At 35.3% G+C, this 72,089-nt stretch overlaps 5 protein-coding genes across 5 annotated transcripts; all 5 read right to left on the bottom strand.

Annotated features, from left to right (window-relative positions):
* Positions 1-9,947: 9,947 nt before the first annotated feature.
* Positions 9,948-16,126, bottom strand: LOC123538144 (alpha-ketoglutarate-dependent taurine dioxygenase-like). Its single transcript, XM_045322114.2, has 4 exons — positions 15,647-16,126; positions 15,224-15,363; positions 12,190-12,345; positions 9,948-11,727 (listed from the first exon to the last, which is right to left on the bottom strand). The coding sequence occupies exons 1-4, from the start codon at positions 16,038-16,040 to the stop codon at positions 11,581-11,583; spliced, it is 837 nt and encodes a 278-aa protein (XP_045178049.2). The 5' UTR covers positions 16,041-16,126; the 3' UTR covers positions 9,948-11,580.
* An 18,784-nt stretch (positions 16,127-34,910) lies between these two features.
* LOC128546146 (DNA ligase 1-like) lies at positions 34,911-36,414 on the bottom strand. Its single transcript, XM_053536881.1, has 2 exons — positions 35,907-36,414; positions 34,911-35,608 (listed from the first exon to the last, which is right to left on the bottom strand). The coding sequence occupies exons 1-2, from the start codon at positions 36,144-36,146 to the stop codon at positions 35,384-35,386; spliced, it is 465 nt and encodes a 154-aa protein (XP_053392856.1). The 5' UTR covers positions 36,147-36,414; the 3' UTR covers positions 34,911-35,383.
* A 187-nt stretch (positions 36,415-36,601) lies between these two features.
* LOC128546037 (uncharacterized) lies at positions 36,602-38,767 on the bottom strand. Its single transcript, XM_053536867.1, has 3 exons — positions 38,476-38,767; positions 37,976-38,184; positions 36,602-37,637 (listed from the first exon to the last, which is right to left on the bottom strand). Exons 1-3 carry the CDS (start codon positions 38,546-38,548, stop codon positions 37,473-37,475), a joined length of 447 nt encoding a protein of 148 aa, XP_053392842.1. The 5' UTR covers positions 38,549-38,767; the 3' UTR covers positions 36,602-37,472.
* An 11,465-nt stretch (positions 38,768-50,232) lies between these two features.
* LOC128558411 (alpha-ketoglutarate-dependent taurine dioxygenase-like) lies at positions 50,233-56,060 on the bottom strand. Its single transcript, XM_053547447.1, has 4 exons — positions 55,579-56,060; positions 55,175-55,314; positions 51,350-51,505; positions 50,233-50,909 (listed from the first exon to the last, which is right to left on the bottom strand). Exons 1-4 carry the CDS (start codon positions 55,970-55,972, stop codon positions 50,763-50,765), a joined length of 837 nt encoding a protein of 278 aa, XP_053403422.1. The 5' UTR covers positions 55,973-56,060; the 3' UTR covers positions 50,233-50,762.
* A 5,949-nt stretch (positions 56,061-62,009) lies between these two features.
* LOC123538154 (protein shisa-4-like) lies at positions 62,010-69,820 on the bottom strand. Its single transcript, XM_045322125.2, has 5 exons — positions 69,725-69,820; positions 69,588-69,677; positions 67,998-68,115; positions 63,128-63,276; positions 62,010-62,337 (listed from the first exon to the last, which is right to left on the bottom strand). The coding sequence occupies exons 2-5, from the start codon at positions 69,634-69,636 to the stop codon at positions 62,171-62,173; spliced, it is 483 nt and encodes a 160-aa protein (XP_045178060.2). The 5' UTR covers positions 69,637-69,677; positions 69,725-69,820; the 3' UTR covers positions 62,010-62,170.
* Positions 69,821-72,089: the final 2,269 nt, after the last annotated feature.

Genomic DNA, 72,089 nt, shown 5'->3' with positions numbered 1-72,089 from the left:
CATTATCGTAGCATATAGGAGCTTGTCTATATACAACATGTGTAACATTCTTATTTATTTGTGTTCTATTTCATTGTGTCTTGAGACGTCAAATCGACTCTTCAATTTCATATTTTGCAAGTTTTAGCTGACGAATGTATTACTATTTACATCGATTGTTAGTACTTTGCTTTCCATTAACAGTTTTAGCCACGGACATCTCTATGCATACAGTAAATATATTTCGCCATTCTAATGCCTACACCCCCCCCCCCCCCCGCCCCTCCCCCCAAAAAATGTGCTGATTCAAATGAATACCACCTCGATAGCCTAGGGGTACAGCGTCCGCTTCGAATGAGGGAGGTCGTGGGTTCGATCCCCGGCCGCCTTATACCAAAGGCGTACAAAATGGTACTAGTAGCTTCTTCGCTTGGCGCTCAGCATTAAGAGGATAGTGCTAGGACTGTTCAGCCCGGTGTCAGTATGTGATGCCTTGTGTCTACGGCGTGATTTTCCAGTGAGGCAGCACTATAAAGTTAGGCATTGTGCTCACTGCTACAAGTAGACACCGTCGTTTATATGACTGAAATGTTGTTGAAAAAGACATTAAACCTGACCACACACACACTCAAATGAATAGTACTTACAAATATTACGATCGTAAATATCTAATAAGATGTATGTGTCTTTGAAATACATCTCGGATAAATCGGATTGACCAAAACTACCAAAGCTGGTGCTCACCAATTTAGTAGTTGTGGATTGATTCTTCAAAATCAGCAATATAATGTGCATTAAATACAGATTGTCTTCCATTTCATTGCATGATAAACTGATAAATTTTCATTTCCACGTATCTGAAGCGTGTGAATTGATCTGTTGCGCAACAGATATATTTATTTACGTTCTTATGCAGTATCCGAGTATTTTGTTTGTGTATGAAGCTTTCAGGCTCTTTAGAATATATTTTGACTCTCAATTGCTTGATTTAAAGAAACAGTTTACGAATATACCTAAAGAGAAGGTTCCAAAGTTAAAGAACGAGTAGCATAGACATCAAATTGAATTCAACGGCGAGATTATTGATGATATTAAGGATATAATATCTATTTCTGATCTTGAAGAAGTTAGATCATTGACCGGTAAATTGCTGGAAACAGGTTAGTTGGAGATTGATTTTTGAAAAATCAGCAGTATATTTGTTTGTTTGTTTTGGGTTTAACGCCGTTTTTCAACAGTATTTCAGTCATGTAACGGCGGGCAGTTAACCTAACCAGTGTTCCTGGATCTGTACCAGTGCAAACCTGTTCTCCGCAAGTAACTGCCAACTTCCCCACATGAATTATGTTTTATCAAATCGTCACGGAGAACATACGCCCCACCCGGGGATCGAACTCGCGACCCCGTGATCTGTAGACCAATGCTCTCCCTACTGAGCTAAGCGGGAGGGCTAATCAGCAGTATAATATGCGTCACTAAATGCAGATTGTCTTGCATTTCATTGCATGGTAAACTGTTCCATTTTCATGTATCTGAAGCGTTTGGAATGATCTGTATGGCAATATTCGTCAATTAATGAGTGAAACTCAGGAAAGGAAACTAAGGAAACATGTGATACTAAATTGCCTGGATGATAAATAAAACGCGGCATATTAGAAGTGTTATAATATTACCCAATCAAGCAATTCATAGAATCATAAATTGCTTTAGTTCATTACACTTCGACTTTTACTAACATAATGGTCAAATAGAGAATCAAATATCAATGTAGGTTGGATAACTCGATAAAACCTGCTACCTGGGCTCATCGAAAGTGTCATGACCACTAGCCACTACGATTTATACAAACAAATCAGCTTTATGATCAGGATGCCATTGTAAAGCAATAGTTACGACTTTGACGTAAGTGTTAATATTTTCCATTTAATTATAGATAAGCGACTTTGAACACCAACAAACTGAAAAAATAATGTCCGTTAGACAGATATACATGAGCTTTTTGTAAAGCTGAAATATTAAGTCAGAAATTGTGCTGGGTATTTTACTTCAATATCTAAGCAAGTAACTTGCAAAACACATATGGAAGCTTTACACTGCGACTTATCAGATGCTACACAATCTCAATATACGAAATGTGTAAGGTTATAGACACATTGTAGCGTATAGGAGCATGTCTATATACAGCATGTGTAACATTCTTATTTGCTTATGTTCTATTTCATTGTATCTTGAGATCACAAGTCGACTTTTCAGTTTTGTATTTTGCAAGTTTTAGTTGACTAATGAATTACTATTTACATCGAGTGCTAGGACTCGGTCTGAAATATATTTTACAATTTTAATGCTGGAAAATATAATGTCCTTTTTCGAATACTTACAGATATTACCATTATCAATATCTAATCAAATGTATGTGTCTTTGAAATACATCCCTAATATATCTGATTGACCAAAACTACGAAAACTAGTTTTTAGTTTGAGATGTATTCTTCAAAATCAGCAACATAATATGCGTCATTAGATAAAGATTGTCTTGCATTTCATTGCATAGTAAGCGGATTATTTTTTACTTTCATATATCTGAAGCAGGTGAAATAGATCTGTTGAGCAATATTTGTCCATGAAAGATTGTAATTCTGGAAAGTAAACAAACCAGTGGTTCTAAAATGCCTCGATAATACACAAAAAAGCAGTATATAAAATCCACAGTCGCATCATGACGCCCGCTGGACGTCGTATATATGTTGTGTTTTTTTTTCGGTGTATGATGATTTCTAAAGTTGTTTTTTTTCACGAAAAATGTGTAAAAAATATATAATTCGGACCATTTTGTTTTGTGTGCGTTAATTTTTGATATTTTTCTCGAAGGTCCGGATACTGATAAAAAGGTAAGCTGTCAACTATCCACGAATTGATGGGACGTAATATATGCACAAAAAGAAAAAAATAGAAATTAATAATTTGCCTCAATTTTTACACTGAATTTGGCATTCTTTAAAATATCAACTTAAAATGTGTGTAGAAATACACTGTCACGTCATGACGTGGCGTTTCGCGGTCACGTCAGACGTTGTATTTTTATTTGCGTATGAATATTTTCAAAGTTTTTTTTTGCGAAAAATCCTCCGTGAACACATAACATTTTAGTTCAATTATTTGATTAACATACTTAAAATATGTAATGCCAAAAAAATATAGAAAGAAAAATCTTCACCGTGCCAAATAATGATATAAGACGAAATATACGAATTGAGGTGCAGTGTTTACATGTAGTATTTATTTTGCCGCTTCGAACGTGCGATTCAATAAATATATTACTCTCAACTTGAAAAAAAAACCGTGAGCAGGCAGGAAAGAAATAAATTCGGATCATTATCCACTTAATAATGGCGGAAAAAAAATCTAACTGTTCGGCGATAAAACAGGTGCCGCTAGGTGTCGCTACCCATAACACAATAGACAGGAACTGTGCAAAATATATATGCATTTTCGAAAAATATAGTCTTCAATCTACATTCATAATTTCTTTAATGTACGTGATATTTTTACTTTTTTTTGGTCTAACGTATGGAGCCGCCTTGATTAAATGCTTCAGTTGAACACGAAACCTATCATACAAACATTACACAATTCTAAGAAATAAAAAATATGAAAGGCTTGAGGATGGTTTTCATATGAAATTAACTTATTGTGAGGCTTTCCATGTCCTTTAAGTATAATTTCTCCTTTCAGTTTCATGTTTTTATATCATTTATTTATTTGCTATATATTCAACAAAAGTATGTTGTGTACTAATACCATTACCTAATCAGAAGAAACATAAATCTTGCAAGTATAATTTAATCATTTTGTTCAAGCGTTTTCTCCCTTTAATCACTAATAGTATGAAGTGTCCGTAGTAAACAATTGATCTGTATTCCCTTAAAACGTGTTCGCAAGGCAAGATGAACGGGAAGGGAATGGTCCAGGTCAAATTATATACTAGACTTAGTAATGGTTTTGTTGTTTGTTTTGGGTTTAACGCCGTTTTTCAACAGTATTACAGTCATGTAACGGCGGGCATTTAACCTAACCTGTGTTCCTGGATTCTGTACCAGTACAAACCTGTTTTCCGCAAGTAACTGCCAACTTCCCCACGTGAATCACAGGTGGAGGACTAATGATTTCAGACACAATGTCGTTTATCAAATCGGAGAACGTTCGCCCCGCCCGAGGATCGAACTCACGACCCCGCGATCCGTAGACCAACGCTCTACCTATTGAGCTAAGCGGACGGGTCACTTAGTAATGGTAATAGTCTTTACACCGAGATGATCTTCAGTTACAGTGACGGTTCCTGTAGCCGAGTGGTTAATGCCGCTAACTTTGAATCACTTGTTCCCTTACCACTGTGTGTTTGAAACCTCTGTTGGGGAGGGGGGGGGGGGGGGGGGGGGGGGGGGGGGGGTGAATTCTTTCTTGTGAGGAAGCCATCTAGCTGGTCAGTGCCAAGGTAATAATATACAGGCGGGTACCCAGACTCTTCTTGTACAACATTGCGCTAGAAAGTCGCGATATGACCTGAGCGGTTAAACAAAAACAGTCATTACAGTATAAGGATAAATGTCATGTCACATGTACAATTTGGTCGAAACATGTCAGATAGATCCTTGTATACCATCTATGCCACGATTTTAAATGTTTCTTTGCCGTTTGAGAAATCAGTTTGTAAATATTTGGAGCGGTATTGTTCGTGGCATGCTTATTTTAAGAATGAATCTGAAAAAACTGAAATAGAATTTGGAATGAATATTTGAGAAAACTCTTCTTGTTACCGTCGTATGTTATCGCACCTGAATCTGGAATATATGGAATAATTGATAGAAAAAGAGAATAGGAAGGAATTTAAGTTTCTATTGACTAGTCAAAAGCATTGCCATATCTGCACCCTATATCTCATGATTTAAGCATAAAAATATTGAAGAGAATAGCGTCTGTATGAACTTCAAATAAAAATAAAATAAATATAGTATTTCTCAACATTCAATTTAGCATAAAAATTGTTTTAGTCCTTTTCAGGAGATGTTTTAGCAGGTATGTTAACTCGATAAAAGCTGAAACCTGGGGTCATCACCAGTGTCATGACCACAAGCCACTTATACAAACAAATCAGCTTAGATCAGGTTGTCATTGTAAAGCTCAAGTATTAAGTCAGAATTTTGTATGGGTATTTCACTTCAATTTCTAAGCAACTAAGCAAGTAAGCAAAACCCATATCGAAGCTTCACACTGCAACTAAACAGATGTTGCACAAAATGCCAATATACGAAATGCGTTACATTTTAGAAACATTATCCTTGTCTATATACAACATGTGTAACATTCTTATTTGTTCTTATTATGCGTTCAATTTCATTGTTGTTATTTTTTTCAGATCACACATCGACTTTTCAGATTTATTTTTATATAAGTTTTAGCTGACGAATGTTTTACATGTAAAAGCGGCGAGTGCTAGTACTCGGTCTTCCGGTAACAGGTTTAGCACGACCATCTCTGTGCATACAGTAAATATATTTCATATTATTTTAATGCTCAAAAATAAAAGGTGGTTATTCAAATATTACGATCATAAATATCTAATAAGTCGTATGTGTCTAGAAATACATATCGGATGAATTGGATTGATCAAACCTACAAAAACTGGTGCCAGTTTTCGTTGGGGATTGATTTTTCAAAATCAGCAATATAATATGCGTCACTAAATACAGTTTGTCTTGCATTAAACTGCATGTTAAATTGATTCATTTTCATTTTTAAGTATCCGAAGCGGGTGAATTGATCTTTTGTGCAATAAACGTCAATTGAGTGTAATTCTGGAAAGTAAACAAACCGGTGGTTCAGTAATGCCTGGGTTATACATAAAAGCGGCATATAAGAAGACTATTTCTATATTATCAATACAAAATTCACAGAATCATAAATTGCAAGATACAAGAAATTTCATAGAATCATAAATGGCAAGACATTGTAATTACTTCATTATCCTTCCACGTTTACTAACATTATGGTCAAATAGAGAACAAAATTAATATCAATGTAGGTAGGATAACTCGATAAAATCTGCTACCTAGGCTCATCAACAGTGTCATGACCACAAACCACTACGACTTATACAAACAAATCAGTTTTATGATTTGTGCCATTGTAAAGCTAACGTTACGACCTTAACTGTATTAATACTTTCTATTTAATTTTGAGATAAGCACTGTAAAACAACAAACTGAAGAAAAAAGTTCATTTCGGTAAAAATACTGTCACACATACGGATATGTCCGTGCGTTGAGTATGGTGCGGATGGGATTGGTCTGTAGGGGATGGGGAGGGGCACGGATAAATACGCAGCAGTACACAACTTAGTACGGGGCAAATGGTGAGAAACGTGGATCTTAAATAAACTATAGGACGCGAATAAGTACTGCGTTGAACTACGTTTTACTGCGCCTCGCAACTTGCCTAACGCTTGGACGTGTCTGCGGTGAATTACGTTAAAGCTACAGTCACACATACGGATATGTCCGTGCGTTGATACTGTGCGGGTAGGATTAGTCTGTGGGTGTATAACTACGGAGCAGTACGTCTTAGTACGGGAAAAATGGTGAGAAACAGGAAACAAACAAAACAATACAGGACGCGAATAAGTACGGATAGGTACGAGGTACTACGTTGAAGTACGTTTTACTGCGCCTTGCAACTTGCCCAGCGCACGGACGGGTCTGCGGTAAACTACGTTGAACTATGCTTAAGTACGAGCAGCCTCGGATAACTACGTTCGGCTACGGCGAGGTACGTAACAGCACGGATAACTACGTTTAAGTACGTTTAACTACGGATGAATAAGTTTCAGCCAAGTTGGACTAAAGTCACGCTCAAATGGCTACGGTTCGCACAAACTTTTGTGCATGTTCAAAAGTTGGAGAAACTTGCAAGTTTGGAATAAGTTTTGAATACGTTTTAACCACGTTTCGGTACGGATTAATACGAATGACTACTCTGAGGTACGGCTCAGGTACGGATCGATACGGATTACTACGTTTCTGTCCGTAGCTAGACGTAGCTATCCGCGCCGTATGTGTGTCCGGGGTATCAACTACGCTTAAGTATGGGCAGCCTCGAATAACTACGTTCAGCTACGGATCAATACGGCAAGGTACGTTTCAGTACGGATAACTACGTTTTAGCGTTTAACTACGGATAAATAAGTTTCAACGAAGTTGGACTAAAGTCACGCTCAAATGACTACGGATCGCTCAAACTTAGTTTGAATCCGTGACTAGACGAAGCTATCGGTGCCGTATGTGTCACTGGGGGTTGAACTGTTGATTTACTAAATAATTAAATGCAATTGAGAACGTAAGTCTTATCTTTGTTTTTACGTACTCAGACGGACACGGGTAAAATAGAAAAAAAGATCTACTAAACATGTTCCGACATTTTAATTACATGTCTTCCACCGTGCACATCGAAAAAGCTACCTGTCTCTGAAGACCATTAGTTTCATTTCCCATTTAAATACTTTAAGTATATTCAAATCTCTAAACAAGGACCTCTTGCAAAAATACTTTTTTTTCTCTAACTGGAGTGAATCAAAGACATTTTTTATTATGTTTTGTAAAAAAGGTCAGAGATAAGTATAGGGGTAAAGCTGGAAGAACAAATAGCCAATCCAGTGTGTAAAATATCTTACTTTTAAGTCTTTCATCAACCCTTTGAGAATGACTAAATAATTTCAGATTAAGTTTAAATACACTTAATTATATAATGCTAGGCAACAGAAAATAGTATTAAACCATATCAGTTACGAAACATTACACTGTTCCAATGTCGTGGAGCTCGAAACAGATATCCATATTGTTGAAGAGGTAGATGACATTAAAGCATTATCGTGCTGGGACACTCCGATGCGATAACTAATAAGATAATTAACATAGACTGTGATCAACGTATATTTACGTTGTTATAAATAGTGCAAATACTACTGATTGAAAAAACTTCAGCAATCTGGTTTTTTTTTTTTTTTTTTTTTTTTTTTTTTTTTTTTTTTTTTTTGAGGTTCATCACATATTTCATAACCTACTAACTTTTTTCGTAAAGAAGGGGCCTTCTCATATCATGGTGACTCTAAAAAACATTAGCCTGAAGAAAAGATATGTTGTTGGTGTGGTATAAGAGGGGCTTTCAGCCATTATCTTGGTTGGACATCCCGATGTAATAACAAATAAAATACTAAACATAGAATGTACGCGACCTTTATTTACGTGGAAATATATTATAAGTCAGTGTTTATACATGTTTATCGAATTTTTTCTGTTGTTTTATGTTCATTATACAATTCATACGCTGCTGATATTTTTATATAACCATAATTATAGAAAGAGCGTCAGAATTTACACACCGCATAAGACAGTTGTTTACATTCCAACTAACTACCGTCTCTTGGAAACGTCGTTTTCCCCGACCACTTCACATGTACATATAGCGGCGGCATTACTAAATCATAACGTCGTCATGTCCATCCTTCAGTCATTTTTTTCAGCCAAATTATCGCAAAAGCAGTACTAGTGTTCATGAATTCTGTACTTCTACCAACGATTTCTCCGCAAGTAACAAACAACTTCTCCATACAAATCCTATTATAGTGGAGATCATTCGCCAATCCCGGGTTTCAAACACAGCCTCATAAAAGAAAATTACTGAACCTACATTCAATGAACCTCATAGCAGTAGATGTTGCACGGGAGAAAACTTGTCAGGCAATTTACATTTTTACCAAATTTTCTACTAAATTCTTTCCCTTTGTTTCTGTAGCAAGGCCGTGTGACTGCCGTAAAAAGTCAATTCAGTGCTATATAAATGTATCGATATTACTCTTATTCTTACATAATTTTAAGAAACACCATATTTCTCGTGTACTGATGTTTCTTGAATTGTCCAACAGTGTCTGATCCTAAAGATTTCGACATTTTGTAGAACGGTTTACTGACATGAACGTAGAAGTATGTTTAATATCAGAGTAATTTTTCAATACACGAACGATAAATCATGATTAGTGTGACCATGATTAGTGTGACCATTTTCCCGTCTGTTAAGTTAACAATGATATGGTCAGACAGAGGACTCGAACCTACAACCTAGAAATGGGTGGCTGAACGTTTAATCCGCACAGCTTTATCTGCACAGTCATGCGACATGTTGATGTGTATATATCGCATATTACCGTAGAGGGATCAATCGCGACAAAAATCGGTAGAATCGATTCACTATTTATTATATTGTATATAGGTTCGCACAGTCACCGAAAATTAATTTAGGGAAACATAGTAACACATGAGTAGTGAGTGGCAGATCAATACTTACGATCAAAAGCAAAAATTACAACCAAATAAACAAACAAAAACAAAAACTATATAATACAGCCGGCGTTAGTCAAAGGATGTATCTTCATTTGTAATGAGAAAACAATTAACAACGGAAAATTATTGAAACAAGCTCTTGTTACACGGAGACATGTATTCATGTGTTCATTTGTTTGTCTGTTATTTATTTCAGTATGTTTTATGACACTTACAAATCAATAAATAAACATCCGTAATTTACGGAAATGGAGTTGATCTTTCACAGACTCTTGAAACTTGGTAGGAGTTTTGTTTTGGGAAATATATATGAGGTTAGTCTCTGTTTAGACCATAAGTTTTGTTCAAAGGAGATAACTCCTGAGGCTATTCAAATGTTGTATAATTATGTCCCTTGTCTTCTCAAAACATTCAGAGCCGAGATTGATGAAGTCATATTTTTTTTTACAGAATTATTTTTAAAAAAAAGAAAAGATTATCTAGTCGGTAGCCAGACTAATATTAGGTATGAAAATGACTGAATTATTCTATTTCATAAACAACAACAAAAGGAATAAAGGAAAAAGAACAGACACTGCACTGAATACGATATTTTATTCATTTAAATGTAAAAATATAAATAATGATATAGACACATATGGTATAAATGTAAAAAGTAAAATTGTATTGCCATTCAAAATACCATACACATGAACATGAAAACGCTATTTTATAGTCAAACCTAATTTCGCAACCACTTTATTCTCAGGTTAAAATACATTGTAGAAATAAAACTAGTGGTCTACAGGGCAAGATTTGGTCTAGTATGCAGAGGAAATCTTTACTAAACACACATTTAACTCTTATTTTCATTCTTAAATGAATACAGTGTAAAAGTTACAGGCGATCTATATATGCTAGAGACACAGTCTAAATTAATTGCACCAATCAATGCCCCTCGGCGATTCAGTTTGACGAAAAGGGCCGAGGAGATGTATACATCAATAAAGCACCCAATCAAGTTACATGCTTAGCAGCAAGAGGTAGAATTAGTAACAACAGAAATGTACACACATTTAAAGCAACTGATTTACAGTTTTCAAAGAAAATATTCCTTTAAACCTGGTTTTTTATATGAAATTCTTAATAATGCCATCACTAAAGATCTATAGACATTCATTGTCCGGAATGACACGAAGCATATTGCAACCGTGAACCAAACTTGGATCACTGTGTGCCTCCTCGTGTGGCAGTAGGGCAAGGACAGTGAATCAAGAGTGATTTGAATAAGCTTCAGTTTTCCTTCGAGATTAAGGTAGTTCTGCACGTTTGGATCGATTTTTTTTCTACAATGTAGAATTTGACTAAACTCTGATTTTTCAAAACTTCAGAATATACATAGAAAATTCAGCAAATAAAAATGATAGGGTCGTGTACTTGATTTTTTGCTAGCCTGATTTGAAAAATATGGACTTCATGCAATATTTCATAATGGGAGTCAATGGTAAAATCATAACTTTCATAATATTTTCGCAAATAGAAACTTTTCTACAATGTAGATTTTGATGAAGCTTCTCACAGATGTGAATAAAGACATGGCCTATAATTTGATGAAATGAAATGTATAGGTCCGTGTGCTTATTTTAAAAATATTTGACCATGATTAAAATTAACCGGACATTTCACGCTAATTTTAAGACATTATTTTGAATGTTTTAATACCATATTTTGACTTTGTAATAAATTTACTCACAGGTGGCGATTAATTCAGAGGATGATTTTCATTTCCGTACGCCGAATCCAGGCTTTATTCTACGTTTTCCGGATAAATGACGTTACGCCATCACTTCCGGTTTATCAAACGTGCAGAACTACCTTAATACAAAAGTTATTACAAACTGAAGTGTTTGTAACGCCACCACAATCCCCATTGACAATATCTTAAACTACTAGACAATACACTTAAGGTTTAGCCTTTTAACAATTTCCATTGAACGTCTATAATTATTGTACCAGAACGCATGGTACTAATTTAACAATGAATGACTCGGTATTTAAAGGCACCCGTTTATCGTGTCACCTGTAAAAGAGTTGCTTCAAATTTATTTTTAGTTAATCTAATAACTACTGGAAAGTCATTTTCTCAAGCACTCCTAATATTAAATACATTTGGGACTGATAATATAAATATGTGAAATGATCCGGTGAAAGTGTTTTTGCTTTGTTGCATCTTTCATCCCTTGCTTGGTCTGCTAATTCCTTTGATTGTAGTACGGTGCAGAATTCGGAGTCCAACTTCAGACCTGGGTCTTATGGCGTTTGCGCTTGCAAAGTGCCCAACAGCGAGATTATCAGTGATTACAAAGTCGCCATCCCTCCACTGAAATATTTAATGGGAATAGATACGAATTCTATCATATTACTGTTGTTTTTTGTCGTTTCCAAGGGGTGTTTTAACTGGAAAACAAACGTGCGTTACTTGCCAGATTACGTGCTGTTATCGCCTTAATTTGTATATAGCTATGTGCGATGGTAAAAATCATTTAAACCGATCGAAAAAGAAACGAACGGTTAGCAACATGTTATACTTCGATGTTTTATGTAGTACTGCTTTTTTCCCTGTAGTAGCAGCAAACAGATGTAATAACACGGAAAACATGGTCCAAAAATCAATAACAGTATAAGACATGACTAGCCAATTGTGGTGATAAACAAGGTCCTGTTTCATAATGCTGCATTTTGAAACCAGTCTCATCCAAACAAGTAGAAATATTGTTTTCTGAGTCTTATCTCGGAAAGCATTATGGTTTTTAGACGCAAAACTAATTACAAACCTACGTACCTCATGTGGATAAACCAATCGCCGTCCGTCTTTCTCTATTTCATTTTTGATTTCTTCTAACAGCTCCTTAGTCTCTACTGCATCAGTCCTCCTTTCCTCCGTCGTACCTTTGTCCCAGATGAACGCTTCCGTCATGCCAAGATGTATGCACATAGCCTGTATATAGTAACAGTCATTCATATGTCACACCGGGTGTAAAGAAAGTTCGCTCGTGTTATGAATATACTGGGATGTAGAGGTAAACTCGCGTGTTGAAAACTCAATGACTTCAAAGAACAATTTTCAGTTCAACTCACGAAATATTAACATGATTAAGGCCCGTTCTTCGTTACTTATCACGTAAAAAACTTAAATGATCAAGATAGTGCTTATAAATGAACCAATGCTTTTTCAAGTACTGACATATTCGGAAATAATTACGTATAATACTATAAGAATAAACTGCATTTTCTCAAGATCTGAAATTAACAAAAGTTCTGTATCAGCATTATGAAGATATAGAATTGAACACGACAGAAATCATTATCAATTGTGTTTACTATTTTGCTTTACCTTTTCAATGAAAATAACATTTCTTTGCACCTTATCAGAATTGTTTTACTTCAGGACTGGGAGTTGCCTAAAACTTTACCAAGTCAATGAACTTTATATTGATCATAATCATAACAACCAGCAGAAACGTAACTGGATCTTATCGCACTTGGTTATCTCAAGAGCAAAGATTTTGCTCTTGGATTTTGTGTTTGTTTGAGGTTCAACGCCGGTTTTCAACAATATTTCAGTAATGTAACGGCGGGCAGTTCACCTAACTAGTATTAGATTCTGTACCAGTACAAACATATTCTTCGCAAGGCACTGCCAACTTCCCCACATGAATCAGAAGTGGAGGACGAATGATTTCAGACACAATGTCTTTTATAAAATCGCCAAAGAACATACGCTTCACTCAAGGATCGAACTCACGACCCTGCGATCCGTAAATCTGTGCTAAACGGGCGGGCTTATATTTGATATTGTATGTTTTCAATTTTGCGCAATAACGTGCAAAACCGTGTTTAAATCACACCTTTTCTGTGCAAGATTAGAATGCATTCTGAAACGACATAAAATTGTTTCCATATTACGTGGTTTTGAAATCCGAAACCAAAAGTATGGTATAATTTACGGACAAAAGCCAATATGCGTCGTTTCTTAAAAGCATCATTGTGGGAACTATATCTTCCTCTTTTATAAAAGGTAGGTCAGTGGTGTTCCACAAATATGTAGATCAGAATTAAAGTGTTAGACGGATTTTTAACTGGTGACCTTTATCTCCCATGTTTATGTGAGAGTCAAATTTGATAAAAATTAAAAATATGAAATACTTGTCCGTGTTATTTTTAACCTTTTATGCTTGCAAATCACAAGTCAAATTAAAATTTTACCATATAACAGTTCTACGGGAAATATAAATAATGTGTTAAAATATATTATGATAATAGTGAACATAGTTTTGAATGTATTATATGATAACATCTGTAGACTAACTAACCTTTCATTCCGTATATTTTTACTTCCTTTCTTTGAAAGAATTTACGTAAGGCAACTTACTGAACTTTACAACATAACCAGTAAAGAAACTAAGATTTTTATCCAAGATAGTAGATTATTACAAAGATCACACAAATGACTTAAACAATACAAATAAAAGATATATTATGTTTGTTGTGATGAAATGATTACAATAAGCAAAGAGCTATAAAAATAAATAGATTGGCAACTTGAAAGGCATATAGAGCAAATCTCGCCAACCTCCCGTGACAAAAAAAACGAGATCTCGTTTACCGGAAGTGGCGCTTTCTCCACGCGCCATTTTGTATGCGAAAACAATTATTCGTCGGTAAAATAATTATCACCGTATGACCACGTTTCTTTCGATGGCAAAAAAACGTGTACTTCGTGTCTTAAGACCATTTCACATTAAACTAATTTTGTTTTAGAAGCTAACATGTATTTTAAATGTAGTTTTAAAGGTACAAATTGTAACTCCATGCCAGCCGATGTTTGTTTTTAGCAAGATAACGCCGAATCACGCTCTGACACGAGCTCACGCGAGATTACAGCCAGTTGCCATTCTGTGTATTTTATACTTCTTTGCAATAAGTAAGTGGCGTGTTCCTAATTTGTCAAAATAAATCGAGCAATATGATTTGCAAATTTAAAATGAAGGCACAGCTAATTTTATGGTATATTCTATTTTATCGTATTACTAAGTAAAAAATATGATCTATTTAGCGTTATGTGTACAGCGGAAAACGACGTTTTCAATATATTATTCGTGATGTCATCTAAAATAATTATGTTTTTGATTTCAAACTGTTTATTAACTAAAACTGATAATGCAAAGTTGTCATGTGCACACTCTTATGTGATCTCAAATAATTATAAATTTTTGCCCTTCCCAAATGACCAAGTAACTAACATGTCAATGACATTTACTGACCGGGTCAGGGAATTCCAACATTAGCATTATTTCCTCTGATATAGATGAGAAATTTTCACTTTCGATTTTTAATTTCTTATTCGCTGTTGTGTTTTACTTTCTACTTACATTTAATTCTTTTTCCGTATACCGCGCATAAAATGAAAAAAAAAATCATTATAATATAATAATGTATAACTGCTTCACTTATAACTATTATTGACTGGAAGGATTCATGTCATAGATTTTTGTCTAGTGTCTCCTTCTGAATATCACTGTACTCCAAAGGAAGCATTATTTTATTTGATTATTACTGGACAGAGCTCAATTTTTGCTCGCTCAAACCGGAGATAAAGGGTTCAAATAGGTTTGCATCTCGATCATGCTTGCTCAGTTTTATTTTCTTCGTTTTTGATTATAATCAGACAGCGATTTTTTGACAAGGCGAATATTAACCGTTAAAATTCATTCTCGATCTCGGTTTAAAATTTTAAAAAAATCTTAGTTTATGAAAACTTGAATCTCCTAGCATTACTGTGATACTTTAAGATAACTAAATTGGTATCAATTTACCGGGTTTCCTGTCACAGGATGGGGGTAAACTAAAGGATGTATCAATTTATCGCCCTTGTCAGACACCATCCACAGTCGTTCCCATCTCTTTCGCATCTCGTCTGGGATGCTCTCTAGCAGCTCTTTGAAGCCAATAAATTCTGAAAAAAAAAAAAACATTTCATTATATTTGGTATGTTTAGTTTGTATCAATGATTAAAAAATCGATTGTTGTCACAATACTAGTTCGAGTTGACCTTAATTTGCATATTCATTATATGTTATTTTTATGTAATTCCCTAAAATTGTGATAAAATTTCAATATAGCATTATGTTGTGTTTTTTTTTTTTTTATCAGTAAACTGATTAATTTCGGTAAGAAGTGTTTTGCGTAAATAGATATGATTGTTCTGTTTAGCAGACACAAATGTAAAACTAAAGTACCTGTTGCGCCGGTTTTTGGTACGGCTGGCATGTGATATAAAGCGTATCCAAACGGCTCTTGTACGAAACTACCGTCAATATGCCATCCGGAGCGTCCGGCATTTGTACATCCCTCTTCCGGGTCATTTGATATTCTATGGACGTTTGGATGTGGACATTTCGGATGGGCAAACAGAGGATCTCCTTCAAACACTGTGCCGTCAATGTCTCCAAACCATTGGCTTATTTCGACATGTTTTTCTCCGCTCACATCACCTTGATCTCTGAACACCACAATACGGTGTTTGTGAACTAATTTCTTTATTTTCTCCACTAACTCTTCCGAGTATGTCGACTGCTTGGTAAGTCGGAATCCTCGGACTTCAACGCCTAATTTAAAGTTAGTAATTTCCATCTTAAATCAAACGACCCGTCGACTCTTTACTTAAATCAGTAATGTCTCCAAAATTGAGTGATACCGTCTGTGCACACGCTATATATACTATTTCGAAGTACAGTTTCATGGAAATCTAAATTACGTGTCATTTTCTGAAAAATATTACGAAATAGCTTTTAGTTTCGAAATGGCATAACTGTAAAACCGCACGTATTCATTTGTCGACGTAAATTCTATAAATAGTAAAAAATCAAAATATGTACTATTATTCTATGTCCTTAGCTAATTGCAATCGATATTTACCACAGGGGCTTGTAAGTATCAATAAAAAATAACGATGGATATATAAGTAATTATTGATTAAATGGAAAAAAAATAACAAAGAAAAAAGAGAAAAATATTAATACAAATAAAATAAAACAGCGATAAAATTAAAGTAAAACGCAGTCTGTTTGAGTGTAAGTTTAATAAATGAAATTGCTAAAAAATATATACATTTAAATTTGGAAATATACAAAGAATCACCACTCCGAAGTTTGCGGTGATATTCTCCGCATTAAAAAGGTGTGAAGCAGAAAGTCAGTCATGGTTTAGTTTGTTTGTTATTCAAAAATATTTTTGTTATCCTACCACGGTTTGTGGAATCCATTTAAGCAGAACCAGGCCAAGAATATCTAGCTCTAATTGGGCCAATATCATTGTCTGTGCATGGGGCCGAAGTCCTAGAGGCATAATGTGTTTGAAATTGCAATATGTCTGTCCGTTACAGCGTTGTGTACTCAACATCTCGATACAGTCTCCATCTAACTCAAATGAAACTTGTTATTACACATCGTCAATATGGAGCTGTACACATTGTTTAGACTTTCATGACAGATTAGCATATTTTGAGTTATGCCCCCTTTTGAGCGTAACACTATTACAACTACGTCATTCTTTATATTGTTAGAAAGAATATCATAGACTTCATCCAGTTAAAAAGAAACTTAACATGCATCATCATTATGAAGCGGACATGCGTATATATTGTCAGCAAATTCATATCCAACCAAAAGTTTTTGACAATATGAAGTGTACAAATTATCGGGGTTTTAATTTTTGAGATGTGCATCTTTTTTTTAGACATCTGGCGGTGCATTTATTTTGTACCTCGTGTACTCATCCGGTGCGTGGCAAGGAGGATGTTACATCTCGTAAACGGAGCAAATAAAACCGAGCCTGCTATTGTTTTCATCAGTTGTATTCTACCCTAAATAAACCTTCTAAAAGTTTTATTGCTTGCGGGGAATAATAAAGCGCTAAATAAAACATCCAAGAAAATTAGAAGATTTCACTATTTATTCCATTTCTGTATAAAGTTTATATGTGAATCGAAAATGTTTGTGATGGAAAACAAGAGCAAATGGTAAAAAAATATAAACAAAAATGTGTGTGTACAAGATGAAAACTTCTACCGTAGGGTATATGTCATGATTTCAGGGGCCTACTTGGCCGAGTTGTTAAGGTCGCTGACTTCAAATCACTTGCCCCTCCTCGATGTGGGTTCGATCCTCATTATAAGCGTTGAATTCTTAATGTGAGGAAGCCATCCAGCTTGCTAACGGAAGTTCGGTGGTATTACCCAGGTTCCACCTCGTGGTGAAATAATGCACGGAGGGAACCTGTGGTCTTCTTCCACCGTCAAAACTGGAAAGTCGCCATATGATCTATAATTGTGTCGGTGCGACGTTAAACCCAACAAAATAAAACAAAATAAATATAATGATTACGTACTAATGCGTTTAGGGTATATCTATACGTCTTTACTTGAAAAAGACAATCCCAAGATTCTACAAAGGTTAGTGGGGTGTATAAGACAACTAGGAAGTGTACTTAAAATTTTTCTTTTGTTTAGGGTATGTTATATTTTTGTGCATGTTTAAATAAAATTTCAATCGATTTGTATTGAATTACTTAATATTCTTCAATTTTAAACTTTCGCAGATTAATGAAATTTTAAACATTTATCGTCTTTATATTATATAGCTTTAAATTCAATAGTTTATTTCATTGCAGGGAAAGTTTGGCGTAAAAACGTTCACTATAATGGTTACAGAATTTTCTTTTATTAGCCCACCTGAGCACTGAGCTTGGTTGCTTATAGGGGCCGCCAGAGCTAAAAATAGAAAAATCTTCAAACAACATCTCCTCCTAAACCGACTGATTTTGAAATAAGTTCACACAAATGGTCCTTATGTAACCCTCTACCAAGATTGTTCAAATTAAACTGATTCGTCAAAAAACATGGCCGCCAGGGGGCGTGGTCACTTTTCCCTATATGTATATAATGGAAACTTTAAAAAAATCTTCTTGTGTGAAACTGCTAGTCTGAGTTTAAAATACTTCTACGCAAATGGTCCTTGCATGACCCTCTACCAAGATTGTTCAAATTATTTTGTTTCGTCAAAAAGCATGGCCGACAGAGGGCGTGGTCACTTTTCCCTGTACGTATATAGTGGAAACTTTAAAAAATCTTATTATGTGAAACTGCTGGTCTGATTTTAGAATAATTTTACACAAATGGTCCTTGTGTGACCCTCTAGCAAGATTGTTCAAATTAAATCGATTCGTCAAAAAACATGGCTGCCAGAGGGCGTGGTCACTTTTCCCTTTAGGCTATATGTATATAGTGGAAACTTTAAAAATCTTCTTATGTGAAACTGCTGGCCTAATTTTAGAATAATTTTGCTAAAATGGTTCTTGTATGACCTTCTGCAAATAGTATTCAAATTTTTCTGATTCATCAAAAAAACATGGCCACCAGAGGGCGTGGTCACTTTTCATTATTTTTTTAACAGTATCTCCTCCAAAACCACTAAATGGATTTTAATAATGTTTTACACAAATGATCTCTGGATAGCCCTCTTTCAAAATTATTCAAATGGTTCCGGTTCGTTGAACATAAGGGTCTTTTTGGTTATAGATATGTTTTTAGCTGGCGGAGTTTTCCTTTTCTCTATAGCTTAAATATTTGGCATGTGATATAATACAATGTACCATACTTGTCCGAATTATTACCCTAAGGTAAAAAAAATCCTACTAAGAAACATTGAAAATCTTCGTCTCTGAATCAACAATAGTTGGAGCCTTGATATTTTGAGTGTGATATCAGATTTGTAATTTCTGTAGTAATTATTCAAATTATTGCCCTAGGTACCAAATTGTGTGTCACATGTATATTATATAGGCTAACATAGAAGAAACCTAACTCTGTACTTTTACAGACACACTTGAAGTCTTGTACACAGGCGGGCGCTTTGGAGTCAATGGCCCTCTTGTTTTTTTTTAGTTAAAATATATTTTTAGTTTAACATGTTTTAATCAAAGCTATTTGCTGGTGTCATCATTATACATAACGCCGAGATTATGGCCTCGTGGTAGAGATATGATAAAAAGCTAACAAACAAGTTTTGGAAAACAAAAGATACATGTTTTTTGCCAAAACATATCATTCTATAGTACTGTCATTCTGTATTTACTTTGATTTCCACAGGCCGCATTTATACATGAAATACAGAAGGGCCGATATAACGTTTTTCGACTGACGTACTAGTTTAGATGTTACGCTGTACTCTTCACGTGAAACGTATATATCATATCAAAACTAAAGGCATGAACTACAGAATCGATAACGTTTACGTAGAAAGTCTCGATTTAATTTGTAATTAAATCTGGATTCCATGAATGAATCAACGTGCTGGTCATGTGACCATTATATATTTCATGCATCATTTTTCTGAAATGATTCTAATTAAAGTATAAAAAAAACAGATCATTATATGGACGGGCTTTAAATGTCGCAATAACAAACCTTTACGTTTCTAATAAATCGCTATCCAGCTTCGATCGTTTTAAAGCATTTTTCATGTGTTTTTCTTTGAATGAATCATATACCGGAATATAAAGATTATATACTAGTAAAATCTCGGTACAAGAAAAGCGGAAGATTGACCAAAATGAATGTTTATTGTTTATTAAAATATTTAATTTCACCTACTTCGTTAGAGAACAGTTTTAAAGATTTAACAGAAATCTACAAAAATGGTTATAACAATACGCCATTTGTTTGTTTTCAGTCACATGCCATTCATATGAGACTGGTTTAAACAAGATCAGATTAGTTTATGGTAGGTCAAGAAATGTAGGGTTTCCCAGGCTGATGACCTGCGTGTCCGGGTAACAGTAAACTTAAAAACAGGATTTAATAACAATGTTTTATCTGATTACTCTAAATGTACTTTTCAAATATTGTACAGTGCAACCTCTTTCGGTGTACACTGTAGAAAAGACTTAGCAAAATTTTGTTTGTTGTTGAAAGGTTGCAGCTATGAAGAATTTATGTTATAAGAATATCATCTAATGGGAAAGAAAATGTCCGTCTTTACAGGGAGCTATTTTATAATCCGTCACTGGTTGCAGAGACAGATGGGAATATCCGGCTCGAGAGTGTGTTGGCGGTAACGAAGCAAACCTGTATGAGGTAGCTAGGCAAGGAAGTCACGTGACACAGTCTGACTGCTATAGGCAGGTGGTTTCTGAAGAAAAGTCGAAAACGGAAAAAAGTCAATTTAAGAAGTTAACTGACTGGCTGATTAAAGCAAGTGGCTACTGAATACAGGTGTCTGCTACGGCAGGTTTGACCGTAACATAGATTTTGCCTATATGTGAATTAATTAATACATATGATTCATATAATTGAAGAACACTGAAACGATATAGAGCTTTTTATGATGCTTCGATAAAATATGTTTGCAAGTGGGAAAGCGCTATTATTAGGAATTCGTATTTGAATTGTTTTATGTACATGACTGTACGATCTCGCATTAAAATGTGAGTTGTAAATATGAAGAAAAACAACGCATTATAACATAGTCAGGCACAGCTCGATCTGTAGGTTATTAAAATGAAAGTTAAAAGTTGGCCGTTCTCATACGCGGAACCCAAACCGCCTGCTTAAATAAACAAAAATTTATGACTTGTCAGTTATAATACGCCGTCCACAAGTCGAGTGACCATCACATTGTTACTATATATTTTGGCGGTTTTATGCACGATCATTGAGTGCATTTTTTCTGCTATAGGTTTTTCGCGCTATATCTTCAGTCGAGGTTAACATTTGGCAGCAAACACAAGTTTATGCCTATCCCCATCCCCATTTGATAATTTGGTAAATTTGTTTGAGGCTTTCAATGAGGGTGAACCGCTTTAATTTTCATTTATTTATTTCCCTATTTTAAAGTGAAGCGTTGTTGCACATAGCCCTGCTATCATTTTCATCGGTTATATTCTGCCCTAAATTAGCCTTCTAAAACTTTTATTGCTTGTGGGGAACAATAAAGCGCTAAATTAAAACATAAAAGAAAATTGGAAGATTTTATCATTTATTCCATTTCTGTATACAGTTATGTGAATCGAAAATGTTTGGGATGGACAACAAGATCAAATACTATATACAAAAAAAAATGTCTTTAAGATTAAGTCACATACCGTACGGATTTTATCATGATTACGTTAGTGCATAGGCTATATATATATCTTTACTCGGAAAAAAGACAATTTCTACGAAGGATAGAGGGGTGTATGACAACTAGGAAGTGTACTTAAAATTTTACTTCTGTTTGGAGTGTGTTATATTTTTGTGCGTATTTAAATCAAATCGTTTTCTTTTTATTGAATTACTTATTCTTCAATAGAAACTTTCGCAGATTAATGAAATTTCTATATTTGATCATAGCTTTAAATTCAATAGTTTATTTCTTTGCGGGGGAAGTTTGGTGTAAACGTTTACTTTAATGTTTATACAAAATCCGTTTAATTGTAGTTAAATATTTCTAAATTCAACATATTATAATAATCAAAAATATATGCTGGCGTCAACATTATAAATAACGCCGGGATAATGGCCTCATGTTAGATTATCATGGTTATTTTTGGGACGTAAATGTTCAGAGAAAACAACGTTGTTTACTATTTAAATCGGCGGCATAGAGGGAACATAGGAAATATTTTATTTATCACATGCGCACGCGTTAGCTTTCACGAGCGAACGCGTTAGTTAACACGTGCGCACGTGATTACCATCACGTTCGCACGTGATAGCTCTCACGTTCGCACGTGTTAATTACCACGTTCGCAAGTCATAGCTACCACGTGCGAACGTGATAGTTATCACGTGCATACGTATTAATTAACACGTTCGTACGTGGTAGATAACACGTGCACACATGATAAATACAATATTTTCTATGTCCTCTCTACGCAACCGTAGTTTTAATACCCATAGGTAGGATAAAAAGCCTACAAGGAAGCGTTTGTTAAAAAAGAAATACATGACATTGTCTGTTGCCAAATTTATAATTCGATATTACAGACGCATTGAATCTGCAATGATTACTATTATTTCAAGCTCATTTTGATAAGAACATGTATGTAACGGAAAACCGGTAATAAAACTGTCGATTGAACGTGGTTTTATCATCATGCAACTATGACATATTGGACATAATTTTTAGATAAATTGTACAAATCATCACATGATTTAAACAGACTTAGCCAACGCCAAAATCAGCCGAGCCAATATGAGAAAGCCAGAGCCAAAATGAAAAAATATCTGGACCAGTACGAGACGACAGGGCCAATACGGTTATCAAACATTTTGATTGTTTAAATTGAGAGGACCAATATGACGCTGAATTATAAAATTATCATAAATCAAGTGATTTAATGTTGGTCATATTATCAATCCTCTAGCAGACGTTAGATCAATACAAACTGGCAAGGCCAATATATGAAATCGTTTGATTATCAAAAGCATAGACTGATGTAACACAAACTTTTTGGTTAACGGAACGCAGTTTCAGAAGCTGTTACGCTGTACTCAGTACACGGATCGAAAGCGAAAGTATAGAACAACAGAACTGAAAATGTTTGTGCATATGATGATATTTCTGATTCTACGAATGAATCAACGTGCTGGTCATTTGACCATTATACATTATATGTATCATTTCTCTGACATGTTCCTAATTATAGAATAACAAACAGATCATTATAGAGAAAAGATCAGTGGATGACCTTGACATTTGTAGTTGTTGTTATATTGTAGTTCGAGGTTAATGTGTGTATTTACCGCTGTAAAAAAATCGTGTAACACAAAACAATCTATAATTAATCTACGTTCTTGTAACTTACAATGCATAAAGATAAAATTTGTAGATTACCGTATAACCTAAATAAGGTTTACAATAAGGACTGGCACATCACTTACAGCCAACGTTTGCAATACAATCAAAATATGAATAAAATACGTTTCTGATTTGTATTATCAATACCACCTGTATTTAAAGTGCATGGTGAGCGTTCAGCAGTCCGAATAATAAATAGTTCGTCAGAAGCCCAGCCAGCCCAAAGGTCCTGAAGTCCGAATGTCATGTTAACTGTGGACCGGCCTAACATAAAGCAAGCCCGAAAGTCAGCATTCAAGCTAAAACGTGACTTCATAGGGCGGTATGGTTGGAAACAATTCATTCTTTAATTTCGGTCTTTTCGATAGACGATAGACGTAGCTTTGGACTAGCAGGTCGTACAACTACGTATCTGTTGGATTTTTGGCCTTCGAAGCCTGGGCTGTTACCGCTTCAAGTTATACCATCTCCGAGACTCAGTACATTGGGAAATAAACAGTTACATAGAATGGAAAAACGACCATAAACAAATTATTTTTTGTAAATGTAGTCAAATACAAAAAAAAAATAAAATGTTTTGTCTAAACAGTTTGCGTTTCAGTTCCTAATTTATAACTTTATAAATAACGAATAGTTCTTATTTCTATCTTTTCTTCAAAGAATTATATATAAAAATGCTTTTTATATCAATATTATATTTCATTTCCTACATTGTTATTCAAAAGGAACGCGAATGTGATTTTTGAAACTCTTGTTTGATTGTAGGAAGTTAAATGATTTCATCGTCTTTAAAAATAGTGCCTTTTGAAAAAAAAATGCATTGTACTATACAATATTATCTTAGCATTAAACATGTTACAATTCTAAGATGAAAACATATTCAAAAGAGAGAGAAAAGGATTTTTATTTTGTGAGTAAAATATCTCACTTTCAACACGCAAATTATTATCATATCATACACTAAGTATAGGATAATAAATGGGAGAGCGATGCCTTTAAGTGATAATGGCCCTGGCAAGGTGTGTCGAAGAAAATAATCTTTGCCAAAACAGATGCGAAATCACGCGTTTCGGACATAAAACTATTAAAAGCTATGAAGATGCAGTTAAGGTTCTAATAAAGTTTACTGAAACTTGCTCTCATGCGAAATTGTTTTAGGTTGTTATGTCTTATAGGCTTTTATTTATCACAAAAAAGATATACCAAAACCGTTCAGAATAAGTAGAAAACGCTGTTCTGCTTTGAGTAAAAGTTTTGTCTTATGTGACCAGTTCGCTGTCCACATTCTATTTTGTAGGAAAATATTTTGTCATTATGTTATTGATGAGTGTGTGCCTACTATATTTTTACAGGTACATTGAAAAATGTAAAAATTAGAAAACGAAAGTGAAAGTATAGCTTTCAAAATGACAAATAAATATTGCTTAATTTCAAAAAAAAAAAAAAGATAAAATATAAACATTTTTCATTATTGGGAGTGTGTCAGATATACATCCAAAATAGAAACAGTTATTCACGCATGCAAACTGAATTCAAGTATTTTGTGATCATCCAGCCGTCTCATAACAGCATTTTAATGTTTTAAAACTTTTTGTACCACGTCATTGAATATGTACTTGTATGAAAAAGACTTCATACAAAACTCGTCTACAATATATTGTCGTTTGTAAAACGCATGGATTTGTAATTTCAATAATATTTATTTTGATAGTCATTGATGTTATCATGCGTTAAGGATATTAGCGTGCAATGTATTCTAAACCTTTTCAAGTGCGTTTGATTATATGCTTTTCACAGTCTTGCCATATATCATCCTCATGGGCCATTTGGCTATATGGATTATTAATTATTATTGTTAGTAATAAAAAATAAACTATCGAAACTATAAAATTAGACGTTTAATCACATTTCAGTTTCAAATGGAATTTGTCTAATGTTTAAGGCGTAACAATTTACTGTTCTTTTCATTCCTTCCTTTTTTTTATCTAAACTTGGCGTTTTATTAATTGTCTGATTGATGACATGAATTATGTTTTATTTTTTTTAAAAAATCATTGATTTCAGGTGAAATATTTTGAAATTCGCAGTGGTATCTGGATTTCAAACAAGTCATTTCAGTCATTATACTTCCTGTATATGGAATATTAATACAGTAAGCTGTATATGCTTAAGTCAAAATAAATATCTGTTCTGTTAAAAATGAAATTAACCAAAAAATACCCGTAAGATCTACAACTGTAAGCCTAAGAAAGAGCACAGATCATTAATAGTATAAAACTGGTTTCTCTCTTGACGAATGAGGTGCCGAGAGTGATTAATAGTAGTTGTAGAACTTGCTTCACAATCGACCTAAAATAAGTTAACGTTATAACAGAATTAAATTTTCATTATATCTGAATTACTATTTATTTACAAGCATGTCGGTCTTCTAAACGGTTTTTCTTAGAGGTTAAACTTTTTATGTTCATTTGGTATTTCGGTCACACAGTCGAATATCTGAATATTAAGTTAAACGTTTCCTTTCGCATGACCTAACACTGACCTGAATGAAGTAGTAAACCGCTAAATATTTCTCATGATATCAATTATTTAGACTTGCAATCCCAGTGTTTTGTCATTTAGTGACATGTTCCTAAAAATAATCAACACGAATGTTGTGATGTAAACATATGGACTGGGTTTCTAAGAACCTCGCATCTATTTTCACTTTCATTCTGATTGATACCGTGATACGCATTTTAACTAAATCCTTCATTTGAGAATGGGTGTTTTTATTTACACTGTCCGGTGACATGATGGGGATTAGAGTGAGTTTGGGTGCGCACCATAAACCGGTTTAAGCTCCCCAGTGGTGATTTTGCCACTGACCGTTCCAATGCGGTGTGCCACTGGGTTCCCTTTTTTGTTCGTTTTGTCCTCTCGTTTTGTCCTCGTGTGTTAGATTTGTATGAACAAAAAGGCGAAAAATAAGTATCAGAAGTAGACATGTAAACAAAATAATTTCAAGTCCATTTGTTCTATAAATTTTTTAAGTAATTTCTATTTTTACTTATATTCAATTTGAATGTATTCTAAATATGGAAAACATTGTAAAATAAATCTGATTAAAATCATATCCTGTTGAAGAGCGTGACTGTACTTTAGTCTTTTTGTTGTAAAAACGTACTAAACTATACAAACCCCGTACTTAGAATGAGACAATCCCCAAGATTTACGAAGGTCATACTGATATGGGACAACTAGGAAGTGTAGTAAAATTAATTCCCATGTTCTCATTATCATGAGTGATGTTTTATTGATTTTTGTGCATCTTCGAAATCTGAAATGCTCACAATATTTTCATTTTTTTTATGGGAAGTATTTGTTACAGGATGATATTTAACAGCCGTTTTGCGGATTGACTTTTATATGTCACCTCTCTGCCACTCTGTTTTTCTAAAGCAGACGACAAATTTTGTCTTTCATTCTATTGTAATTTTGGTTGTTGGGGTTTGGTTGAAGTGTAATTCATAGAACCTTGTAATAAAACGACAAAGTACTTTAATTACACCGGTGTTCTTGTGCAATCTTAAGTTATTTTATATAAACAGGAAGAACACGCACATCGTTCATCATTTTTGAAAAGCGTACGTCTGTAATACTATCAAAAATAATTGTGATGAAAAATACATTCTTTAGTGTACGTTATCAATACCACCTTTAGTTCAAATAGTGACTGCCCAATAGTCATAATGCCCAAGTCATATGGACTGCTAGCCCGAACCTCACCATTCAAAAAGTCAACATTGGCCGTAGATCCACAAAGTCAACATTTACTGAAAACCCACCCTGTGGTCTGAAGGCCCGTCAGTATGTTTTCCCCGCATTTTTTGATAAGTTTACGGATAGTTCAATCTTCAATTTCGGGTTTAAGTTTGGGAGAGGTGGGGCTTCGGACATCAGGCCTTCCGACTACTCGGCCTTTGGTCTACTATTTAGCCTTCGGACCACTTTCAAGTTGCAATCTACATGTACATTCAATTTGGGTAATTTTATTTGACATATGATTACTATAAATGTGCATGAAACTAGCTGTGCTCTCTAATTTTTTTTCTTTTGTTTTACGAAGTAATAGTAATCAGGTAAAAACAATAATTTTTAAATGGTTAATAGTAACGCCTTTAAGAAAGTACTTTCTGTACAACAAAACACTTTTGTACATTTATATTTCTCTTAAGCAAAATTTATCGCATGCTACATTGTACTTGAAATGGAAAGCGGAAGTTTTTTTTTCGTCCGTCAGTATCGATAGTTATTTACATTGTAGGAAGTTTATTTACCGCGTCGTGTTTTAAAAACATTTTCTTTTGAAAAGTAGAGTGTGGTTAAAATTAATTAATGCCAGGTCGTACATTAGATAAAAACAAAATTTGTGAACATGTAAAAGCGATGAATTTTTTAAGCAATCAATGAACCCTATGTCGGATCTTCACTTTGAACTAATGACATATGGCTTTTTTTATGCAAAGTGCTCTTGTATCATCATCGAAACCTTTTGGAGATAAATATAAAAATTACGCGTGGGAATGCGAAACTCGATGTTGATTTACTGCCAAATTTAAAGTGTCATTCTTTACTTCCTGATTGTAACACTAAAAAAAAAACACCGTATTAAACGTATAAACTGGATTCCACGTAACGCGTATTACCAAAAATCTAACATCCTTCTGCTTCTGAAGTACATGACAATGTTGGCTTGGATGACCCCGATTTCGTAAACAGACTCTAATATTTGAAATGCGTTTTTTTTTTCGTATTTACGATTTTTAATTGATTAACCAACTTTTAGACAAATGATGCTTGTTAATTAAAACTATCTACTTAGTACGTATTACCTTTTTGTTTATTGATATACGTAGTACCAGAACGTTAGTGTGCGGACTTCAAACCACTTGCCTCTCACCGCTGTGGGTTCGAAACCTCGTATGAGGTGTAGAATTCTTTCATGTGGTGACAACATCCAGCTCGATGGTTCTTCTCAGGAGCCCGACCGGGTCAGAAATGATGTTCGTATGGGGCACTCGATAAGCTGGAATTTCGCCTTGTGACCTATGATTGCGTCGGTATGAAGTTAAACCCAACAAAAACAAAATAAAGAGTCTGAGGGAATGCCGTGTGTGTGTTGTTCGTTTTGTCCTGATGTGTAAGCTTTGAGTGTGTGTGTGGTGCACGCGTTTGCGTGCTGGGGGGTTCGTTTTGAGGAGGCTGCGCTTTTGGTGCGTGGCACTCCCTGTTTGATATTTTTCTTTGTTTTTTTTTTTTTGTACTTCCTTTCCATTTATGGCCGTATAGACTGGGATTTCATATTTAAAAAAAATACGTGATGGTCACTTGATTTGCGGACGGCTTCATTTCGAAACAACTGACAAGTCGTATATTTATGACCATGTAAACAGGCGGCTTAGGTTCCCAGTATTAGAAAGGCCAATTTTTCACTTTCATTTTAATATCCTACAGATAGAGCTGTGCCTGACTTTGTTATAATGCGTAATGAATGTAAAACCTCTTTTTCGAAAACTAAAGTTCATATTTACAACACACATATTAATGCGAGATCGTACATGTATATAAAACAATTCAAATGCGAATTCCTAATAATTATAGCGCTTTCCCACTTGCACACATATTTTATCAAAACAGCATAAAAATACTCTACTGTGTTTCTGTATTCTGCAATTATATGTATACATGTGTAGGCAAAATCTGTGTTACACTTATATTCAGACTTGCCTTAGCAGCAACCTGTATAAGTAGCCACTTGGCTTAATCAGCCTGTCAATTAACTTCTTAAGTTGACTTCTATTTTCGACTTGTCCTCATAAGCCACCTGTCTTAAGCAGCCAGTCTATGTTGCTACCTTGGCTAGCGGCTTAATACCGGTTTGGCTGTACATGCACTGGCTCGTATTTTGTAACTATACATAGACTGATCTTTCTGCAATCATTTCAATACGAAGATTTTATCTTGCTAATCAGCCTTTATAGCAGTTCTTAAAGGCTTCGACGTCTGTCAGATGTAAGGATTGTATCTGGGTCATGCCATTTATGACCGTATCACGGCCGGACAGACGATAATAAATTTTTTGACTCAAATTGATTGGATTTCGGACTTATCTGTACTGTTTGCACGTATACGTAGTAGTATGCAAAATCTAAATATAATTATTTTCATCTGCACGATGAAAAGGTGATAGCTCTATTAATATCCTTTCTTATATGAATCTGTAGATTGTTCATCTGTCTATTCGTCATTCCATGACATGTTTCTAAAAAAACAATAAACATGTCATGACAGCTGAATACTTCGGTTTTCTCTCTTTCTTCAGAAGGCATTAATTTTTACTTTCATTTTGCTATTCTGTTGTTAACCACCGATGCCAGATTCTACAGCAAGTTCTTTATTTTGGTCGTATATCAAAAATAATGTAAAAGATTGTGAAACTTTCGTGATGGTACCATTTTAACGGCCTTCTTTTTTTCATTCACGTGTAACAAAAAGTGTAATATATTGACATTAAATGTGGCTCTACACAATAGCCACCGTTACTGGGGAGTTTTGAGTACTTTGATTTGCAAGCGCGCGCGACATTGTTACGTCATAATGTGACGTAAATGCAGCTTTCTTACACATCGTCTTTTCGAGGAGGAAACACATACAAGATATTGAATAGATATTCAATTGCTAAAATTTATTATGTTGTTAATGTTTTCATCATTGAATATAATTATGTAATCGTACATATAATCAATTAGCGTAAAAACGTGCTAATATCGTCTGTCAATATTAATAATTATATCGCTTTATAACTAGATCTATAACAAAACGCAAATAATACATTGCATGTTTGTAACTATTTTTGAGTGGATTATCACTACATGATAAGTTTGATGAGTTTATTTTTCAAGATTCCATCACGAGGACAAACAAAACATATTGCATGGCAAGATAGTATATAACATACGAAGTACACAATAAATTACATGTTATCACTGGCATTTACAGGAGTATCATACATTTAAGAACACACGACTGCAATATAAGTCAGTGCTTAACAGAACCTAACACAATGTTGAAATTAAATTTTACAAATTTTTGTCATTTTATTTATATTTTTAAAGTGAATGTATGTCAATTCTAAATGAATCAATGTATTAGCATAAATTCATTTTCAGACAAAAATCACACTTTGAAGTGGAGATGGTGTGATGATCGAATAATGGTCCGGCCACTCAATCTACGTGTTACAGGTGAGAACCCACTCCGAGTTATTTTTCATTTTCTTAATTCGACCGACAGCCATTTGTAACGCATTAAAACCTCTCCTAACGACACACTTGGATAGTTAATACTTCCCTATAAAAACAGACATTTTCTATTCAATTAGACAATGGTCTTAGCAAATTAAACTCTCCTTCTTACAGCAAACAACAGTCTAGTCTTAACAGCGGTGTTCAACAAGAGAGGTTGCATTGACAATAATTTAGAAGTACATTAAGTGAAAAATACATTTAGAGTAATCATATTAAACATTGCCGCGTATCCTGTTTTTAAGTGTGTAGTTATCCGGTCACACACGGCATAAGCCTGGGAAACTCCACATTTTTCGACCTACCATAAACAAATCTGATCTTGTTCAAACCTGTCTCATGTGAATGGCATGTGATTGATAACATGCAATAGACGTATTGTTATGAACATATTTCAGAAGATATCTTTAACAACATTCTCTTACGAAGTAGGTGAAATTAAATATTATATATTTAGAAATTTCCGGGAAAAAAAACAACACTTAGTCTTGTATTCATCTTCAATGTATGTTTCAGTTTTATTTTCATTTTTGTTTCAATACATAAGACCATCATGTCAAGGTTAAAAGAAACATCCTCATATTGCGAATGCTATAAAGTAACTTTCATGTGAAACATTCAACGGGCTTTGTTACTGAAAATCAAGCAAACATGTATGGTGGCTAATTTGTGCCATTTCCTTTACTTCGTTCTGCCCCAGCGGCACGACAAACGTCATTATGGCGCCCCGCCTAACGCCGCCCAGCCGAACGCCGTTATAGCGCCCCGACAAATATTTTATTGTATATATATATTTTATATATATGATTAATTCAAAGAAAAATACATGAACTATGCTATAAAAAGATCGGAGCTGGAAAGCGATTTATATAACTGTAGATATTTTATATGTATACATGTAAGTATTCATAAAATGTAACTGAAGTGTAAACGTACTACTAGACTTATACAATTTTTTATACATCATTTTTTCTCAAGTTTCAGACTATAATTATTTTACGACACCCACATGATCATATCCTTTCTCGTGCAAACGACAAACTATCTAATATACAGTGTAGTGCCCGTCCGCTTAACACAATAAAAGTGCAGATCTACGGATCACGGGGTCGTGAGTTCGATGTCAGGGAGGGGCGTATGTTCTCCGTGACGATTTCATAAAAAGACATTGTGTCTGAAATCATTCTTCCTCCACCTCTGATTTATCTGGGGAAATTGACAGTTACTTATGAACAACAGGTTTGTACTGGTGCAGATCCCAGGAACTGCCTGCCTTTTCGTTTGAAAACGGCGTTGTGACTCTACGGCTGTGTTTGCGGTGCTCTGCGCTTTCGAGAAATCTACCTTTACCTTTTATCTTTTGAACTCAAAACTAAACAAACAAACAGTACATTTCTTTCGTGGATTTCATGGTCGCAATTTTTCTTGAAGTTCGTGGTTGCATTAATCAGTAAAATTAAATGCCAACGAACAAATGAAGATCCTATTCATGTAACATGTAAATTCAGGTATTTTCTAGTTTAACAGAGTAGCCTTGAGGCACATCAGTAATATCAAATACATGAAACAGGAATTCGTGTTAAAGTGTGTTTGTTTCGTTATTGATTCTTTCTAAGAATTATTTACAACAGGGAAGATATATATCACCCAACGATACAATATACTGAACATTACGTTTAGAAATTTCCGGGAAAAAAAACAACACTTAGTCTTGTATTCATCTTCAATGTATGTTTCAGTTTTATTTTCATTTTTGTTTCAATACATAAGACCATCATGTCAAGGTTAAAAGAAACATCCTCATATTGCGAATGCTATAAAGTAACTTTCATGTGAAACATTCAACGGGATTTGTTACTGAAAATCAAGCAAACATGTATGGTGGCTAATTTGTGCCATTTCCTTTACTTCGTTCTGCCCCAGCGGCACGACAAACGTCATTATGGCGCCCCGCCTAACGCCGCCCAGCCGAACGCCGTTATAGCGCCCCGACAAATATCGCCCGCCGAACGCCACAACGCTGGATGTCACCCCGCTAAGAAAAAATGTCACCCTGCCGAACGTCTCCCCGTCAATTGCCGCCCCACCAAACGTCGTCTTTTCGCCTTCCGGATTGAAATGATTGTATTTTCTTGCATACTAGGGACTGGGATTTCTGGTTTTATTTACCGGCGCAAGAAACCCCGGGATGTACCATTTAACCTTCAATTCATCAGTAAGGCTACCAGTGGCACGATATATAACTTTTAATAGCAATCCGTTTCCTGACATATAGATAAAGGGGTGCATGTGTGCGTCCGCCCTTTTTTTGTCCAGTTTAAAACGTTGTCTTATATTATGCTTGCCTCAATGACATGGATTCTCGCAAGCAAACAAAAGATCTCTGTCTGAAAGGTCAATATCACCCTTAGCAGAGGGGATGGAGGCAAGCATGTGGTACTTAATCAATGTACAACAACAAATATTATTAGACGGGATGAAAGACGTGGCAGACAAACAGGCGCACGCAGGGACGCATATTACCCTCTTTCTACCTTTATGTCATAACAAATTTTGTAATTTTAAAGTGTCAATGATAGACTCCCTGATGGATTGAAGGTTGGGGTTTGGGTAAGGGGGACAGGTGTTGGGTAAGAGTGAGCAATTTCCTGGTAACAGTTCCGTAAGGCGAAAGGACGATGTTCAGCAGTGCAACATTCGGCTGGGCGTTGTACACTCAGCGGGGCGACATTTGGCGAGGCGACATTCGGTTTGGTGACGTTTGCCTGGGCGACATTTTGCAGGGTGACGTTCGGTGGGTCGCCATAACGTTCGACGTTTGTTGTTGTGTCGCTGCGACAAATCAGCCACCATAAGTATGTGAACTAAAATGTTTGTACCGCGTCATATTATGCCGACCACCAGACAATGTTAATCAATAGATTTTAAGTATAATCTCCAAAAGTTTTGAGTACATAAATTAAACCATTACCTAATCAGAAGAAACATAAATCTTACGAGTATAATCTTATCAATTTATTCAAGTGTTGTCTCCCTCTTTTCAGAAATATATACTGAACAGAAAAAGAAACTATCCAGATGTATAACTGGGGTATTTTTCAATAAAACACTTAAATTGATAAATTTTACTTGTTTTCTTCAATCCACATTACACTAGAAGAACTACACGTGTTAAGTTTAAAAATACGATCAACTGTAAAATCACTAGTCCCACAAACGCTGTTATGCACGAAATTCAAGTGCACGTGTAATTAGCGATTTTCTTTGTGAAATGTTATTGCCATTGGAAACATTGATGATTGACTCACATGAAAAACAGCATAAAGTTAAAAAAATATTGTTGGTTGCATGGCACGAGTAAATCAAATTCAGCGCGAGCACGCAATTTGGATGTTTCAATGCAACAGACGCGCAGAAGATATAGCCAGGATTTCGTGCAGAACAGCTTTTGTTGGACTACTGACTTCACAGTTGATTGATTGTTAAAAAAATTAACACGTTAAGTGTAATGTGGTATGAAAAAACAAGTCAAATTTATACATTTATTAAAGAGACCCCAGTTATACATCTGGATAGTTTCTTTTGCTGTTCAGTATACTGGTAAGCGTCCTACAACCGGACACTTTTGACGCATTTTTCATGATAACTCGGAAAATATAAATATCTAGTGATTGAAATTTCGACTGAAAAAAGCAAGGTTCTTCTCCTAACTGAAGAGCTAATTTGTTTTCTTCTAAAAATAGGATAAGTATATTATTTAGGTCCGAACAAAGGGTCACCGAATCACGTTATTTTAAGGTTTAACAGTACCATGTTTCTGGGCTGCGAGTTGTCGCTTAAAGAAACTTCGTTCATTCATTTAGAGACATTTTAAATCGTGAAAAATGCTTAGATTATTCGAATCATTCATACAAATTTACCTTTGTAGTAGTTCCATTGAGGAAATCAACGATTTATCTAGGTTACATCGTACTTAATATTCATTTCCCAATTGTGAGGATTTCTTGTTTTTCACGAATCGCGAAAATCTACACTTATATTGAGAACTAACGGAAATGCAGTGAACAAATGTCGCAAAAAAGGATACAAGAATATATAAGATCATATTACTGAGGCATAGGTGATTCAAAGACCTGTCACGGGTCGTAAATTATATAGAGTGTTTTTGCAACATGCGCCGTGCATTATGTCTTTTCCGCCTCCAGAGCGGGAAACGGGCCGTTTTATCTTCATTCTATCATGATTGCTAATGTCATGTTATTTTTTTTAGGTTTTTTATATTACTGAATAATAAAGAGAGTAACGAACCAACGCTGGTTTTGCTAATTTATTAGCCCTATGACAAACATACGAATAATAGTTCTTTGGATGATTTTATGTTGCATTGTGTACCAAAGGGTGCATTCAACTTCCGGCAATCTGTAGCATTCATACAGGATCCCAGATCTATATTCGAAACATCTAAATGATAGTTCTGTGCAGCAACACGCCTTTGTGAAGCTGTGTTTTAAGTTTATTAGTGTGATGTTTACAAAATGTTTTCAATAAATCACAACTCATAAACACAAATATCACATAAAGTATCCCTTCACACACATAAACTTATTCACGTACATTCATTTCTCACATAACCATGACTTATATTTTTTACAATACCACTCACTTCCATCATTCACGCTCTCTGTCAAGTACTCTCTCTCTCCTGCACACTTAAACATTCTTCGTGATACCACCTCTCGCACCTATTTTCCTCACACACATACCACATTACGTACTCCATTCATCTCGACATTCATACTTCCTCACTCCACAAGTGAATTTCTTTGCTGCCGAACGGCCACCAACTGCTTTCTTTATATTTTCGTCTTTTCTTTTTCGTTCTTTTAACCTTTTTTCTTCTTCTCTCTTCTGCTTTTTTCCCTTCTGATTCTTTCTCTTTCTCTTGCTTTCTCTTTTCTTTGAGTTGCAGTCTCTCTTCCTTAGCCTCAATCTGTCTTTTAATAAGCTTTTCTTTTTCCTGAAATGTTGGATTAAATTTAACATGAGTATCGTGTCCAAGACCTTTGGTTATGTTATATTATCCTGATTACTTCGGCTAATACTAAATCCCGTTGCAGAGATGATCGAAAAAGAAGAAGTAAATCATTCTTTATTAAAATATAGCTTTACTAAACAATACAACAGCATTTTATGATTGAAGACGTAAACGTCACATCCAGTTTGTCTTGACAATTGGAGAAACCGTGGTCTCAAAATGTATGACCCCATCTTTAAGTGACACAGCCTGTCCATTTTTTTTAAATCAAAACACCTACTTTCAACTGTCTCAGCATTTCGTCACCACTAATAACACGCCCTTCGGTGATTACTTTAGATCTTTTTATTTTGGTGTTTGATGGCTGTTTTGGTGGCGGGATCAGTATCTGCGCCATGGACTGTGGAATGAGCCCCTGTTCAACTAGAGGGTTCACTGTGAACGAACCACACGTCTCACGTGTTTTAATGTTGGTAGCTTCAGTTGTACCACCTGAAAAGCAGTACATTATATTGTACATACGTATTTTTACTTACAAAAAACAAAGACAAATATCAAACAGGGAATGCCTCGTTCCAAAAACGCAGCCTCCCCAGAGGCAGACGTGCACACCACAAACACACGCACACACACGCGCGCGCACACACAAAGCCAACACATGAGGACAAAACAAACAAACAGAGGAACACAGTGGGGCACCGCCTTGGAACGGTCAGTGGGAAAAAACACCACTGGGGAGTTTAAACCGGTTTATGGTCCCAACCTCACTCTTAATCCCACCATGTAAGATATAACTACCAGATACAACAGAAAGCAGTTTGTATATGTAGAACAGAAGCAGTCGGTAACAAAGAGCTTCATATAAATCAAAAAAATATTCCCACAGCACAGAGCTCGTTGAAGAGTCAAAAACGTTATGAATTTGTTCTTGTTTTTTTTAACTTTATAATGCTATTTACTGATATATACCAAACGGCATATTTCCTTTGATATTTGATACGTGCTTTCCTCATTTCTTTGGGTGAAAGTAGGCGGGATGAGCTGACTTTTGTCGATGGCGGCTGGGTTGTACGGTGTAGTTCCAGTTGCTGCAGATCCTTCCCGCACAGCTGATGCTGTCGTCTGATCAATTGCATGCCGACGTACAACAGGGAATTTTGATTTTCCGATTGTTAGATTAAGGTTCACTTGGCAAATCCAAGTTTCACTGCAAGAGAACTAAATCTACGCTTCAGTGGGCCAAACACCTTAAAAATGAAATAGTGTGTGTGTTCGGGTTTAACGTCTTTTTCAACATTTTTTTTTTCAGTCATATAAACGACGGTGTCTACTTGTAGCAGTGAGCACAATGCTCAGCTTTATAGTGCCTCACTGGAATATCACGCCGTAGACACGTGGCATGATACCCCACCCTGTCACATTATACTGACAATTTTCCAGATTTTGTATGTGCAGGCATCCCAAGAAGTACAACTCCATTTTCCCGCGCCGCTTCTACAAGAGGGAGGGTCACGTGTGAGTCATGGTTGTCAAGTACAAGAAGGATGGCAGGTAGCAGGGATCTGGCCCATGTGTCTCAATCAAACAGAGTGAGTGAGTTTGATTTTACGGCGAACAGACACAAAAAGGCCAAATACCGCCGAAACCAGAGGTTAAAAAAATATTACAAATTCAGAAATTGACTTTAACCACCGGACCATGAAAGCGGTTGTTTGTGTGTTTGTTTCTACGATTTGTACCAGGTTTTTCAAACGGACAGTTTACCTAAACATCGTTCCTGAGAGAAGGCGGTTGACTATATCAGGTTAAAAAAGAAAGAGGAAGGAGATCAACTTACTTTGTAAATTTACATCGACGGAAGTGTCTTACCGTCTCCACAGATGCACATGTTTACGGTTACATGATCATTAGTTATTGTTTTGCTGGTAAACACGTGTCCTTGACTTGGTCCGATCACCTTGGACCGCTGTCTCTCGTTACCAGAGAATCCGACTCCATCAACATTGAATATCTGTAGAATCGAAATGTATATGTTAACATGCAGGAACGTAGCTTTAAGATTAATATGAACACGTGGTTTAAAGTTTAAGAAACATAAAATTGTTGATTATGGGGCTATATTATATTCGACTGAACGATGGTACAGTCCAACTTGTGAACAAAGACCACCCGTGGTGAAGACAAAAACTTGTCTTTGTTCATAGCTGACCTTTGTTCAAGGGTACATTTGCTCGGTTATGTTAATTTATGTTTTCTCAGAATTTGTCCTTTATTCACAGTGTAGCCTTTTTTCGGAGGTGGCTGTTAACACAGATTTGACTGGGGTTTTTTTATAAGTAGACCAATTACCTGAGACTTTTTGTTCTTTATACCATTTTCCTCCAATACCCTATCCAAAACTTGAAACAACACATCCCTTGTTTTCTGTGAGGACATCCTGGTTCTAGACTTGCCCATATTTTCAGGTGTGCTCTCAGAAAGTTCTGGATGGCGTTTCATCAGTCCACGAAACCATTTGTCAGAAGGTCCGGAATCTTGGTTAACTGTGGTATCACGGCCTAAAAAGGAAACATCAAATGCATAACAGCACTGCCGCTGTCCAGGATTCAACATGCTCATGTACTGTGGAAAATATTGGCAGTTAATGTTCTTTCATTTACTCTTATATAAGATAATTTAATTTTGATGGCACTGTTATATCAAATCTTATTGTTTTAATAATTATGATCATTGTCAAAATTCCATAACAACAACTCTTTAAGATCTGTTTTCTCTTAGACCGACTCAATAAATTAGTTTCCATTAGAACGAATAAATACTTCATTGATAATAGATAGAAACCTAATTACCTGACTTGCGGATTACTTCACGGATATAACACCTGCTCATTGTTCGCGTCATCGGGATGCCATGTCCTGCCATATACTGAATAAAGTTAACCAAGGCAGACTCTTCTTCAGGGGTCAGGAGGCGTGGTTGCTTTTTTCAGGTTAACAGATGTTGATGGCTTCTTTAGCCGGTCGTGCAAAGTGCTTTTTGGAATGCCAAAAGCTTGCGCAACTGTACGGATCTTTTGTTTTCGCTGCCTTACGGTAGACATTGCCTTTTCCAAGCATTCAGCTGTGTAAGCCCAGGCATGCATTATTCTGCAGTTATAAAAGTTCATTATTAATGTGAATATCATTCCTTGGCAACTTGCTAAATTCTTAAAATGGCATGCTCTCATTTATAGGTCACAGGGATTTTCATAAAAAATACTGACTGAAAAGCGAATCAGTCTGCTCTGATCAATGTGCAGGCTGATCTTGATCTGCACTGGTCTCAATGGCAGAAAAACGTGCCAGGCCCGGGTCCAGAAATGTATGACGGAGGAGTGGGAAGGAGGCACTAGTCTAGAAAGAAGATGTCACCGCCGAGGCGCATAGCGAGGTATTTGAGGGGGTGCCCTCGCCCATGCTAGATAAGGTTGTTTTTTTTTTTTTGGGGGGGGGGGGGGGGGGGGGGGGTATACAGGTATGAAATGATGTCCTCATGTGCATAAATTGGTTGGTGTAGATCTACTCCTCTCATATTTGGGGAGTCAGGGAGATCCCCCTGGAAATTTTTGAGCATAGGTCACTTCTCAGCCAACTGGGGGTAGGCTCGGCCCGGCCCTAGTTCCGGGCCTGCTTGCGACATAAGTTTTTTTTACTGTTGTTTATTTGCATTGTTTTAAAACTTTAGTCTGCTTGTGGCAAGTTATTTTGCCTTTGCGACAGTTCAGACGAAGATCAGCCTGCACATCCTTGCAGTCTGATAATGGTCTGCACTGTTCGCTATTCGGTCAGTAAATTTTCAGTGAACACCCCTTCAAATAATAAATGGTACTGCCCAAATTGAATGAGGCCAGTTCATTTAAAAACTTAGCAGGGTAAAGGTTAATATGACTCGTTGAGCATTGAATTAAATATTATTACTAACGAAGGGAAGCAACCGTACACTATCCGAGCACATAGAATTGTACGAGTTACCTCCCTTGAATTGAAAATTTTAGCGTAACTCTCCCTATTATTTATCCTTTATAATTTCATTATAAAAAATATGTTTTATGACGTTTTGAAATCCTGCACTAATTTATTAAAGCTTTATTTCCCCGCTTTAAGTGTTTACTAAACATATCGTATGCTTACCTGAAATTTCATGTAAACCTATAGATTTAATTTAAGGGCCTCACAGAAATATTGCGCATGCGCAACTTGTCACTTCCGACTTCCCCCCCAAATGTAAAGGAATAAGGTCAGTAATTCGGTCGAAAATGTGCTTCCGTGGTGTAGTCGAAAGAAGTCCATAATAAATAGATCCTAATTTTCCCATTTTTTGCGCAAATTCGTGTAGAACGAGTGCTTTAATCACCATTTTTCACTACTAGAATACATTCTGGCTAGTGCATGAAATGAGACGGTTTTCATGTTCATACACCCCACATGGCAAGTTTTGCAGATCGAAACCGGAAGTAGGTGTTTATTGCGCGGACGAGAGCAAATATGCGCCATTTTTAGGGTAGCAGACCACCACTGACTGGCATTTCACTAGGAACTATATAACCTCCTATTTTCTTTTCATTTTATCGTTAATTTGTGATAAAACTTTCATGAAAAATAGGTGTAGGAAAAAGGGATGTTCTCTAAAGATACGTAAAGACGATCAGAAGTTGTCGTTTTTTATATGAAACAAAGAAGGATTTGAATTACTGACCTTTAACCTAAACATGCTGCGTGAGAGAGTAGCATTTCTTCAATTTTCTTGTCTGATACTTACATTTAACAATTGTTGTTTCACTGTGTTGTTGAAAATCAAGCGTCCAACTGATCTACAACAGATGATCAAAGAAACAACAGAAATAAAGCGTTTACGTCCAGTTTGGTGGTCGTCCGGATTTGGTGGTCGCTAACCAGTATATATTTTTTCTACTTATGCAACAGTAACTGTAAAGCTCTATATAGAGACCAGTATTGGGAAATAAAATTGTATTTCACTGGTGATAGCCAGTAACGGTCATGATGCATGTTAAAAAAATATGAAAAATAAAATGGTTGCCCTTCCGATCCAGGGAAGATTAGTATTTCAATTACTGTGTATACGGGGTTCCCATGGCCGAGTGGTTAAAGCCGCTATTTTTGAATTACTTGCTCCCTTACCGTTGTGGATTTGAAACCCCTGCTGGGGTGTAAAATTCACGTTAGGAAGTGATCTGTCTGTGCCCGAAATAATACTCGAAGGGGTACCATTGGTCTTTCTCCAGTATGTTAGAAAAGGTGGAAAGTCTCTATATGACTGAGTCTGAAAACAGACCGAACGTGTAAAAAAAAAACCCCTGAAATTAATGCATCATGAAAGTAGACAGATTATTAAAGCTGTGGTTCTTGCCCAAGACTTGGTATAGTCAACATTTTTGACAAGCTTCAAATTTATTATATCATTCCAAAAAAAAAAGATAATTTAAAATAAGTTATAGAAATAATCCACTATTAGCATACACTTTTTTATCGTCAGCCATTTAACGCTCTTAAAAATGACAGTGAATATTGCGGAGGTATATCAATAAATCAACACAAATGTTATAAGCATCACAAAGATTTACCCTGCTAAATTTCCAAAATGGACTCATCAATCACTTTGGGCAGTACCATTAATTATTACAAGGGGTGTTCGCTAAAAACTTACTGATTAAATAGCGAACAGTGCAGACCATGATCAGACTGCACGGATGTGCAAAGGCAGAACCAATCGTGTTCAGCATGCTAAGGATTAAACTCTACCTAAAGCAGCCTTATGACTGTGATTGATAACATGCAAATGATTTATTTTAAGAACCCGCAGAACTGATAAAAGAAAACTTTAATCTATTTTCAGTTATGGTTGTTTGTTTGTTTGTATGACAATTTGTAAGCTTATTTATAGTCACAACCGGTAACCCATATGGGCGACTCTTTCAGAAGAATTTTTGTAACGGTACCCTCGGGAGGAAGATGCAAACTACATTAGACACACAAAACCCAGAAGCTTCTCTGGGTTTTTAGCGTGCCAGTTGTAAAGAACCAATATATGGTACTCTTATCCAAATGTTAGTAACATTTAGTTGTAGGAATGGAGGCTCGAACTCACGACCCCTAGTTTCGTAGTCAGAGAGAGTTAACATTAGACCAATTCGCCCATTTGACTGGGGTTTTTTTTATAAGTAGACCAATTACCTGAGACTTTTTGTTCTTTATACCATTTTCCTCCAATACCCTATCCAAAACTTGAAACAACACATCCCTTGTTTTCTGTGAGGACATCCTGGTTCTAGACTTGCCCATATTTTCAGGTGTGCTACTGATAAAAGAAAACTTTAATCTATTTTCAGTTATGGTTGTTTGTTTGTTTGTATGACAATTTGTAAGCTTATTTATAGTCACAACCGGTAACCCATATGGGCGACTCTTTCAGAAGAATTTTTGTAACGGTACCCTCGGGAGGAAGATGCAAACTACATTAGACACACAAAACCCAGAAGCTTCTCTGGGTTTTTAGCGTGCCAGTTGTAAAGAACCAATATATGGTACTCTTATCCAAATGTTAGTAACATTTAGTTGTAGGAATGGAGGCTCGAACTCACGACCCCTAGTTTCGTAGTCAGAGAGAGTTAACATTACACCAATTCGCCCATTTCGTTAGGTCGTTAAAAACTTTATGAAGTCTGATTATGCAATGAAAACAAAAAACACAACAACAATAAAAACATACGAAACGAATGTATTCGTGATCAATAATTGATTGTATTTGACGAACAGAAAGATAGTCACGTTCTGTTAATATTTAAACTTCGCCCTTACCGAGATTCCACACTTTAACGACACATTGAAAGAAAATCATGCCGCTCCATGAAATATGATATGTGTACACATCTCAGTGCAAAATAATATCAATACCGAAAGATAGTCATATTACATTGTACATAATTTTATATGTATAAATATGACGATTATGTATAAAATGCAAACCACGTACTTTCTTTAAAGTGACATACATTCAAATAGAGACCTACAGTCTAATAATATTATCGGCGCGTTCTTACGGTATACCCGCAATTGATGTATTACGTTTCAATTATATCGTGCACGTGATATATTTCTCGTGCACATCACTCAACTATTCCGTGCACTCGACATACTGTCGTATGAGCAAGAGTTAGAAAATATGATTATATTTTACATCTACAGTTTTTCTCAAAAATGATACAATTTTATTTATTAATAAATCATTAGAATTTATTATTTCATAAATTTCGTGGTTGAGTTAATGCCAACGAATAAATGAAAAAATACATTTTATTTTCAAAAGTTGAAAAAAAAAACACGAACTCACATCCCAACGAAATATTTGGTTTTATGTTGCCCTTTTTGCATAATAAACCTGTTTATTTTTCATGGACCCCTGTCCCAGTAAGGAGGTCGCTACGAGAACAGTATTTTAGTATTCAGTCGTGCGCTAGTTGTTTCCCTTAGTATTTTGGACACAATTTGTAATGAAAAAAGCGTGAATTTCGTTTTTGGATTTGCTACGTTTGCATGGCTATTTCAATCCACGTCAGCAATGGAACAACATAGACTTTCACTGAATTTATCTTGCATATCCGTCGTGAGAAGTTATCCACAACCTGAAGAAATATGATTGGTAGGCCTATAAAGATCTTCAGAATAAGTGTGTGGACAAAGCAGCTATCGTGGCTTTTGGAATGGTTACAGTCATAGTGCATCTTCATTGATGATCATGGGAATGGAGTACTGCGGAAAAGTTGACTGTAGACAGAACACTGGTAGGTAACTGCCGCTAATGATGATTGTGAAAGGCGTAACCCAAAAAAAACAACAAATCTGATGAGCTCTTAGACACAAATGAATGTACGATGATCGTATCTTAATTTGGTTCATTAAATTCAATTCAGTGCTAGAAAGAATCTAAGTAATATTTTAAGAATGATTGAAAATGCGGTCATATTGTAGACAGTAGGTCAATGGCGTAGCTTAAAGAGGGAACTGTAGGCTATAAGCTTGAGCGTGCACATAATGTCTGTCTGCCAGCTGTTTGCATGTTTAATTTGAACCACAATTAATATTGTTTATATTGTAAATGCATTAAGCGTTATTGTGAAAGTGTAAACATTCAAATAATATTATTTTCCATTCTTTAGCCCGTTTTTAATTTATTTTATTTTACAAGTTCAAGCACCAGGCGAGCTTAGTTTATAGCACATCTGACTGGAAAAGTAATAATAATAAAAATAAAAGAACTATCGAAGTGTGAGGGGTCACAGGTTCAAGGCCCATATTGAGCACTGGCTGGATAGGCCCTACGTAAGATAAGATTTCTAATTTTAATTATTAAGGTAATGTTATTTGTGCTCATTTTGAATCAAAAAAAAAAAAAAAAAAATATGGGCAAATTATTAATGGGGCGCGCTGTTGTTGTTTTTCCGTCCTTTAAGTTTCACTAAGCGGGTAAAAGCACTTGAGCTATTGTACCTTTCATTGTACCTTTTGGTGTAATGACTGAAATGTAAGCATGAATGCTTGGTTGCGGAATTATTTGTCCATATGTGCTATTAGCTAAAAGGAATTATATATACTGCCAACCAGTTGTTATGGCAGCTTAAAAAAAGTAATGATAAATATATAGGCTGATTATAAGCGTGTAAGCTTGCGTAAGCAGGGATATAAATAAGCAGGGGCACAGTAGCCCTTGGCCTCTAGATATTTGGCTGGGCCCCTAAATTGTTGGATAAAATGCCCATATACCCAATGTTTAACATTTAGTTTGGACAGTCTGGGCCCCTAAATGAAAATAGCTAGTTTATATCCCTGGTTTGGCAGATAATATGCCTGCAGCCACGTCTTCATAGTCTGTGCAGCTATGTACTTTTGTTGTGGGGGCACAAGTACATGCTTTATATTGGTTTAAGGGGTAAAATAAAAAAAAAGTAAAACCCCTTAACTGTTAGAGGCAGCCTTGACTATAAAATAAATGTCGGCTGAAGTGTCGTCTATGTCGGCTTCCCTTAACTGACCTGCGCTTATATACTTCAAGGTAAAATGTGCTTCTCATCGGCCGTCCCCAAGCGTCGAGAGTTGCAAAAAAAAAGAAAGTTAAATAGAAATAAATGTCTTTGCTAAACCTCTAACAACCAGGGTCCCAACAAAGAGGACCCCCTTGAAGCGTATCCGTCTGTTTGGTCAGTGCAGGTCTGTGTTTGGGAATAACTGTATGCGCAGTACAAGCGTACTGTATCCTTTTGTCCTTTGAACAATTAGGTTTTCGTAAAAATAGCAAAATTCGTACAAGTAAATTTTGTCTATAGCTAATTTGAGTTCCGCATATAAGGGCATGGCAGTGTTGATTCCTGTTTAGTTGGTATTTTTTGCATGATTCGGGCATAATATGTTGTCTTGACCTGTCCAGTTAGCGTTCAAGTGCATTGTCATAAATATTCTTTAATGTTCAGCTCTTTCATTAATTTTCATGCTTATTTAGGGAAAATACCTCCAGGTCAACATTAAAAATTAAATTTATAAAAGAAATAGTCGTTGGTATTAGGTATTAGAAATGATATGGGTGACTGCACTTTCATGATATGCATGTCAGACGGCCAGACTGCATTTTCTAGCCACCTTACAGGTCCTTTTCTCTTCGTGAGTTTTGTTTTCCGAGGAGTATCACATATGAGACTAATACCATAATCTTACATCCGTTCTGCTGCTGTTTCATTCATATTTTTTCAGCGGCATTGGCTAAATTATTGTCATCACAGATTCCATCGATTGGCACACAACGGTTCACAAATTTCTTACTGTCGCCATGTTTCCAGTGATTGCCGATATGGGTTGTATACCTGTTGTAATGGACATCCGAAAAAACATCTAGATGAGCATTCAATTAACAGGATGATTTGTATCTGTAGCCATCTATTGTAGTGAAACATCTCTATTTCAGAAAAGGCAAGTATCTTATATACATGTTTATATACATATAAACAAATCATAATAACTGTCTAGGACGGATTGCCCCCGATACATGCATTTTATTTATTTATCTGATTAATGAAACATTATCATGACCATTTTCTAACCGTATTAAGGGGCTTGCCTCCGCGAGGACACCAAAATGCTTTAATTTTGCAAAATTGTGTAGTATATTTATGAGAAACATAAGCATATGTTTAATATCTACTTTGAAATGCTTATAGAATATTAAAGAAATGAAATTCTACCCTTTTTTTCTTACATCACTTTTAAATTGCTCTACTGTCGTTTATGTTATATGTTTATTTCTCAGTGTGTTTAACATGTTTAACAAATGTGCCACAGATGCGCTACATTATCAAATAATGAAAGTACATTCTCGTGTTTAAAAAAAAAAAATCTTGAGGGGTATCACTTTAAGTCAGACGTTTACATTTATACACTGGTGGAATTCGCCCAATTTGTTGAAATGTGTTAGGTCCATGTTTTGGAGAAGAAATTTTAAACATCATCGAATCAGAGAAAGTAATGATTGTTTTACACGAAAATTTAATGTAGCATATAAAGCATTTTTCATTCTGTAAATCCATCGTCAATTTACTCATATATATTTTTATGTATTGGGTTTCGAAATGGCCTGCATGAAGGGGTCATACTTTTGTCAGTTCAGCGCCTTTGAAACCTCAGCATTGTTATAAAAAAAATGTTACATGTCTTCCTTTGTTGCATTTGCAACAATGTAAGAATGCTTAATATTTACATATCTAGGTTAAACGTCGTTTTTGACTATTGTTTAATTTTATTTATGTACAAATGGCATTATTTTTGTAAGGGAACAAATCTTTTCGAATATTTAAGTATCCAATTCTACGGGACAGAACGGTAAAAAAAAAAAAAAAAAAAATGTGTTTGACGGATGAATTGTTTATAAAGATGTTGATCGTTCACTAAAAATTTCTATGGTTTTCGGATATACTGCTAAACCTTACACAATTTCTACTTTGATATGATAAAAGTAACGCTTGGTTTTAACCTTGGGGCAATTATTATTTTATTCAGCAGTTTCATTTATTTATAATGTATATATACGTATGTAAAAATAATAATTTTAGTGGCCCTTCAACACACATAAGTGCATTTCAGGTATGGCACTAGGCAAGGTGATTAATAATAAAAGACGGAAAATAGTGATTCAAATCAGTTCTTTGATAATGTTTATTGCTAACAGATATTCCCCCTTTTGCAGCCATCGCTGGGGATGATTGTTCTTTCGATTGATTCAAATTTTATCTCATTATTTAATGTATTCTGTTTGTACCTTTGCAGTGTCGCTGGGGCAAATGAAATTAGGTTATTTGCAATATACATCTTTAGCTGTTTGTATAGTATGTGCATTTTAAACATTATCTCACCTTGTCAGTTGCCATGAGAAATCTTTAAATAAAGTCGCGACCTTTTCCCACTAAACTGTGTTGTAGTTTTCATTTATACAGATATTTTAGTTGTAGTGGGTGTGACAGACGTATGTGGTCGGACGCTAACTCATCTGCCAACGAAATGATGATATTATCAGTCATTAATAAATTTATTCTTGTTTTCTTTTAAAATGGCTGATGATTTTGCGTCTTGCTAATGGCTGCTGTCATTCCCTGTTATATACGGTCCATTGATAAAATAAACGTTACGACAAAAATCTCGAAATATCATTAATGGATTTCAAAGTATTCCTTAGTAAACAATTATATTTCAATGGCAAATGTTTCAGTCATAATTTATTACACTATTCTGCCTATTCCTTGTCCCTATCTTAAGCAGTCAAACGTCGAAACGCACAAAAACTTTACAACTCGCCCTATCGCTTTTCCAAATTCCTTTCCCTTGTTCTGATAATTTCTTTTTAAGAGAGGGACATCATTTTATTTGAGTAGCCCCCGATAAGAACTGGTAAAAAACTGGATCGGTTAAACTTGCAACAGGAACGATAAAAGCTGGATAGCAGTCCAATAAGACCATACCATAGTCCACTAACGTTCCTATTTCCTTTACAAAATGTTTAATATGTTCATAGATTACATTCTCTGTAGGTGTTTTCCATGAATTGTGAAAAAAATGACGAAGTTAAACCTGTATTAGATAAGTGAGCAATAATATTTTTGAAACATTAAAAAAGCAACCCGGAAGACAAATAGCAGATATTTATTTGAACAGTGATCATGGCGATAAGTTAACACGTCAACAATAGTAACTGTCACCATAATATTTCATGCTATACTTGATAAGTTAGTTATAACAGTTTGCATTTTTGTAGAATACACTGTTTAAATTGAAATATCTGTTTCAATGTTTAAAACAATTGCCTTGATTTACATATTGTAATAAAAATATTATATTTACATTCGCCGTATTCTTTTCCATTGAAAATTATGACATTCATTTTGTATTAACAGCAAATATTTCGCATGAACTCCGAAAAGAAAATTCTTAAATGAATACCTCAATAAAGGGACATGTCTCAAAATGAAAGAAGTATAAGATATGGAAAATGATATACAATTATTTTTTAGTTTTTCTTGTTGGGTTTAACGCCGCGCCGACACATGTAAACTCTCTAGCTTTTGACGATGGGAGAAGACCCAGCGTGCCCCTCAGAGTACTATTTATGGCACGAGCAGGCACCTGGGTAGAATCTACCGTAAGCCTGTTGCATGGTTTCATCAAACGAAAAAGGTTTGGATCAAACAGCGGTGCATATTCACTTCGTAGCGATGCGCCTCTTTAAGAGACTCGACAAATTCGAAGTTATATATATAATTTCATAAATCTTCGACGGGCTAAAACTTCTAAAATAGGCTCCCATAACGTGCGCACGTTACACGTTTCAATAATATAAAGGACTGATAAACAGAGATTGTAAATACATAAGTATATTAAACAATCGGGCGTAAATAATCAGAAAGCATAAATTTGCGCTTTCAATTTTTAGAATGACATGTGCATACATTTGAGATCTATTTTCATATAATTTATAATGATATAGTAATACAAAAATCACTAGTTTGAAGACTTTTATCCAATGTTTCGCAACGTGTCAAAATTGTATTGAATTAAAGGGCATCAGTGTAAATCACGATAGTATTTTAATCTATAGATAAACTATTGATATTAACCATCCATTTTTGCACCCTCAACCTGTATCCTTCTATTTAGTACAGTTAGCATATACACCTGTACCACTTTATGCTGAAAGAAATGTTAGTATATTACTCAGAGGTTACTCAATTACTTAAATTTTAAATTGTGAAAAACAATTAAAAAAGTTAACATTGAGTACTTACATATATCATTTAAGACCAAGTATAATCATGATAATACTAAAGTCTTGATTCAATCATCTTTAAGTAGTACTACATTGTTTAAGCTTTTCTCAACCTTCTTATTTAATTTCCATTTAGTCCCTCTTGTAGATAGTCTTACCTATCAAATCATTACAGTAACTGCGGACTTTGAAAAAAAAAACCGAATGTCAAATAAAATAAACGTAAATGCATATTTTATGACATTAAATAGTTTAAAAGTGTAATAAAATAAATTCAGATCCACTTTTTAAGCTGAAATTTAGAAATAATGATATTATGTCATATCACAATGTTATACCATATACAAAAACAAGAAGAAAAAAAAACTCCCAATATTTACCTCAAAAATATACAGGGTGCATAGATAAATGCAAGGCAGGATTATAATTTATGTCATTGATTGATCTCGAGTCTATATTAGTCCATACCATAAAAGGTATTCTGCCCACACGCATCTTCAGTACTGTCACTGTGGGGAATCACATGATCAAAATAATCTCTAAACCAAAGTTACATTTTGAAGAATATGAATAAATTTCCTATCCTGATAAGATAAGAAATTCAAACATAGCCTAACATATGACTAATGAAAATTGTTAAATTATTAAGTAGTTGACAACATTGATAAATTTCTTGTAATTACAAACACTAAGGGAAATATGATATAGCCGGCGTAAGTCAAAGGATGTATCTTCATTTGTAATGAGAAAACAATTAACAACGGAAAATTATTGAAACAAGCTCTTGTTACACGGAGACATGTATTCATGTGTTCAATTGTTTGTTTGTTATTTATTCCAGTAAGTTTTATGATACGTATACAAGTAAATAAACATCCGTAATTTGCGGATATGGAGTTATCATTATCCGTTGATCTTTCACAGGTTCTTGAAACTTGGTAGGAGATTTGTTTTCCATTCCGTTGGGACAGATATATGAGATTAGTCTGTGTTCAGACCCTATGTTTTGTTCAAGGGAGATAACTCCTGAGGCTATTCAAATTAATTATGTCCCTTGTCTTCTCAAAACATTCAGAGCCAAGACTGATGAAGTCATACTTTTTTACAGAATTATGTTTTTTTGTTTTGATTTTTTTTTTTAAAAAAAGATTATCTAGTCGGTAGCCAGACTAATATTAGGTATGAAAATGACTGAATTATTCTCGTTCATAAACAGAAACAAAAGGAATATAGGAAAAAGAACAGACACTGCCCCGAATACGATATTTTATTCATTTAAATGTAAAAATGTAAATAATGATATATTGACGGAAAGGGCCGAGGAGATGTATACATCAATAAAACACCCAATCAAGTCACATGCTTAGCAGCAAAAGGTAGAATTAATAATAACAGAAATGTACACACATTTAAAGCAACTGATTTACAGTCTTCAAAGCAAATATCCTTTTAAACCTGGTTTTTGGTATGGAATTCTTAATATGCCATCACTGAAGATAACTTATCTATAGAAATTCATTGTCCGGAATGAGACGAAACATACTGCAGCCGTGAACCAAACTTGGATCACTGTGTGCCTCCTCATGTGGCAGCAGTAGGACAAGGACACTGAATCAAGAGTGATTTGAATAAGCTTCAGTTTTCCTTCAGGATTATTTTTAGTTAATCTAATAACTACTGGAAAGTCATTTTCTCAAACACTCCTAATATTAAATACATTTGTGACTGATAATATAAATATGTGAAATGATCCGGTGTAAGTGTTTTTACTTTGTTGCATCTTTCATCCCTTGCTTGGTCTGCTAGTTCCTTTGATTGTAGTACGGTGCAGAATTCGGAGTCCAACTTCAGACCTGGGTCTTATGGCGTTTGCGCTTGCAAAGTGCCCAACAGCGAGATTATCAGTGATTACAAAGTCGCCATTCCTCCACTGAAATATATAATGGGAATAAATATTTTGTCGTTCCCAAAGGATTTTTTAACTTGAAAATAAACGTGCGTTACTTGCCATATTGTGAGCTGTTATCGCCTTGATTTGTATATATGTATGTGCGATGATGAAAATTATTTAAACCGATCGAAGAAGAAACGAAATGTTAGCAACATGTTATAATTTTATGTACATGTAGGACCGTGTTTATGCATGGGCTTCATTCCTGTGGTAGCAGCGCACGGAAAACATGCTCCAAAAACCAATAACAGCGCAAGACATGACTAGCCCATTGTGGTGATAAACAAAGTCCTCCTGGTTCATAATGTTGCATTTTGAAACAAGTCTCATCCAAACAAGCAGACATATTGTTTTTCCCGAGTCTTATCTCTGAAAGCAGTATGTTTTATAGACGCTAATCTAATTACAAATCTACGTACCTCGTGCGGATAAACCAATCGCCGTCCGTCTTTCTCTATTTCATTTTTGATTTCTTCTAACAGCTTCTTAGTCTCTTCTTCATCAGTTCTCCTCTCCTCCGGCGTACCTTTGTCCCAGATGAATGCTTCCGTCATGCCAAGGTGTATGCACATAGCCTGTATATAGTACTATACTTTTGTAATACAGGGTGTGAAGGAAGTTCGCTCCTGTTATGAATATACTGTTGTGTAGAGGTAAAATCAAGTGTTGAAAACTATACCAAGTGAATGAACGTTATATTGATCAAACTCATAATAACCAGCAGAAACGCAACTGGATCTTATCTCACTTGGCTATCTCGAGAGGAAAGATTTTGGACTCGTGGATTTTTTTTTAGGTTAAACGCTGGTTTTCAACAATATTTCAGTTATGTAACGGCGGGCAGTTCACCTAACTAGTATTTGATTCTGTACGAGTACAAACATGTTCTTCGCAAGTCACTGCCAACTTCCACACATGAATCAGAGGTGCGGAACCTTTTATAAAATCGTCATGGAGAACATACGCTTCACTCAAACCCCGCGATCCGTAAATCTGTGCTAAGCGGGCGGGCTTCACTTATGTTTGATATCGTATGTTTTCAATTTTGCGCAATTACGTGCAAAAACCGTGTTCAAATCACATATTTTCTGCCCAAGAATGCATTCAGAACGACATAAAATTGTTTTCATGTACGTGGTTATGAAATCCGAAACAGAAAGTATGGTTTAATTTACCGACAAAAGCCAATATGCGTCGTTTCTTTAAAGCATCATTGTGGGAACTACTTCCTCTTTTATGAAATGTAGGTGTATAGGACAGTGGTGTTCCACAAATACGTAGATCAGATTTAAAGTGTTAGACGGATTTTTAACTGGTGACCTTTAACTCCCATGTTTATGTGAGAGTCGAATTTGACGAAAATTAAAAATATGAAGTACTTGTCCGTGTTATATTTTAACCTTTTATGCTAGCAAATCACAAGTCAAATTAAATCCTTACCATATAATAGTTCTACGAGAATATATAAATAATGTGTTAAAACATTTTATGACAATAAGGCCTAAGAAATTCTTTTGTTTCCGGTAACATGCTCAAAAAAATAGGGTAGGTAGGTCGAATGTCGGATTTTTTTTTTATTAAGGAAAACCTTTCGAAAAAAATTGTGTGTCAAAAAATGCATACAAATAACGGGGTTATGCCTTTAGAGCATCAGTAAGTTGATTTCTAACACCACTGACCATGTTTAAAGCATATAAAGTGCAGTTTTGCAACTTTTTGTTAAAAAGTTGAAAAAAAAATTCTTCAAGGCCATAAAAACATTTAGGGTCGGGTCAAAAATTTAGGGTAGGTCAGGATACCGGAAACAAACAATTTTTTTACGCCTAATGAATATAGTTTTGAATGCATTATGATAATATTTGTAAAATAACTATTATAACTTTATTTGAAAGAATTTACGTAAGGCAACTTACTGAACTTTACAACACAGCCAATAACGAAATTAAGATTGTTATGAAAGATAGTATATTATTACAAAGATCACACAAATGACTTAAACAATACAAATAAAAGATATATTATGTTTGCTGTGGTGAAATGATTACAATAAGTAAGTGGCGTGTTCCTAATTTGTCAAAATAAATCGAGCAATATGATTTACCTAAATTTAAAATGAAGGCACAACTAATTTTATGGTAATTTTCTATTCTATCGTAAGTATATGATCTGCTTAGCGTTATGTGTACAGCTGAAAACGACGTTTTCAATATATTTATGATGTCATCTAAAATATGTTTTTGATATCAAACTGCTTATTAACTAAAACTGATAAGGCAAAGTTGTCATGTGCGCACTCTTATGTGACCTCAAATTATTACAATTTATTGCTCTTCCCAAATGACCAAGTAACTAACTTGACAATGACATTTATTGACCGGGTCAGGGGATTCCAACATTAGCATAATTTCCTCTGAAATAGATGAGAAATTTTGTTTCTATTTTTAATTTCTTATTCGCTGTTGTGGTTTACTTTCTACTTACAGTTAATTCTTTTTCCGTATACCGCGCATAAAATGAAAAAAATACCATAATAATATAATGTATAATTGATTCACTTATAACTAATTATTGACTGGAAGGATTCGTGTCATAGATTTTTGTTTAGTGTCTCCTTCTTAATGTCACTGTACTCCAAAGGAAGCATTATTATCCCCCGCCGATGAAATCGGGAGGGGGGTATTGAATGGCGTTGTCTGTCCGTCCGTGCGTGCGTGCGTGCGTCCGTCCGCAGTCATTTTTCAGTAACTAGAAGGTAGAATTTTATGAAACTTGAAATAAACATGAACCAATTTACTGCGATGATGCCCGTCAAGTTTTTTTTATTAGTCAATTTCCCTTAGAGTTATTGCCCTTTATTTACTGAAAAATGCCGAAAAATGTCCGTCCGCAGCCATTTCTCAGTAACTAGCAGGTAGAATTTCATGAATTTTAAAATAAAGATGAACCAACGTACTGCGATGATGCCCGTCAAGTTTCTTTTTGGATTGATCAATTTCCCTTAGAGTTCTTGCCCTTGATTTAATGAAAAATGCCCAAAAATGTCCGTCTGCAGCCATTTCTTAGTAACTATCAGATAGAATTTCATAAAACTTGAAATAAATATGAACCAGCATACTGCGATGGATGATGCCCGTCAAGTTTCTTTTTGGATTGATCAATTTCCCTTAGAGTTCTTGCCCTTGATTTAATGAAAAATGCCCAAAAATGTCCGTCTGCAGCCATTTCTCAGTAACTATCAGATAGAATTTCATAAAACTTGAAATAAACATGAACCAGCATACTGCGATGGATGATGCCCGTCAATTTTTTTTTTTTTTTTTTTTTGATTCAGGTTCCCTTAGAGTTATTGCCCTTTAATTGTTAAAAAATCTACAGATTTGTACATAACAAACCAACCAATTGGTAGAATTTCATTAAACTTCTTTCATTCTTTTCCATGAACATTTATTATAAACATGTGAAGTTGTGTACCCACACCTGGTCACTACCTTGCCTTGGTCACACACCCCCCCCCCCCCCCCCCCCCCCCCCAAAAAAAAAGGAATAAAAATCATTTCTTATTATTTTTTTTCTTCAAATCTTCCATGAATATATGAATATTTTATCAACATGCAAAGTTGTACCGTTCCCCCACCTCACTCTCCACTCAGTCATGCCCACCACCTTGACCATGCCCCCCCCCCCCCCCCGCCACACCCCCCTCCAACCCCATTTTTTTTTTAATTTTTAATTTTCCATCAATATTTATAATCAACATGAGAACTTTTGTACCCTCACCCGGTCACCCCCGTTGCCCCTCAACCCACCCACCCCACACACACACCAAAAAAAGCATTTATTTTCTGTTAAAATGATTTTGACTAATGAAATTATTTGCTTCTTAGTAACATCCTAAACTTTTTGCCAGGTATATTTTTTTGCAATTCCTCACCACAAACCCTTTCGGCGGGGGATACCAATTCATTGAATTTGCTTGTTTTATTTGATTATTACTGGGCAGAGTCCCCCTTAAACCGGAGATTAAGGGTTCAAACAGGTTTGCATCTCGATAATGCTTGCTCAGTTTTATTTTCTTTGTTTTAAATTTTTATCAGACAGCGATTTTTTGACAAGGCGAATATTAACCTCTAAAATTCGCCTTCGATCTCGGTTTAAAATTTTTTAAAAAAAACTTACTTTGTGAACACTTGAATCTCCTAGCATTATTGTGATACTTTAAGATAACTAAATTGGTATCAATTTACCGGGTTTCCTGTCACGGGATGGGGGTAAACTAAAGGATGTATCAGTTTATCGCCCTTGTCAGACACCATCCACAATCGTTCCCATCTCGTTCCCATCTCGTCTGGGATGCTCTCTAGCAGCTCTTTGAAGCCAATAAATTCTGAAATAAACATTGCATTATATTTGGTATGTTTAGTTTGTCTCAATGATTAAAAAATCGATTGTTGTCACAATACTAGTTCGAGCTGACCTTAATTTGCATATTCATTATAATTATGTTATTTTTTATGTACTTCTCTAAACTTGTTATAAAACTTTAATATAGCATGATGTTTTTTGCATCAGTAAATTGATTAATTTCGGTAAGAAGTGATTTGCGTAAATAGATATGATTGTTTTTTCTAGCAGACAAATGTAAAAGTACCTGTTGCACCGGTTTTTGGTACGGCTGGCATGTGATACAAAGCGTATCCAAATGGCTCTTGTACGAAACTACCGTCAATATGCCACCCGGAGCGTCCGGCATTTGTACATCCCTCGTCCGGGTCATTTGATATTCTATGGACGTTTGGATGTGGACATTTCGGATGGGCAAACAGCGGATCTCCTTCAAACACTGTGCCGTCAATGTCTCCAAACCATTGGCTTATTTCAACATGTTTTTCTCCGCTCACAATACCTTGATCTCTGAACACCACAATACGGTGTTCGTGAACTAATTTCTTTATTTTCTCCACTAACTCTTCCGGAAATGTCGGCTGCTCGATAAGTCGGAATCCTCGAACTTCAACGCCTAATTTTAAGTTAGTTATTTCCATCTTTAATCAAACGACGCGTCGAGTCTTTACTTAAAGTAGCTTTTAGTTTCAAAATGGCATAACTGAAAAACCGCACGTATTTATTTGTTGACGTAAATTCTATGAATTGCAAACAATCAAAATATTTACTATTATTCTATGTCCTTAATTAATTGCAATCGATATTTATCACAGGGGCTTGTAAATATCAATAAAAAATAACGATGGATATGTAAGTAATTATTGATTAAATGGAAAAAAATAGCAAAGAAAAATATTAATACAAATAAAATAAAACAGCGATAAAATTAAAGTAAAACACAGTATGTTTGAGTGTAAATTTTATAAATGAATTTGCTAAAAAATATATACATGTACATTTAAATTTGGAAATATACAAAGAATCAATACTCCTAAGTTTGCGGTGATATTCTCCACATTAAAAACTGTGAAGCAGAAAGTCAGTCACGGTTTAGTTTGTTTGTTATTCAACACTATTTTTGTTATGCAATGGCAGTCAGTTAACCTTACCACGGTTTGTGGAATCCATTTTAGCAGAATCAAGCCAAGAATATCTAGCTCTCATTGGGCCAATATCTTTGTCTGTGCGTGGGGCCGAAGTCCCAGAGGCATAATGTGTTGAAAATTGCAATACGTTTGTCCGTTACAGCGTTGTGTACTCAACATTTCATACAGTTTCCATCTAGCTCAAATGAAACTTGTTATACATCGTCAGCATGGGCATGTACACATTATTTAGACTTTCATGAAAGATTAGCATATTTTCAGTTATGCCCCCTTTTGGACGTAACACTATTACAACTACGTCATTCTTTATCTTTTTAGAAAGAATGTCATAGAGTTCATCCAGTTAAGAAGAAACTTTACATACATCATCAATATGAAGCGGACATGCGTATATATTTTCAGGAAAGTCATATCCTACCAAAGGTTTTTGAGTTACGCCCCGTTTTGGGATTAAACACTATTACAACTACATCTATACCTTGTGTACATAACTCCTCCTGCAGCTTTCATACATCATCAATATGAAGTGTACAAATTATCGGGGTTTTAGTTTTTAAGATATGCATATTTTTTAGACAACTGGCGGTGCGTTTATTTTGTACCTCGTATACTAAGCCTGTGCGTGGCAAGGAGGATGTTACATCTCGTAAACGGACCAGATAAAACTGAGCCTGCTATTATTTTCATCGGTTGTATTCTACCCTAAATAAACCTTCTAAAAGTTTTATTGCTAACGGGGAATAATAAAGCGCTAAATAAAACATCCAAGAAAATTGGAAGATTTCACTATTTATTCTATTTCTGTATACAGTTTATATGTGAATCGAAAATGTTTGTGATGGAAAACAAGAGGAAATGGTAACAAATACAAACAAAAATGTGTGTGTTCAAGATTAAAACGTCTACCGTTGGGTATATATCATGATTTCAGGGGCCTACTTGGCCGAGTTGCTAAGGTCGCTGACTTCAAATCATCAGCCCCTCATCGATGTGGGTTCGAGCCTCATTTGAAGCGTTGAATTCTTAATGTGAGGAAGCCATCCAGCTTGCTTACGAAAGTTCGGTGGTATTACTCAGGTTCCACCTCGTGATGAAATAATGCACGGAGGGGAACATGTGGTCTTCCACCGTCAAAACTGGAAAGTCGCCATATGATCTAAAATTGTGCCGGTGCGACGTTAAACCCAACAAAATAAAAAATAAATTATAGATATAATAATTATGCACTAATGCGTTTAGGGTATATCTATACGTCTTTACTTGAAAAAGACAATCCCAAAATTCTACAAAGGTTAGTGGGGTGTATAAGACAACTAGGAAGTGTACTTAAAAATTTTCTTCTGTTTAGGGTATGTTATATTTTTGTGCATGTTTAAATCAAAATTCAATCGATTTCTATTGAATTACTTATTCTTCAATTGAAACTTTCGCAGATTAATGAAATTTTAAACATTTATCATGTTTATATTTGATAGCTAAATTCAATAGACTAGTTTATTTCATTGCAGGGAAAGTTTGGCGTAAAAACGTTCACTTTAATTGTTACAATTGTTTTTTTTTAGCCCACCTGAGCATAGAATAATTTTGCTAAAATGGTTCTTGTGTGACCTTCTGCAAATAGTATTTAAATTTTTCTGATTCATCAAAAAAAAAAAAAACAAGAGAAAAAAAACATGGCCACCAGAGGGCGTGGTCACTTTTCATCATTTTATTAAACAGTATCTCCTCCAAAACCACTGAATGGATTTTAATAAAGTTTTATACAAATGATCCTGGATAGCCCTCTTTCCAAATTGTTAAAATGGTTCCGGTGCGTTGAACATAAGAGTCTTTTTGGTTATAAATAGGTTTTTAGCTGTCGGAGTTTTCCTTTTCTCTATAGCTTTAATATTTGGCATTTGATATAATACCACACTTGTCCGAATTTTTACCCATAGGTAAAAAAAAGTCTTACTTAGAAACATTGAAAATCTTCTTCTCTGAAACAATAGTTGGAGCCTTGATATTATGATTGTGATACCAGATTTGTAATTTCTGTAGTACTTATTCAAATTATTGCCCGAGGTACCAAATTGTGTGTCACATGTATATGATATAGGCTAACATAGAAGAAACCTAACTCTGTACTTTTACAGACACACTTGAAGTCTTGTACACAGGTGAGCACTTTAGTGTCAATGGCCCTCTTGTTTTATTTTTTTAGTTAAAATATTTTTAGTTTAACATGTTTTAATCAAAGCTATTTGCTGGCGTCATCATTATACATAACGCCGAGATGATAGCTTCGTGGTAGAGATATGATAAAAAGCTAACAAACAAGTTTTGGAAAACAAAAAATACATGTTTGTTGCCAAAACATATCATTCTATAGTACTGTCATTCTGTATTTACTTTGATTTCAACAGGCCGCATTTATACATGAAACACAGAAGGGCCGATATAACGCTTTTCGACTGACGTACTAGTTTAGATGTTACGCTGTACTCTTCACGTGAAACGTATACAGCAAATCAAAACTAAACGTTTACGTAGAAAGTCTCGATTTAATTTGTAATCAAATCTGGATTCCATGAATGAATCAACGTGCTGGTCATGTGACCATTATATATTTCATGCATCATTTTTCTGAAATGATTCTAATTAAAGTATAAAAAACAGATCATTATATGGATGGACTTTAAATGTCGCAATAGCAAACCTTGACGTTTCTAATAAATCGCTATCCAGCAGCTACGATCTTTTTATAGCATTTTTTCATGTGTTTTTCTTTGAATGAATCATATATATAAATATTATATACTAGTAAAATATCGGTACAAGAAAGGTGGAAGACACGACTATCGTTTCCACCTTTTTCTTCAAAGATTGACCAAAATGTATGTTTATTGTTTATTAAAATATTTAATTTCACCTACTTCGTTAGAGTAAGTTTTTAAAGATTTAACAGAAATCTACTAAAATGTTCATAACAATAAGCCATTTGTTTGTTTTCAGTCACATGCCATTCATATGAGACTGGTTTAAACAAGATCAGATTAGTTTATGGTAGGACAAGAAATGTAGGGTATCCCAGGCTGATGACCTGCGTGACCGGATAACAGTACACTTAAAAACAGGATAAACAATGTTTAATCTGATTACTCTAAATGTACTTTTCAAATATTGTACAGTGCAACCTCTTTCGGTGTACACTGTAGAAGACTTAGCAAAATTGTGTTTGTTGTTGAAAGGTTGCTGCTATAAAGAATTTATGTTACTAAGAATATCATCTAATGGGAAAGAAAATGTCCGTCTTTGCAGGTAGCTATTGAATAACCCGTCACTGGTTGCAGAGACAGATGGGAATACTCGGCTCGAGAGTGTTTGGGCGGTAACGAAACAAACCTGTATGAGGTAGCTAGGCAAGGAAGTCACGTGACACAGTCTGACTGCTTAAGGCAGGTGGCTTCTGAAGAAAAGTCGAAAACGGAACAAAAATCAATTCAAGAAGTTAACGGACTGGCTGATTAAGGCAAGTAGCTACTGAATACAGGTGTCTGCTACGGCAGGTTTGACCGTAACATACATTTTGCCTATAATGTGTATTAATTAATACATATAACTCATATAATTGCAGAACACTGAAACAATATAGAGCTTTTTATGATGCTTCGATAAAATATGTTTGCAAGTAGGAAAGCGCTGTTATTAGGAATTCGTATTTGAATTGTTTTATGTACATGACTGTACAATCTCGCATTAAAATTTGTGTTGTAAATATGGAAAAAAACGCATTATAACATAGTCAGGCACAGCTCGATCTGTAGGTTATTAAAATGAAAGTTGAAAATTGGCCGTTCTCATACGTGGAACCCAAACCGCCTGCTTACAAAAACATAAATTTATGACTTGTCAGTTATAATACGCCGTCCTTGACCATCACATAATTTTCTGATATGACATCCCAGTCTATACGTTCATAAATGAAAAGGAAGTACAAGGCTTTCCCTCAAACTCTCTATTTTGTTTTTGTTGGGTTTAACTTCATACCGACGCAATCATTGCTCACATGGCGACATTCCAGCTTATCAAGCGCGCCCTCCGAACATCATTTCAGCCTCAGGCACAGGCAGACATCTGGGAAGAACCAATGCATTTCAAATATTTAAGTCTGTTTATGAAACCGGGGCCATCAGAAGGAAAATTGTCACCGGCTCTTTCACTTGCATTTCAATTTTATTTGGTAGTGAATCAACATCGACTTTTGGGTTGATTTATTTTTACATTTATCTCCAAACGGTTTTCATAATTTGATATCCATGATGATAAATTATAATAAAATATTGCACAAAACCAGCATTAAAAGACATATGGTTCTTGTAGGCCTTATGTCATTAGTTCAAAGGTCAAGATCAGACATAGCACTCATTGATTGCTACATGCTTTTGATATGAAGAAATTTTAACGCTTTTTTTTGTTTTTGATTTATCTACTGTACGACAAAGCATTAATAAACTACATTCTACTTTTTAAATGACATTGTTCTTTCAAGACGACATAGTAAATAAACATCATAGAATGTAAATAACAATCGATATTCACTAACGAAAACAAACTTCCGCATTCAATTTAAAGTACAACGTAGCAAGCGTTAATTTTTGCTTAAGAGACATATAATAGTACAATAGTGTTGTTGTACAGAAAATACTTTCATTAAGACGTATGTATTAACCACTTTTTTTCCTACCTGATTACTCTTACTTCGTAAAACAAACGAAAAAAAAAAAGAAAAGAAAAAAGTAAATTTATAGTAATATGAGCCGTGCCATGAGAAAACCAACATAGTGGCTTTGCGACCAGCATGGATCCAGACCAGCCTGCGCATCCGAGCAGTCTGGTCAGGATCCATGCTGTTCGCGAATGGTTTCTCTAATTGCGGTAGGCTTTGAAAGCGAACAGCATGGATCCTGACCAGACTGCGCTAATATGTAATCGTACTGCGGCACATATGTAATTAATATGAAATAAGGCAATGTCTCAATCGAGAGTCGTTACAGTCCATTAGCTTGGCCAGAATGCATATGTATTCATTTAAAGGTAGATTTTGGAATAAAAAACAATACTGCTCATATTTGTACTGATGTGCAAGACGTTGTGGTTTGGACAAGTTATGTGGAAAGGAAAAAGCGTATTGTTCCAACAACTCTGAAGCCAGACGCTTTGTGCACGTGCCGGAAGACCACATTATTTAATTCGATAGATGAGTTTGCCTTTAAATGTATTAGATAGTTCAGAAAAATTTCTATCTATAAACCAGTCACTTTGTATTTAACCGAAACAATGATCAGGTTGTTTCGTCAGTAAACACAAAACGAACATCGAACGCTATAACTGAATTTATACTTTTACTTAACCATCTATTTACTGTTTTTATCATATGATACAGATTTACCGTTCTTATTTTTTTTTCACTTGTATACAATGTAAGTTTATTTCCAGGCACTCACTCACAATAAAGCATGTAAGACGACGAGTAGAAACGTATTCAGTATAAAGGTAAATGATGTTTATTGTGATGTCCACTGTGAAGTACAATAATATAATCTTTATATAAATACTTCTGACCCACATGTAAAACTGGCTTAGCCGAATATGATATCGTCTTTAAATGAAGTCAATGACATTATTATGACATTTTTCCACATATGAGATTTAACTTGTGACGACAGTATTGTATGAAGGTGGGGGCTCTTGCCATTTCTGGGTATTATCTGCTGGACCAGACATGTTTGTTGTCTGCATTTGTTGCGGAAACGCGACATTTGTGTATCCAACTTGTCCATAACTTACAGTGGTTGTCTGCATACCATACACCGGTACTGAAATATATACATAATGTTTTCAATTGAAGAGTTTGCATACCTTTAATGATGTGAGAACTTGTCTACTCGTACAAAACAGTATAGTCTCTTAAACGCTACTAGTAAGTGGGAGATGTGGGGTGGGGGAGGGGGGTGTGTATATGTGGGAGCGGAGTTTGTTATGTAAATTGTTGCAATCCTTAAATTGTCTCATTACTATCCACCTATATTTACATTTTGAAGTCATTTCCTTGAACAGTTTTGAAGTTGTGCTTCGGATAAATTGAGGGACAGAGCTGACATTTGAACTCAATGCGGACCTTGACCTTTGATCTACTCACCTGGTTCAGTTCATGTGAACTACATATCCGTCTCATCGTCACCTGCCTGTATGCCAAGATTTAAGTCAATACGCTGAATAGTTAAGTCATAATCCGGACACGGAATATGACAGACAGTCAGATGCACATGCCATTACATAATACGACTATTCTTTCAAAACGGGCGTATAAAACTGGGAGAGTATTCGGAAGTTACTACAGACAGAGCTAAAACTTTCTTTCATTGACGCCAACCATCAGTTGAAGTTTCTAGTATAATGTATTCAGAGTTGAAAAGATATTTAAGAGATACATATCGAGTACAATAGAGACAGACGATCGGAAAGAAAACAGTCGAAAAAAAAAAGAGACTGACAAACGACATTTTAATATATTCATTCCGCTTGTGTGGCAAAGAATGAAAAGTACTAAAAGTAACTGTAACTTAATTAGGTTCCTCTCCGCAGCAAAGCAAAAATGAAAGTAACCTGTTGTTGTAACATCTGCTGGTTGACACACCTGTCCCCTCTGTCCTCTGGTCATTCGACAGCAACAGAATATAGCCACCATCATTGATACTATCACTGCAACAAGTCCAATTACACCAAGCACAATGCCTACGATGACTCCTGTATTACTGAAAATTCAACGTAAATAGACATATCGATCAGCCAAATAGTTTTAAACACGGCTTAAACACTATTTGAAAAAGAAAAAATAACGATGTTTTTGGGTTTAACGCGGTGTTTCAACAGTATTTCAGTTATGTAACGGTGGGCAGTTAACATTACCAGCGTTCCTGGATTTTGTACCAGTCCTGTTCTCCGTAATTAACTGCCAACTTCCCTAAATTAATCAGAGGTGGAGGACAAATGATTTCAGATACAATGTCTTTTATCAAATCGTCAAGAACATACGCCTCGCCCAGAGATCGAAATCACGACCCTGCGATCTGCGAAAGGTGGGCGGAATAAGTTACTTACGAAAGCAAAAAAGTGATTATGGCTTAAAGATATTATCTGATCAAGACAAACAGACAATTTTAGTTGTTTTTATTAAGGTATAAAGTACATTTACGTGCGTGTGGTCACACGTACTTTTTCTTAACACGACAGAAGTGTTCATATAAGAAAGAGTTTTTGTTTTTGTTGGGATTAACGCCACACCGACACAATAATAGGTCTTATTACATACACGTTTCTATTCCCCGTTAAGTTACACTGGTACCGGAAACGTCAATATTTTTCCATATACTGACGCCTGAACTTCATATCGGGTGCATGACGTAATTCAGAGTGTGTTGTTGCACTATTTTTTCTATTTAGTTCAGTATTGTCAATTCTATTCAGGCTATTGAACATATTTATGATATTTAGATAATATTTATACGTGTAGATACGTATCTTTGCATCGGGAAATATGCACTCGTTCTTCAGCGGAAGAATATTGCGCTCCTAAAGTCGCGCAATATTCCGCTGAAGAACTCGTGCATATTTCCCGATACAAAGCTAATAACCTATAAATATGGCGACTTTCCAGCTCTTTTTATTGTGGAAGAAGACCCCAGGTGCCCCTCGAAGCGTTATTTCATCACAAGCGGGCATCTGGGTAGAACCACCGACCTTCCGCAAGCCAGCTGGATGACTTCCTTACATGAAGAATTCAACGCCTCAAGTAAAACTCGAACCCACATCGGTGAGGGGCAAGTGATTTGAAGTCAGCGACCTTAACCACTCGGCCACGGAGGCCCCTCGTATAAGAATGAAAAAAAAAGATATTTATAAACCTGTTAATTTCTTATATTTCTGTTTTATATAACTTTAGCATTATAAACCTCTAGAACGACTTTATCCGCTTGTTATGGTGGATATTGAGTACGACTTGTGGTACCGTTCCTGATAAGATGTGTTCCCGCCCGCTTAAGCTCAATCTATGGATCGAGTGGGTTTTGTTTGTAGTTCAATCCTGGGGCGAGGCATGTTTTCCTATGTGACGACTTGATAAAAGACATTGTGTCTGAAGTTACACAACTCAAATACTATTGAAAACTCGTTACCATTCCACCGTCTAAAAACCCAACAAAAATTGGTATGTTGCAAAAATGTACTACACGACTGTGTGACGTATGTTAACATAAAATAGTAACTGGAAAATAAATCGGTATCTGTATATCTATATCCCCTTCAAAGAAACATTATAAATTGCTTTGTTCAGTGTTGGTCGGTCTGTCCGTCTTTTTGAAATATTTTTGTTTGATATTGCCTTTCAGTATCCTATGTCATCCACACGCATTACCCAACTGTATTTATTTGAAAAAACTTTTAAAAATACTTTGTCAGAAAACTGGCACTTCTTAGAAATAATTTCAAAGACATTTGTCATGCATAACCATCTACCAAAACTGTTCAAGCAAGTTCTAGGGCAATCATGACCTTCTTAAAGGAAGGGACATGGTCAAAGTACAAAATCACTGCATACCAAATAACATACCAACTTGCGTCCGACAGGCCATCAATGTGGGTATACAAGTTTTACATACAGTTCTACAGAACAAAACATTTTTATAGCACAGTTTTAGTTCATTTTAATAAACCACAAAATTGAACTGTATTTGATAGTCATTGTCTTACCGACGAAGTACACTAAACACGATAGCTAAAATGTATTTTTTGTACACTTTCCATCTTAAAAGACTTTGAAACTTTGTTTTTGACAAATTATTTCTTTAAATATAGAAACGCATGAGTATTTGTAGTTTATTCAAGACTGAAAAGTACCGAAGGTAAACTGACTGAATTATAAAGCTTTGTATTAAACAGTCGTTAAATTCGAAATTGGTCAAAATGGTAGAAATCATTTTCTTGCCCAGGCAACAACCCGGGTTCGATTCCCGACTCAAGACTTTTTTTTTCATCTACAATACTTAGTTTCATGCTAATTTTCTCATTAGTCCAAAAATAAATTCTAAATTTAGCGTCTAGCTACGGAAGAGCATTAGTGCCAGGTGCGTTTTTTTTTATTAACTCAAAATTTCGAGTTAGTAACTCCAAATTTCGACTTTCGTAAACCCGAAATTTCGACTTATTTACTCAAAATTTCGAGTTACTATCTTGTCCTTTTGTCCGCAAAATTTGAACGTCTGTCCGTCTGTCAAAGGCCAAAAATGTAATGGACGACTTTTGACTCTTCTAAGTGGAATCATCTATCTTCACATCCATATATTGTACCGAACATGTAGGAACTTGAACATATACTACCATACATCAATGTATGACCTACCATAGCCTCTAGAGCTACTCCAGATCTCAACCTGTATTCAGGATATATACCCTCATTTACATGTATAGTATGTTCATGTAGTATGGGCTCGAACTAGGTCGAAAACCTTCAAGATATGGTCAAAATAGTGAAATATTCTAAGTTTGAATACTTCCCGGTCACCTTCTATGACCACTCCTCAAAATCTAGATCTGTCCAGGTACCCAATCTTGGTCGGACTCATAACTAAACTTTCATTAAGGGTATGTCTATATTTCATTGACATATGGGCTCAAACTAGGTCGAAAACCTTCCAGACTTAAACATGATTTAAGCACCTGAGGTCTTCCACCAACATAAAAGCTGTAAAGTCGCCATATGACCTATAATTGTGTCGGTGCAACGTTAAACCCAACAAAATAAATAAATAAATAAACATGTTTTAAATAGTGATATTTTATATGAGCAAACGCTGCCCGATCATCTTAATTATATGACCCTGTAGGGCTACCCAATGGATACACCAGGTACCTAATTTTGGCCAGGACCTATACATCAACGTAAACTATTGTAGTTAGTAACTTGTCGAAATTTCGAGTTTCTAAGTCGAAATTTCGAGTTAATATCTCGAAATTTCGACTTAGTAACTAGAAATTTCGCGATAAGTAGCTAGAAATTTCGACTTAGTAACTGGACATTTCGACTTAGGAAATTTAGAGTTAATAAATAACATACATCTGGCACTAATGCTCTTCCGTCTTCCGTATCTAGCTCCTAAACGTTTGCCTTTAATAACGAGTTTTGTTTTAACATCATTTTTCAACAGTATTTCGGCAAACTAAAGTTGTGGTTATTTTCCTGGTTAACCACCGGTGAAGACCCAAGACGTTATGTTTTAAGACTATAATCATGATAATACAATGCATGTGTATCTTGTCCTTTATAATACACCGCATGTGTAACTTGTGCTGTATAATACACCGCATGCGTATCTTGTGCTGTATAAACCACCGCATGCGTATCTTGCGCTGTATAATAAACCGCATGCGTATCTTGCGCTGTATAAACCACCGCATGCGTATCATGCGCTGTATAATACACCGCATGCGTATCTTGCGCTGTATAATACACCGCATGCGTATCTTGCGCTGTACTACACTGTATGCGTATCATGCGCTGTATAATACACCGCATGCGTATCTTGCGCTGTATAATACACCGCATGCGTATCTTGCGCTGTATAATACACTGCATGCGTATCTTGTGCTGTATGATACACTGTATGCGTATCTTGCGCTGTATAATACACCGCATGCGTATCTTGCGCTGTATAATACTGAGCATGCGTATCTTGCGCTGTATAATACACTGTATGCGTATCTTGCGCTGTATAATACTGAGCATGCGTATCTTGCGCTGTATAATACACTGTATGCGTATCTTGCGCTGTATAATACACCGCATGCGTATCTTGCGCTGTATAATACACCGCATGCGTATCTTGCGCTGTATAAACCACCGCATGCGTATCTTGCGCTGTATAATACACCGCATGCGTATCTTGCGCTGTATAATACATATTGTGCTGTATAATACACCGCATGCGTATCTTGTGCTGTATAATACACCGCATGCGTATCTTGCGCTGTATCATACACCGCATGCGTATCTTGCGCTGTATCATACACCGCATGCGTATCTTGCGCTGTATCAATCACCGCATGCGTATCTTGCGCTGTATGATACACCGCATGCGTATCTTGCGCTGTATGATACACCGCATGCGTATCTTGCGCTGTATGATACACCGCATGCGTATCTTGCGCTGTATAATACACCGCATGCGTATCTTGCGCTGTTTGATACACCTCATGCGTATCTTGCGCTGTATAATACACCGCATGCGTATCTTGCGCTGTTTAATACACCGCATGCGTATCTTGTGCTGTATAATACACCTACAGGATGTCATACAAACGTTATATACTAAATCGTTAAGGAAACGAATCTCTCATCCGGGCAACGAACTCACGACTGCTCAATTAATGTGCACTACGTAGCTATCAAGTCCGACGAGCAATTGTAATGGCACCTGTATACCTGGCACAGCAGTATCTGTTATATCTATCTCCACAACAAGATCTTGAGCAGTACATTGTTTCGTCAGGGTAGGCTGACCCATACTTGTTCTTCGTACAATATTCCCCAGTATGTACAACTGAAATTTAAAATAAGGAAGTGTCAACCATACAAAATCTGGTTTATTAAGTAATACACGAAAGTGGTACATACATATATACACTTTCTTAGATTTAACAGGTCTACATATCCTTGACGTGAAATATCTGGTACATGTAGCTTTCGAGTGCCCAAAGCGGCAGTTTGTCTTTTACAGAATACACAGGTATATAATTTCCTATGGTCGTACAATGCCTAAACACTTTATGCACAATATGTAACTAGCGAAATAATCAACAGGTCAGTTATTGACCATTCAAACTAATGTGCTTTGGCAAGCAAATTTATTAAAATTGGTTAAGTGATAACCACCACAAGAGAGAAAACTCGACTCTTGGTGAATAAAATTTTAAGAAAAAATAATTAAAAATCACGTCAGTTAAAGAGAAAGTAAGACTTAGAGACAATAGCGCATTTTTAAGTGTAAAGTTTGGTCAGCTTATGGATTTGTTCTAAATTAATCAACAGATCATTTGCACTTGTTTATATTCACTGAGTTCTTAATACACAGATCTTAATCGCCTTAAAATCTAACTCACTCACTCACACTTAATTCAGTGGAAATATCTTTAAAATTTGATTTTCCTATCCTGGTTGCCCAACCAAGACAGCGCTATTTTAGCACAAGTATACATTAAATTTACATATTTTGCCAAAGGAATAATATGAATTTAAGCACTACTGTATAAAAGTGGTCAAAGATTTGAATCGCCAATTGCCAAACTTCATTAGAAATGCAAGTTTGTTAAATTACTATAACCTCCCTTTGTCTATCGGTTGGGCAACCAAGCTGGACTGAAAATGAAAACTTACCTTTGGTTTATCAAATGCAAATGTAAAATTAAAATAGAAAATTATATTGCAATCAAAAGAAATAATCCACTTTCTAAATACTTTTATATTAACGGGAGATAATTTCATAAAAAGTAATATAATACACATTTCAAAAGAGGGATCTAACTCTATGTAATGGGTCATTTTGTTCCTTAAATAGATCTCTGACAGAACATATTCAAACTGAAAAAAATGTCACATTGAATATTTTACTCAAATGTGACTGAACACATGTAAAAAGTATAAAAGTGTTGAAATACATGCAATTGTTCATTTTTGTCTAATATATGAAAGACCGATAGAAACTTCATATCTTAAATTCCTTAATGAAATACGAAATCAGCAACTTTCCTTCGCTATAAATACGTTTTAAGGCTTTATTATCAGCCTGTCGAGAACAACTGTCTCGTTCGGCAATAAAACGAGTTTTTTTCTTATTTGTTTTCGTCCTATTCTTACTTATATGTATTAGTTTTTAATATATTTTTGAATACTAAGTACACAGCAATGTATACACAGCTCTCAGGTCTGATTTACAGCCTAAGTGTTCAATCTGCCTAGCTACAATGTAACCGTGTTGGCCACAATGAAGATTATATATTAGGAAACAGAAGTTACCTGTGATACAACCGAGTAAAACCACAACGAAATACATTTTATCCGTCATTTTATATTGCTATTATATCTAATCGTATTAGCTGTTGTAAAAAAACAAAGACAAATATCAAACAGGGAATGCCACGCACCAAAAACAACCTTGTTTTAATAAATATTAGTGAAAAACAGGACGTTTTATTGTTCTTACGGAGTAGGTAATGCGTGTCAAGATGGTAAATATTACAGTTAAACACTTTATCCTTTAACGTTGTTTACGTAGTTTGTAAAATCTTGTGGTTTAGAATATTACAAAATGTAATAGAATATTACAAAATGTAAATAATGTTTTTATAACCGCAAAATATGTTTATATAGTTGATCTGCAGTTCACTATTCATGTAATCAGTTGCATTTAAATACCCTGGTGAATATGTAGTTAAAGGCTGTACAAGGGATTAAAATGATGAAATTAAATATTGCATTTTCAAAACGACCACAGATATAAAAATTATTTAAATATTGAAATTTCGTCCTAAGGTAGCCATCACACAGTATTTACTGTATCAGTCAGAAGATGATAATCAGTTGTTCTTGGAAACATGAAAAAACAAAGTATGCCTAGGCAATAAAATCTTCCCTACCATATAACGGTGGTGTTTCTATTCAAAGAGTTCTGAAGATGAAAGTTTGATAAAATCTGTAAAAAGATCCTTTAGAAGCAAATAGTGCAACAAAGAAGAATAAAAGCAGACTCAGTTTGACTGTCTGTCCATGAGAGGTAATGAAATGTGCAACAACTCTCACGCCCCCTAGCACTGGTTTAAGCGGAATTCTATCACACATATATTGAATGGACTCCATGATCCTAAAGGACCAGAAAATGTAACAACACCATATATATCTTTATCTTTACATCTCCAATGCACATAACTTGTTTTCTGTTTTGTGTTATCATTTAACAATAGGAAAATCAACAATAGGTATATGTTCAACATTTACTATTTCAACATTCAAACAGATTTAGTCAAGGTAACTGTGCTAAAATTTCAGATAAGGGTGGTTTTCAAAATAACGAGACAAAAGTGAGACGCAATGGTTGAAAATTATGGTGGTCACCCATTTTACTCGATACCAAATACTTGAAATTACAAGGAAATAAGTTTGTGAAAGAGTTGAGAAATACCCATCAGAAAATATTCCAACCTAGTGATACATGGTAAAGTGTTGCATGACGAAGGAAATATGTATAATAATAATTGCTTTTATAATGAATAGGAGTAGGTGTAAGGCATATTTAGTGAAACGTTTGTGGACAGTAAGTCTTAAAATTACATTTTCTGCAAAAGGTTCAGTAATAATTAAATAGTACTTGAACAATTTTTGTAGACTGAAAAATTAGAAACAAATTGACATAAAACGTAGCCTAAAATATTTGGTCAACATGATACGGTTCCTAGCAAATAATTAGAGTTTACCACAAAACTGAAAATTTTCTCAACTCCATAAAAATTCAACAGCGTGCTTTATATGAGTAATAAGTAACTTAAAGCATAGCTAACACAGTGTAATCACTTTGTTTACATGCATTGCTACATAAAATGTATGAAAATGACCAATAAAATGGAATTATAAAATTCATACATACTTTGTAATGTTACTGAAAAAAAATGCACAACGGACAAATTGCAGCAAAGAAAAACAAGGACAAATATCAAACAGGGAATGCCATGTTCCAAAATCGCAGCCTCCCCAAAACGCAGACGTGCATACTACAAAATAGAAACTAACACTCGCATACAAAGCAAACAGACGAGGACAAAACGAACAAATAAAGGAACACAGTGGGGCACCGCCTTGGAACGGTCAGTGGCAAAACGACCACTGGGGAGTTTAAACCGGTTTATGGTGCGCATCCAACCTCACTCTTATCCCCATCATGTTCCAAAGACACGGGAAAGTGTAAATAAAAGTAATCCCCGCCAAGTAAATCTCTAACACACGTAATTGAAACAAAAAGGCATGACATGTAAAACGCTCGTGTATAAATATAAAAATATTTATGTCAAGTAACATTCTTTCAACTACAGAACATTGACCAGTGAAAATTAACCTAAGTATTATTAAGTAAACTTTAGCTTTCTTCACTTTAAGAAGCTTCTAACACCAACCAATTTGTTTCCCTATTAAACAAGACTGGGCAAACCAATTACTTTACCTGGGGACCTAACGCCGCTTTTCATGGAATTACACGCCACAACCCGTGTATCATTGAAGGTTCAATGTTCACCGCCGTTTGAATACATCTGCGGATGTCTCTAAATTGCTTTTTGTACTTTTAACATGTGTAAATGTTGAGTTCTGCTCAGCCCCGGGCTAGAGGGCGTGGATGGTAGCATGCATTTCCACTACCGTCCATGAACAGGCTCAATCAAACCGAGTCTGCAACATTTTCATTTTTGTCGTGTTGAGCGACATGTGAAGTTTCTATTTTTTCTATTTTAAAATGTGTTATTCCACAATTCA

The sequence above is a fragment of the Mercenaria mercenaria genome, chromosome 1 (assembly GCF_021730395.1).
Source record: "Mercenaria mercenaria strain notata chromosome 1, MADL_Memer_1, whole genome shotgun sequence".
In the NCBI taxonomy this organism is placed as follows: domain Eukaryota; kingdom Metazoa; phylum Mollusca; class Bivalvia; order Venerida; family Veneridae; genus Mercenaria; species Mercenaria mercenaria.
This window is presented reverse-complemented; position numbering and strand designations above follow the sequence as displayed.

Excerpts from the sequence above, each read along its gene's own strand:
- LOC123538144 (XM_045322114.2), bottom strand. The coding sequence starts at position 16,040 with ATGGAAATTACTAACTTTAAATTAGGCGTTGAAGTCCGAGGATTCCGA. Across the intron at positions 12,346-15,223 it reads ATCCTGTGACAGGAAACCCG|GCTATGTGCATACATCTTGG; the intron begins GTAAATTGATAC and ends TACTATATACAG. Across the intron at positions 11,728-12,189 it reads GATTGGTTTATCCACATGAG|TGGAGGGATGGCGACTTTGT; the intron begins GTACGTAGGTTT and ends TAAATATTTCAG.
- LOC128546146 (XM_053536881.1), bottom strand. The coding sequence starts at position 36,146 with ATGTACAATATAATGTACTGCTTTTCAGGTGGTACAACTGAAGCTACC. Across the intron at positions 35,609-35,906 it reads AAATGCTGAGACAGTTGAAA|GAAAAAGAAAAGCTTATTAA; the intron begins GTAGGTGTTTTG and ends CCAACATTTCAG.
- LOC128546037 (XM_053536867.1), bottom strand. The coding sequence starts at position 38,548 with ATGGCAGGACATGGCATCCCGATGACGCGAACAATGAGCAGGTGTTAT. Across the intron at positions 38,185-38,475 it reads TGAAGTAATCCGCAAGTCAG|GCCGTGATACCACAGTTAAC; the intron begins GTAATTAGGTTT and ends TTTCCTTTTTAG. Across the intron at positions 37,638-37,975 it reads TAAAGAACAAAAAGTCTCAG|ATATTCAATGTTGATGGAGT; the intron begins GTAATTGGTCTA and ends TCGATTCTACAG.
- LOC128558411 (XM_053547447.1), bottom strand. The coding sequence starts at position 55,972 with ATGGAAATAACTAACTTAAAATTAGGCGTTGAAGTTCGAGGATTCCGA. Across the intron at positions 55,315-55,578 it reads ACCAAAAACCGGTGCAACAG|AATTTATTGGCTTCAAAGAG; the intron begins GTACTTTTACAT and ends TGTTTATTTCAG. Across the intron at positions 50,910-51,349 it reads GATTGGTTTATCCGCACGAG|TGGAGGAATGGCGACTTTGT; the intron begins GTACGTAGATTT and ends TATATATTTCAG.
- LOC123538154 (XM_045322125.2), bottom strand. The coding sequence starts at position 69,636 with ATGACGGATAAAATGTATTTCGTTGTGGTTTTACTCGGTTGTATCACA. Across the intron at positions 63,277-67,997 it reads AACAGATACTGCTGTGCCAG|TAATACAGGAGTCATCGTAG; the intron begins GTATACAGGTGC and ends TTGAATTTTCAG. Across the intron at positions 62,338-63,127 it reads AGCAGATGTTACAACAACAG|TACCGGTGTATGGTATGCAG; the intron begins GTTACTTTCATT and ends TATATATTTCAG.